Below are 72,089 nucleotides of genomic sequence, written 5' to 3'. Positions count from 1 at the left end.
TGACAGGGTATGCTAATACACAGAAAATTCGGTGCATAACTGATTCTTTGTCTATGTGATGCACAAAATTAATTTCATTTTGTTTTGATGTTATTTATTTATTTATTGATTTTAGTTTCAGAAGCTATCCCCGATAGCTCCGCATCGCCGTCACCACTACCATCACTGCCAAGATGGTACTTACTTCCTATGGAGGGGTATGGAAAAGATGACAATGATGACGATGATGATGATGTAATATTTCTCTGTGAAATAATAAATATCGACTAAAAGCACTACATATTTTGGAACACAACCTACGAGCAGCTTAGAGACAGAAGTGATGACACTTTCTGCGGGACCTGACCATCATTTTGTAGAACAATGCTCAAGCACGTAGAGTGCAAACTGTTACTGATTTGGTTGACTGATGGGAGTGCTGAGTGCTGTACCACCTACTGAGGTCCCCTGACGTAAGTCCTCGTGAGTTCAACTCGATTTCTGACTGAAGGAAACACTTCACGGCATTTGCTTGACGACTGCTGCAACTCATCGATTAACAGACCGCGCCACTCGAACTGTCGACACATGTGACACTGCTAAGAGCATCACTGGCAAGGGTTATACACTATGCTGGAGACTACTTTGAAGGTCAATAAAACTTTGAAAGACATATTTATTTTGTACGAGCTGTAAGTAAATAGTTTCCACTGTTAAATTTACAATCCTCGTATATAAACTCTCTCCTAGTATCCACCATCTTCTACAAGACGAGTCCCTTACAACAGAGTATACCACAGAGGTGCATGTGTGTTTGATGCTTTAGAAATACGCAGTGTGTTGCCTCTACAGTTGCTAAATTCATCATAGCATCCACAGTGAGTAAATGATACATTGTCACTGTTGCGGCCAAAGATGCCAATACAGAGATAGAATGTATTGTACTTAAACTGCCAACAGCCTTGTTCAGTCTATTTCAGTAATGTCCAGCCTCGTACCTATCCATATATCCTCAATTTACACTATAACTTTGATGCCACTGGCTGATCTCCATGACAGCAGCAATATCTCACTCCCTGTAATACTATTACTTGGAGTGCAATAAGACTCTCTTCACCAACTGTTCGGTGTTGTAATCAAGGAAGAAATTAACCGCATATTTACCTTCTCAGAGGAACCGAAAGTATAGGACCACTCGGATTACGTTTCGCAGACTCATCCATCATTCAATTTGATTTCGTTTGGCTCCCATACAGCTCAGCTGATGACGCCATTCTTACGTGCTCTCCGTCCCACTCAGCAACTTGTGTGATGAAGACGCTCGATCTGCTCACCACACAACGAATTCAACCACTGATGGTGTTAAAGATTAATATGTTTTAGAACAGTTAGTCTAATTCTGAAGACGACGCTAGTTTGACTGATTATGGCATTGGTCTTCCGCTCCTAGTCTGCTTCTGTCTGTAACGGCAGGCTCAATTCAACGTCATGCTTATCTGTTGAACAAAACAAGAGTTAGTTTTACACGTTACAACAAGTAAAAATCAGTGATAGTGGTCAAGGTTCATGGATGGACTTGAGAGCATCTATCTTTTGTGATGACCTTCATTATCATCCTTTAAACTGACTGGCGTGTTGTTTTAGCGTCTCTGCTTAACTCAAATAGTTAAGCCTAGACTCGGCTAGCGTCGCTAATACGTCTCTACAACACTCCTACTGCCCAAATCATCAATAAGCTCTGTCGATCACGCTATTGCGTGCGACCAGCCACCTGATTTACGTCTTTCTATGACGGCTCAAAACTCGTCTTTTCACACAACATCCTCATCGCACCGATTACGAATTATCCATGTTTGATGCGTCCCTATCGCCTAATTTCGATTGACTGGCCACCGGATAGTCGTTTTGATCACCGTACTCACACTATCAACACAATTGAGATAACAGGTGCGTCTCGAACACTACTGCGTCGGACAGACCACCTCATAATTATCACCCGAAACACCCACAATCGCCATACGCCGATAACGCAACGGGTGGGTCCTGAACACTACCGCATCGGACGTCATACCCTGCACTCGTCTCAAGAAACGCAACACATTCGGTGGGACGCAATATCCACCTACCACATCACAACACGCTCAACACACCCCAAATCCATCCACCACAGAGCCAGATTTTATCCTGAAAGCTCTCCTGTCCAATAGCCTTGCCATAAAATTTTGTATAGGAAGTTATCTACATAAGATAACCCCTTCTATAATTAATCTAATACTTCTAAATATTGTTTGTGTCATAGCTGAAGCAAATTTTCTATACTAAGCGACCCAGTGCTCCCCATACAACAAAATTTAACATCAAACACATAATATGCACACAATCCATACCAAAATAAGACAAGCACATGAAAATAGGAAAATAAATACACACAACATAAAACAAATAATCACAAAACACAAATAAAACACTGCCTATACTAATACAAATAAACATCGCCAACAAATCACAAAATCTAATCTAATTATACACTACTTTGTTCCCGGCCGCGTTCTTCCGCTGCCGAGTGTGCCGCCCTAGTCATTCTTGTCTGTTTTGCGCAGTTTGCGTACGGCCAGGGTTCGCCGGACGTATTTTGATGATTTGTGTAGGTTCTGGATTGCGGTCTTCACTCGCTCTCCAGTTCTGCACTGGTTGATCCCTTCCATTTTTATTGGTTGGTTTCCAGTTATTATTACCCTGGTTCCACCTACGTTCCTGTGACGGATAATGTTTGTCCTCTATTATCGCGTCACTGTGGATTGTTTCTTCAAGTTGCATGCTTTGTGGGCTGCACTGCGGAACTTACCCGTAAGATGACAATGGTCTCTACGAGGAGTCTCAGCTTTTCTATCTAAGGCCAGCCCGCAAATATGACAATTAACAGCCTTTTCATACAAGTCATCATTTTCCTTTGATTTGGTCATGGGAATATTGATGCTGTAGAGCTTGTGAACTTGCCGTGAAAGTTTTCCAAGCTCAGTGAGAAGCCAAACCGCCGGATCGCCCCCTACATAAGACTGATAGCTATTAAGTTTTACAATCATATGCGCATACAACTTGGAACACAGCCGCATAAGGTACGTGTTTTTGTGTGAAGGTTGTGTGTGAGGCTAAGGGGTTCCCTTCACAACGAGTAATAGGAGCCAGCAAGCATCAAAATCGGCGTACACAACAAAAGGACAACGCTGCTGGTGGTGAGCATTTTTAAATTTAATGAAGTTATTTTCCTCAGTGGGCATAACAACATGTACCGGGTCCATGCATGCACAATCTAATAGATGTGTCGCTAATAACTCTTGAGATGAAAAATAATTCAAACACCTTATACAAATATGTTGTTTATGTTCATTTTTTACTTAACTGGGAGGAAATGAGTCGGGACATGTCTTTGATCCAGACGTAGTGATAATTATCACGTTTGGAGAAGAGCAGCATGTTGACATGCAACTCTCGCTCACATGCAAATTTTGAGAAATTGAGGGGGCCTACTACTGTATGCTTGTTCTGCTCATCTGACTTGCTTTTCCTCTCCAAGCCACAAACGTGGACCGATATTGCGGTATTCTGAGCTTAAAACTTAGGTATGTCCTGGATTCTTAAAGGGAACTCTACTCCATCAAAGTTGTACTGTCTCTTAATATCTTTGACTTTGTAACTGCTGGGACGCTCGGGATGATGTTTGTAATTGTAATTGTAATTTCTCTCGCAAGCCAGGACTGACCATGCAAAACACGCATTATCATACTTATTTTGAACATTAATGCACGCCTGCTTTTTCTCAATATCTATAGGGAGTTTAATATAACTGAACCCTCCATTCATTGGATCATAGACATGTATATGGATGTCGAGGTGTGGTATACTGCTGAGCGCTTTAGCGGATCCACGTACTTCCATCTCGGAAAATCGGGCCATAATAGCGCTCAAGGTGGATTCTCGGTACAACTCAGCAATCGATGTGCTCCGAGAAATAACACCATTTTCACCCCATATATAATGCAGAGTAGCCGTCTCCGCGTCACCTTGATGTTTAGGGGGGTGACTCAGTTCACTGCATAATGCCGCACTGCATTTAAAGGCGTTAAATTCCGGATCTTCTAAGAGTTTGAGGAGCTCGGTCTCCAAGACGGGGAGGCACGCCTCCAAAAACCTTACAGGATCGCGATACCTCCCGCATGGATTCTCAATTCTGGTGAAAGAGATTCGCCCATCAAACGCTCTAGCAACTGCTGAGTATTCTAAGGGAGTCATTACGCCGTTATTCTGATCGAATTCGTTATCGATAGGACAGGGGAGAGAACTACCGCTAGCCATAAGGAAATTACTATTATTACTGGTGCTACAACTAGGAGTCCATCCGATAGATGAATGGACTGGTGATGGGTGATCGTAATCATAATCATTTGCGGGGAGAGGTATACGTCTCGGAACGCATACCTTGCGTGGGCGGCGAGCTGCTGCTTCTAGAGGAGGAGGGGGTGACAGCTGGTTTGAAGGGCCAGGCTGTGGCGACGGCGGACGGGCTGCGCAGCGAAACGGTTGCGACAGCGCTGGGGGACGAGATGGCGCTAACTCTCTCTCGGCCGCGAGGTTGTAACATAGAGAGAGAGTTAGCGCCATCTCCTCCCCCAGCGCTGTCGCAACCGTTTCGCTGCGCAGCCCGTCCGCCGTCGCCACAGCCTGGCCCTTCAAACCAGCTGTCACCCCCTCCTCCTCTAGAAGCAGCAGCTCGCCGCCCACGCAAGGTATGCGTTCCGAGACGTATACCTCTCCCCGCAAATGATTATGATTACGATCACCCATCACCAGTCCATTCATCTATCGGATGGACTCCTAGTTGTAGCACCAGTAATAATAGTAATTTCCTTATGGCTAGCGGTAGTTCTCTCCCCTGTCCTATCGATAACGAATTCGATCAGAATAACGGCGTAATGACTCCCTTAGAATACTCAGCAGTTGCTAGAGCGTTTGATGGGCGAATCTCTTTCACCAGAATTGAGAATCCATGCGGGAGGTATCGCGATCCTGTAAGGTTTTTGGAGGCGTGCCTCCCCGTCTTGGAGACCGAGCTCCTCAAACTCTTAGAAGATCCGGAATTTAACGCCTTTAAATGCAGTGCGGCATTATGCAGTGAACTGAGTCACCCCCCTAAACATCAAGGTGACGCGGAGACGGCTACTCTGCATTATATATGGGGTGAAAATGGTGTTATTTCTCGGAGCACATCGATTGCTGAGTTGTACCGAGAATCCACCTTGAGCGCTATTATGGCCCGATTTTCCGAGATGGAAGTACGTGGATCCGCTAAAGCGCTCAGCAGTATACCACACCTCGACATCCATATACATGTCTATGATCCAATGAATGGAGGGTTCAGTTATATTAAACTCCCTATAGATATTGAGAAAAAGCAGGCGTGCATTAATGTTCAAAATAAGTATGATAATGCGTGTTTTGCATGGTCAGTCCTGGCTTGCGAGAGAAATTACAATTACAATTACAAACATCATCCCGAGCGTCCCAGCAGTTACAAAGTCAAAGATATTAAGAGACAGTACAACTTTGATGGAGTAGAGTTCCCTTTAAGAATCCAGGACATACCTAAGTTTTAAGCTCAGAATACCGCAATATCGGTCCACGTTTGTGGCTTGGAGAGGAAAAGCAAGTCAGATGAGCAGAACAAGCATACAGTAGTAGGCCCCCTCAATTTCTCAAAATTTGCATGTGAGCGAGAGTTGCATGTCAACATGCTGCTCTTCTCCAAACGTGATAATTATCACTACGTCTGGATCAAAGACATGTCCCGACTCATTTCCTCCCAGTTAAGTAAAAAATGAACATAAACAACATATTTGTATAAGGTGTTTGAATTATTTTTCATCTCAAGAGTTATTAGCGACACATCTATTAGATTGTGCATGCATGGACCCGGTACATGTTGTTATGCCCACTGAGGAAAATAACTTCATTAAATTTAAAAATGCTCACCACCAGCAGCGTTGTCCTTTTGTTGTGTACGCCGATTTTGATGATTGCTGGCTCCTATTACTCGTTGTGAAGGGAACCCCTTAGCCTCACACACAACCTTCACACAAAAACACGTACCTTATGCGGCTGTGTTCCAAGTTGTATGCGCATATGATTGTAAAACTTAATAGCTATCAGTCTTATGTAGGGGGCGATCCGGCGGTTTGGCTTCTCACTGAGCTTGGAAAACTTTCACGGCAAGTTCACAAGCTCTACAGCATCAATATTCCCATGACCAAATCAAAGGAAAATGATGACTTGTATGAAAAGGCTGTTAATTGTCATATTTGCGGGCTGGCCTTAGATAGAAAAGCTGAGACTCCTCGTAGAGACCATTGTCATCTTACGGGTAAGTTCCGCAGTGCAGCCCACAAAGCATGCAACTTGAAGAAACAATCCACAGTGACGCGATAATAGAGGACAAACATTATCCGTCACAGGAACGTAGGTGGAACCAGGGTAATAATAACTGGAAACCAACCAATAAAAATGGAAGGGATCAACCAGTGCAGAACTGGAGAGCGAGTGAAGACCGCAATCCAGAACCTACACAAATCATCAAAATACGTCCGGCGAACCCTGGCCGTACGCAAACTGCGCAAAACAGACAAGAATGACTAGGGCGGCACACTCGGCAGCGGAAGAACGCGGCCGGGAACAAAGTAGTGTATAATTAGATTAGATTTTGTGATTTGTTGGCGATGTTTATTTGTATTAGTATAGGCAGTGTTTTATTTGTGTTTTGTGATTATTTGTTTTATGTTGTGTGTATTTATTTTCCTATTTTCATGTGCTTGTCTTATTTTGGTATGGATTGTGTGCATATTATGTGTTTGATGTTAAATTTTGTTGTATGGGGAGCACTGGGTCGCTTAGTATAGAAAATTTGCTTCAGCTATGACACAAACAATATTTAGAAGTATTAGATTAATTATAGAAGGGGTTATCTTATGTAGATAACTTCCTATACAAAATTTTATGGCAAGGCTATTGGACAGGAGAGCTTTCAGGATAAAATCTGGCTCTGTGGTGGATGGATTTGGGGTGTGTTGAGCGTGTTGTGATGTGGTAGGTGGATATTGCGTCCCACCGAATGTGTTGCGTTTCTTGAGACGAGTGCAGGGTATGACGTCCGATGCGGTAGTGTTCAGGACCCACCCGTTGCGTTATCGGCGTATGGCGATTGTGGGTGTTTCGGGTGATAATTATGAGGTGGTCTGTCCGACGCAGTAGTGTTCGAGACGCACCTGTTATCTCAATTGTGTTGATAGTGTGAGTACGGTGATCAAAACGACTATCCGGTGGCCAGTCAATCGAAATTAGGCGATAGGGACGCATCAAACATGGATAATTCGTAATCGGTGCGATGAGGATGTTGTGTGAAAAGACGAGTTTTGAGCCGTCATAGAAAGACGTAAATCAGGTGGCTGGTCGCACGCAATAGCGTGATCGACAGAGCTTATTGATGATTTGGGCAGTAGGAGTGTTGTAGAGACGTATTAGCGACGCTAGCCGAGTCTAGGCTTAACTATTTGAGTTAAGCAGAGACGCTAAAACAACACGCCAGTCAGTTTAAAGGATGATAATGAAGGTCATCACAAAAGATAGATGCTCTCAAGTCCATCCATGAACCTTGACCACTATCACTGATTTTTACTTGTTGTAACGTGTAAAACTAACTCTTGTTTTGTTCAACAGATAAGCATGACGTTGAATTGAGCCTGCCGTTACAGACAGAAGCAGACTAGGAGCGGAAGACCAATGCCATAATCAGTCAAACTAGCGTCGTCTTCAGAATTAGACTAACTGTTCTAAAACATATTAATCTTTAACACCATCAGTGGTTGAATTCGTTGTGTGGTGAGCAGATCGAGCGTCTTCATCACACAAGTTGCTGAGTGGGACGGAGAGCACGTAAGAATGGCGTCATCAGCTGAGCTGTATGGGAGCCAAACGAAATCAAATTGAATGATGGATGAGTCTGCGAAACGTAATCCGAGTGGTCCTATACTTTCGGTTCCTCTGAGAAGGTAAATATGCGGTTAATTTCTTCCTTGATTACAACACCGAACAGTTGGTGAAGAGAGTCTTATTGCACTCCAAGTAATAGTATTACAGGGAGTGAGATATTGCTGCTGTCATGGAGATCAGCCAGTGGCATCAAAGTTATAGTGTAAATTGAGGATATATGGATAGGTACGAGGCTGGACATTACTGAAATAGACTGAACAAGGCTGTTGGCAGTTTAAGTACAATACATTCTATCTCTGTATTGGCATCTTTGGCCGCAACAGTGACAATGTATCATTTACTCACTGTGGATGCTATGATGAATTTAGCAACTGTAGAGGCAACACACTGCGTATTTCTAAAGCATCAAACACACATGCACCTCTGTGGTATACTCTGTTGTAAGGGACTCGTCTTGTAGAAGATGGTGGATACTAGGAGAGAGTTTATATACGAGGATTGTAAATTTAACAGTGGAAACTATTTACTTACAGCTCGTACAAAATAAATATGTCTTTCAAAGTTTTATTGACCTTCAAAGTAGTCTCCAGCATAGTGTATAACCCTTGCCAGTGATGCTCTTAGCAGTGTCACATGTGTCGACAGTTCGAGTGGCGCGGTCTGTTAATCGATGAGTTGCAGCAGTCGTCAAGCAAATGCCGTGAAGTGTTTCCTTCAGTCAGAAATCGAGTTGAACTCACGAGGACTTACGTCAGGGGACCTCAGTAGGTGGTACAGCACTCAGCACTCCCATCAGTCAACCAAATCAGTAACAGTTTGCACTCTACGTGCTTGAGCATTGTTCTGCAAAATGATGGTCAGGTCCCGCAGAAAGTGTCATCACTTCTGTCTCTAAGCTGCTCGTAGGTTGTGTTCCAAAATATGCAGTGCTTTTAGTCGATATTTATTATTTCACAGAGAAATATTACATCATCATCATCGTCATCATTGTCATCTTTTCCATACCCCTCCATAGGAAGTAAGTACCATCTTGGCAGTGATGGTAGTGGTGACGGCGATGCGGAGCTATCGGGGATAGCTTCTGAAACTAAAATCAATAAATAAATAAATAACATCAAAACAAAATGAAATTAATTTTGTGCATCACATAGACAAAGAATCAGTTATGCACCGAATTTTCTGTGTATTAGCATACCCTGTCATAGATACCTGGCTATTTCGAGTCAGACAGTATCGCTTTTGTAATGAATCGCTTTTGTAATGAATCGCTTTTGTAATGAACCTCGCTTGTAGTTACCGGTACTCATAACTGCGACGAGCACTAAACAATACTACTTGTAAGCCGTATATTTAGGAATGAAGTACCATCGACATTAATGGAAAACGAAGATGATGTATAATTTGACCGATATTTCATGGCTGTAAGCTGTAGGGAATAGAATAATCGAATCAAGCACGTTTAATAGATTGAATCGAGGCCTCGTAAGTCATTAGCCTGCTACCGAAATATTAATGCGTGAAGCACGTAACTGCCACCGTCACAACTTAGCAAAAGATTTGGCAGGGAGCCGAGAACTTTCAGGCCGTGTGTAAAATCGGTAAGCGAGTCTAAGGATTCCATTCAGTTCCTTGTTGACACGTCTGGTGCGGCAGTTGAAGATAGCAAAAGCCAAACCTAAGTGTAAAATTTCACGTTTAAGACATCGTTCAAGCATGAAAACCGTACAAACATGCAGTCTCTTGACCTTCGGACGGACCCCCGTATGGAAGATGTGTAATTGACATAAGGAAGCACCGTCAAGATTTGAAAAACAGACAAATCATCTGGTCCGGATGGCATTCCTGTTAGATTTTAGAAGGAGTACTCCAGGGAATTGGTCCATCACCCCGCCTCTCTCTCTCTCCCTCTCTCTTTCTTTCTCGTCCAACACGAAGATCGAAACGAATGGTATAAAGGAAAGAAAGAAAGCGCGGGTCACTCCAGTATACACGAAAGATGAAGGAACAGGCCGCAAAATTACAGACCAATATCCCTAACTTCGGACTGCTCCCGAATCTTTGTACGTATTCTCAGTTCGAATATAATAAACATTCTTGAGGCTAAGCTGTTTATGTTGATGAATCAGCCTGATTTTAGAAAGCATCATTCGTTCAAAACTCGGCATGCCTTTATTTCACGTGATATATCTAGAACTATAAAGGAAGGTAACAGGTGGATTACATATTCTAGATTTCAGGAAGGTATATGACACGATCTCCCATCGCAGCCCGTTAACGAAGGCACGAGCATATGTAACAGGCTCAGAGATAAGAGAGTGGCTATATCCAATATGCAGCCCAGTGCAATTGGATAGCTGCTGTTCTCTTTATACTTAAATGATTTGGCGGGTCAGTAGTCTGCCGACGATGCAGCGGTCTACGATAAGTCATCAAAGCTGAGTGACTGCAGGAGAACACAAGACGATTTAGACAAAATTTCCATTTGGTGTGATGAATGGTCGCTAGCCTTAAATGCGGAAAAAATGCAAGTTAATGCTGATGAGTAGGAATAATAAACCAGTAACTTTCAGGTGAAGTATTACTATCGTCCTGCTTACTTCACTGGTAGGATTGATCCGTTCTAGGTCATGTTGAAGAATTTCGGCGAATGGCTTCTAGATTTGTTACCTGTAAGTGCCGTGGAGCTGCTTTCAGAACTCAAACAGAAGTCCTAGGAGGACGGTGTTCTTTCCTAGGAACTGTAAACACCAAATTTAGAGACCCTCATTTCAAGGTAACTACCAAACGACTCTACTGCAACTAACATTAATTGCGCATAAGGACCACGAAGACCAAATACGAAAAAAGTAGACCTCATATGGAAGCGTCCAGACAGCAGTACTACCATCACTCTATTTAAGATTAATTGTACATGGAGCCCATTGAACTTAAAGAATTCGAAACATGCAATGCCGTAGACGTATACAAAGAAAAAAAAAACTCTGATAATAACTTCTCTGTAATGCAGTAGAAACACGCATACATGAAAAGCAGGAAATACACTCGTCTCAAAGTTAGCTAATATCGACTCTGGCAGCTTGTAGGTGTAGGGTAGAGTTTCGATGTTTCTGTCGCTGGTTTCGAGTGGTTCTGCGAATTTTTTTCTTGGCAGGATAACACCAGTTGTATGGTATCGTCAGTTTTCGCGGCGTATTGCGATTTTATGCCGTCCTTGTGTAGTGCTTTGCATATAGTTGTGTAATTAGGACCTATCTTTGTGATTAATTACGCAATTAGGATCGATATTTGCGTCAGTTTCTCGACCAAAATAAATAAAGTACACTAACCTAACCTTCCTCTCCCGCATCTAGACAGGTTTCATGTGTTGGGGGTGCACTTGAGCATTCCGTCCAGGAGCACCAGAGTTCGAGTCCCAGAAAGGGCTCCGGCATTTTTAATTTCCCATCAATTCCATGTGTGTCTGGTGGTTTAATTGTGTTAGGTGGGAGCACTTGGCCTTTCCACCCAGGAGGACCAGGGTTCGAGTTCCAGAAAGGGTACGGCCAATTATTAATTTCACGCAAATTCCCAGCTGGGTGGGTGGGGAGGGATGTGAGTTTAATGGTATTTTGGAATGGCACCGGCCTTGTTCCAATACTCCTGATAACTGGTAATACCCGAAACCAGTAGTGTGAAAAATAAATAACAAATTTTATGCAGAGTATGGTGAAAAATGTCGGTTTTCAAAACCAAATGTCTTGTTGGAGTGTCTGCATTGGGACCTTCGACTGGAAAAGAGCGGGCTACAGCTAGGTTTGAATTTCACCCTAAATAGGATTTTTAGTTCTATATTAAAATATTAGTTTTCGGACCAGTTTTGAGGGTTGTGTTTTGGCTAGAAACTCTTAAAAAACTATTTTTTACCTTGTATACATCGCATACATGAAATCTCTTTCGAAATCTTTTTCTCACGCACAGTTTTCATTCGATGCGTCATATTTCATATCTTTATACTGTACATTTTTCAAACTGAGGTTTTCAGTAGTTTGTGTATTACTTCACAGAAGTTCTAAATACAAGCAATATGATCTTTGGTTGTTAGTAACATTGTCGCTGCTGCAGCATTCTAAGAGAAGCTAGCGAGTGAGCCTTGCTCCATGCTCCTAAGCGGTCCGGAAATAGCTTGCAGAAAATTGGAAATTTGTCGTAAGGTTCTATGGGACCAAATTGCTGAAGTCAACGGTCCCTAAACTTACGCATTATTTAATCTAACTTAAACTAACTCTAACTCACACTAAGGACAACACACACACCCATGCCCGAGGGAGGTCTCGAACCTCCGACTGGGGGAGCCACGCGGACCGTGACAAGGCGCCGGCCGCGGTGGTCTAGTGGTTCTAGGCGCGCAGTCCGGAACCGCGGGACTGCTACGGTCGCAGGTTCGAATCCTGCCTCGGGCATGGATGTGTGTGATGTCCTTAGGTTAGTTAGGTTTAAGTAGTTCTAAGTTCTAGGGGACTGATGACCACAGAAGTTAAGTCCCATAGTGCTCAGAGCCGTGACAAGGCGCCATAGATCGTTCGGCTACCCCGCGCGGCAAATAGCTTGCAGAGAACGGAGTTGAAGGTACAGAGAGTGTTGAATTTTGGAATATGTTCTCTGGTTCAGATTAATTTCAGAACCGGAAATTCTCAGGTGCTGTTATTGGTGCACCGTTTACCTTCGCGTAATTTATGATGTGTCTGAAATAGGCAAGGTTTTAGAAGACTTTTTCTTTGTGGTTTGCGTTATTAGCTTCATTGTTCAGATGTGATTAAGTAAGGTTGTCTGTTCACCAGGCTTGTACTAAGCAGTTACCATTTATCACTCCTTTGTCGTTTCAATAATTAATCTCATGGCAGCGTAATGTTTGTTATAAAAAGTAATTCTTGAATAGATAATTGTAATTGACAAAGAATGAGTTTCAGTGTTCGCAGTATAGTTTTTTAAAGTTTTAATTTCGTTTCAGTTATTTAGCAAGTTTTAATTCTACCACCGTCTCCTAACAAATTCTATTTTCTTACTATGCGTGTCTCCTCACTGCGGAACGCAGTGTCTGAGGCGTGATCTGCTTAGCGGAGAACCTCTGCGCCAGGCTTTGTTTCTTATTTAGCTGGTTCGTTGGTGGGATATGGTTTTTTTTTCCTCATTGCTTCGAGCAGTACGGAGTTTGCGTTGCCACAGGTAAGCCATGTAAATTTGTTACGGCCCGATACATCACAGTCACAACATGGCAAGGTAATTTGCAGTCAGCTTTTCATTTCAAAATTATTATCAGTTTCGGTTTAGGTAATGTTCATTTCAGATTTCATTTCGTATGTAGACAGTTTTATTCGTACAGTGCATTATTATTCAGAAAAGTTACGCAGTCCTGTTTAATACAGCGAGTTTCGTTATAAATGAAACGCGCTGGTAGTTGTTCCATAAATGCGTGATAGCCCCGAACACTCATTACAGACGGGAGCCGTTTCTTGACTTAAATTTTTATATATTTTATTCTATATATTTTATTCTATATTTTATTCTATTTTTATATATTTTATTCTGTTCGTTCCGAATTTTTCGGGAACTCTGCAGTTTGAGTTCTATTGCTTCGTCTGGAACTTAATAGGAATCTTAAAAGTACGCGCGCGCATGTTTCTGTGTGTGTGTGTGTGTGTGTGTGTTTGTGGGTGTCTGGTGCTTATGGCGCTCAACGACGAGGTTATCAGCGCCCTTAAGTTCATTAAAACAAACGAATGTGCATAAAATCTCTGAACTTGTCGCACACAAAGAGGACGAAATTCATAAAAGGACACTCATTCGCACACTCCCACCACATTCGCGTTGACCTCCCATTCACTCTGTTTAATAGGCGTTAATACAACAGAGATATGTGGAGAATGCTGGACGTGGGAAGAACTAAATGAAAGAAATAGGGAAATTTAAGTGGCTGACCATTTAATAAAAACATTGGAGGGCCAGTCAACCAGCCAATACATTAAAAAGATCATGATTTTCGAAAACAAGTTGAAAATGAAAAGTACGTATACTTATTAAGTTGCTTTCCTCTTCACTAACAGTAAATTTAGAGACAGGACCTTTTTGATAATGTTAACCCAAAGAAACCAAAACACTCACGGATATCTCGTTCCTACGCTGTTAGAGCAAAGTCTGAAATAATACGGTGATTACTTAGTACTAAGCTGCATACCGTCTACTTTGTCTGTTGTTTATTTTATACAGGTAACTAGCCAGTTCGGAATTTTGAGAGCTGTTAGTAGCTCATTGTCCTTCAGAAATTCTAGTTTCACAGTATTTTTCCTGGGGCACATTTCCATTCTTGATTATACACCTTCACTTACATAAGGAAGTGTAGACTATCATTTTTCGCGTAACGCAGCTGTTCTGTAAAAGACACGTCAATAGGCACGAGGACCAAGAAGTCTGCAAACACAGAGCAGTGCACATATGTAAACTACACTCCTGGAAATGGAAAAAAGGACACATTGACACCGGTGTGTCAGACCCACCATACTTGCTCCGGACACTGCGAGAGGGCTGTTCAAGCAATGATCACACGCACGGCACAGCGGACACACCAGGAACCGCGGTGTTGGCCGTCGAATGGCGCTAGCTGCGCAGCATTTGCGCACCGCCGCCGTCAGTGTCAGCCAGTTTGCCGTGGCATACGGAGCTCCATCGCAGTCTTTAACACTGGTAGCATGCCGCGACAGCGTGGACGTGAACCGTATGTGCAGTTGACGGACTTTGAGCGAGGGCGTATAGTGGGCATGCGGGAGGCCGGGTGGACGTACCGCCGAATTGCTCAACACGTGGGGCGTGAGGTCTCCACAGTACATCGATGTTGTCGCCAGTGGTCGGCGGAAGGTGCACGTGCCCGTCGACCTGGGACTGGACCGCAGCGACGCACGGATGCACGCCAAGACCGTAGGATCCTACGCAGTGGCGTAGGGGACCGCACCGCCACTTCCCAGCAAATTAGGGACACTGTTGCTCCTGGGGTATCGGCGAGGACCATTCGCAACCGTCTCCATGAAGCTGGGCTACGGTCCCGCACACCGTTAGGCCGTCTTCCGCTCACGCCCCAACATCGTGCAGCCCGCCTCCAGTGGTGTCGCGACAGGCGTGAATGGAGGGACGAATGATGACGTGTCGTCTTCAGCGATGAGAGTCGCTTCTGCCTTGGTGCCAATGATGGTCGTATGCGTGTTTGGCGCCGTGCAGGTGAGCGCCACAATCAGGACTGCATACGACTGAGGCACACAGGGCCAACACCCGGCATCATGGTGTGGGGAGCGATCTCCTACACTGGCCGTACACCACTGGTGATCGTCGAGGGGACACTGAATAGTGCACGGTACATCCAAACCGTCATCGAACCCATCGTTCTACCATTCCTAGACCGGCAAGGGAACCTGCTGTTCCAACAGGACAATGCACGTCCGCATGTATCCCGTGCCACCCAACGTGCTCTAGAAGGTGTAAGTCAACTACCCTGGCCAGCAAGATCTCCGGATCTGTCCCCCATTGAGCATGTTTGGGACTGGATGAAGCGTCGTCTCACGCGGTCTGCACGTCCAGCACGAACGCTGGTCCAACTGAGGCGCCAGGTGGAAATGGCATGGCAAGCCGTTCCACAGGACTACATCCAGCATCTCTACGATCGTCTCCATGGGAGAATAGCAGCCTGCATAACTGCGAAAGGTGGATATACACTGTACTAGTGCCGACATTGTGCATGCTCTGTTGCCTGTGTCTATGTGCCTGTGGTTCTGTCAGTGTGATCATGTGATGTATTTGACCCCAGGAATGTGTCAATAAAGTTTCCACTTCCTGGGACAATGAATTCACGGTGTTCTTATTTCAATTTCCAGGAGTGTACAACATGACGACCCTATACCACCACTGCCGGCTGCTGTGGCCGAGCAGTTCTAGGCGCTTCAGTTTGGAACCGCGCAACTCCTACGGTCGCAGGTTCGAATCCTGCCTCCGGCATGGATGTGTGTGATATCCTTAGATTCGTTAGATTTAAGTGGTTCTAAGTTCTAGGGGACTGATGACCTCGGATGTTAAGTCCCATATTATTCAGAGCCATTTGAACCATTTTGTTTAGACCACCACTGGGTGCAGTCGCATAACACAAATATTACCCGACCTACTTACAATTTTTTTCTGTGTGATCGGATGAACACATCATTTCCAACAGGACAGAGTGGATAATAAAGTCAATTTGCCGGATTCTATTCTGACGGAAAATCGTTGCCACCCAAGATCACCGCCTTATAAGACAGGGCGGAAGCTGAGCTTTGCTCTGCCAATGGCTGCGTCGTTATAAATACATTCACGGACACGGTAATAGCTTCCTGTCCTTCTTTGAGAGTTACGGCGGCGAGTTAATTGTACCGCATTTATGGGCACGGGAGAGACGGCGCGATAATGAAAGCGGGGAATGAGGGTTTTACAGCCGGCTGCGACGGCGCGACGCCGGGGTTGAGAAGGCGACGCCGCCGCCGCCGCCACCGCCGCAAGCTGCAGTTCCGCACGGCGCTGGCCTCTTTTCGCGGAAATGCCGAAATAACCCGGCCAGCGCCTTGCCTGTCTGTCTCCGAGCAGAGACGCACCTTCCGCCCGCGTTCATCCGCCACACAGACGGAGCAGTGCCTCAGTGCTCTTACAACAAGTAGTGTACGCGAAGAAGTTTCAGAACGGAACTGCGAACCTTGAGTCTATTGTGAGGAATGATTAACCTCAACCTTCTTAAGACAACAAAGGTCAGACGTGACTATAAGACGACAATTTCGGAATAAATGTTAATTTTCCGTACATTCCCAGCAGTTAACAACACCTGTCTACCCACTTCCGAATGTGACGGTACGTTTAGTGCAGTGGTTTCTAATCTGGGGGCGTTTGGTTCCAGAAAGTTAAATTTTCAGAGGAGTAAAACAAGTGGGTTCAATTATATTTCGGACACGACAGTAAATTGTTTTTAAAAGGTCATTATTGTTATCAGTACGATATAATTTGCGAATAATTACATAATTTTCATACTCCAGTAACCATATATGTGACATAATCTGGTGAAGGTTACAGTTTCTGAAACGATTGTATGAGCACCTTTCTCATGTAGGCCATCCACTACACATGTACTTTCTACCGCGCATCTACGTGGTGACAATTATTGATCTACCTGGTGTAGAAGCACGAAACCGGAATTTGGTTGCAATAAGTACACATCTGCTGTTTGAAACTGATAAATAATATTTTATTCAAAATAATCTCCATTCCTATTTATACAATTCTACCACATCTCCGGCAGGTTATGAATGCCACAAAAAAAAATTAAATTCTTTTGAAGCGAACCATTCGGCGAGCCATTTTCTTACGAATGAAGCGCTGTTTACTTTGGGTGTTCTTATTGCCGCTTCACATCGTATTTAACATCGAACTGCTTAACCTAGACGCTTTGCTAAACAAAATAGTTCTTCCGTTTTACAGCTCCTTTTCGTGTTGTTTCTTCCAACTGCAACAACAATGTCAGCAAGAACATTTCTCGTGTCATTTTTATTTCAGTTTTTTTCACGCCCGTAGCAGTTTCCGTAATGTTCGGGTAAACAAAAAAGGACACTGGTTCTGGGCGCTACAGTCTGGAGCCGAGCGACCGCTACGGTCCAGGTTCGAATCCTGCCTCGGGCATGGATGTGTGTGATGTCGTTAGGTTAGTTAGGTTTAATGAGTTCTAAGTTCTAGGCGACTGATGACCTCAGCAGTTAAGTCGCATAGTGCTCAGAGCCATTCGAACCATTTGAGCTAACATTTCTAGATATTATTTTTCTGTTATCGCCACCAGGTGTTTGTAAATACAAGAAGCCTTTTCCGACTGTTTGTCTGCCTTTGTTTTAAGAAAGGCTGTGGGAGATGGAGCTTTCATTGCTCTCCAGTAGCTGTTACCTGAAAACTGTATTTATAGTTTTTGTTCATTCACTACTACAGCGTTTATTACGATTCGTCACCAGAATAAACAGTGAAGGATATTACCTTCCTTTTTTAGGTAGAAACGCGTCGCTCCAGTCTAGTACGCCCGGGTTCCCGGGTTCGATTCCCGGCGGGGTCAGGGATTTTCTCTGCCTCGTGATGGCTGGGTGTTGTGTGCTGTCCTTAGGTTAGTTAGGTTTAAGTAGTTCTAAGTTCTAGGGGACTCATGACCATAGATGTCAAGTCCCATAGTGCTCAGAGCCATTTGAACCATTTTTTTGAACCATTTTTGAATCCAGTCGAGTACACTATCCAGTCGAATTACACTACTGGCCCTTAAAATTGCTACACCAAGAGGAAATGCAGATGATAAACGGGTATTCATTGGACAAATATATTATACTGGAACTGACATGTGATTACATTTTCACGCAGTTTGGGTGCATAGATCTGATTAATCAGTATCCAGAACAACCACCTCTGGCCGTAATAACGGCCTTAATACGCCTGGGCATTGAGTCAAACACAGATTGGATGGCGTGTACAGGTACAGCTGCCCATGCAACTTCGACACGATACCACAGTTCATCAAGAGTAGTAACTGGCGTATTGTGACGAGCCAGTTGCTCGGCCACCATTGACCAGACGTTTTCAATTAGTGAGAGGTCTGGATAATGTGCTGGCCAGAGCAGCAGTCAAACATTTTCTGTATCCAGAAAGGCCCGTTCAGGACCTCCAACATGCAGTCGTGCATTATCCTGCTGAAATGTAGGGTTTCGCAGGGATCGAATGAAGGGTTGAGCCACGGGCCGTAACACATTGTAACATTCACGTGATAAATTTTAGCTACAGTGTGACGAGAGGAAATTATGCCTCTAACAGTTATAAACATTATCTATTCCACTTATGAAAAACTGTGAAAACGATGAAAAATATTAATTATTTATATAATGTTCGATGATGGAATTGGACATATCGATGTGTATCATAGAAAGACAATGATAATTGTAAATCCCTTTTATGATCTGCCTTTGTCTTCCTTTGTTTTTACTTTTTGTTGGTAGGCTTTTGAAGGCTGCGGACGCATATAAAACTGAGGTCTGTTAAGAAATTGTAATTATTTGTTAATTATTACTTGAGAATACAGTTCATTATTATTATAAATATGAGTGAATAATTATTTGTAACTTTAATTCCTCTCTCAGTAAGCATTATCTGTGTTAATTATTTCTTTCCGCTGCAAGGAGCGCAGCCATTGATGATAGCGATTTGTATCGCGTTTTTGTCTGTGATTTCCTTAGAAAAATCAAATGTTTGCTTGATGAATCTAAATACTGCACAATATGAAAGTAAAGTTTAATAAGCATTTCAAATACTTATCTTATTGGCTCTAACAATGGAAAGTCTCTATCAATTGTCATACAATTGTCTCAGCGGCAAATTCAAATTATGCAACTCTGCAGACATAAATGCCGAACATAATACATATGTGTAAAAATAAATGTGCACCGGTGGTTCCGAACTCATTTTAATGAAAATAATTCGTATCAGATTGGTTTTTTAAAAACAGTGCTCATAGCACGATCCTTATAACAAACTTTTCTAGCTTATGTATGGAGCCGAAATAAATTAAGCACGAGTTACGAAGAATATTGTTTCAGGTAGCATACGTCAGTGTTGTGCGCGGCTGATATTCGGTGGTCTTAATGATCAATTTGCTGAAGATAACTGTTTCCATCACAATCAATAATTGTATAGAATCTGTTGTATGAACTGTGATTTAATGACACTTACACAACTTACAGATAACACTTTAACACAACGTTAACTTGGAGTTCTTTAGCAACTTGACAAAATCTTTAGACGGGAGAAAAATTATTTTGTAATTCCTCAATGTAATAAAATAAGATTATCATTTCCATTTACAAATTAGTTAAATAGCAAACAACTGAATAACACAGCGAACGCCACAACATCTGAAATGTAAGGTCCACTGTTCAAAGTACCGTCAATGCGAACAAGAGATGACCGAGACGTGTAACCAATGGCACCCCATATCATCACGCAGGGTGATACGCCAGTATGGCGATGACGAATACACGCTTCCAATGTGCATTCACCGCGATGTCGTCAAACACGGATCCGACCATCATGGTGCTGTAAACAAACCTGGATTCATCCGAAAAAATGACGTTTTGCAATTCGTGCACCCAGGTTCGTCGATGAGTACACCTTCGCTCCTGTCTGTGATGCAGCGTCAAGGTTAACCACAGCCATGGTCTGCGAGCTGATAGTCCATGCTGCTGGAAACGTCGTCCAACTGTTCGTGCAGATGGTTGTTGTCTTGCAGAGGTCCCCATCTGTTGACTCAGGGATCGAGACGTGGCTGCACGACCCGTTACAGTCATGCGGATAAGATGCCTGTCATCTCCACTGCTAGTGATACGAGGCCGTTGGGATCCAGCACAGCGTTCCGTATTACCCTCCTGAACCCACCGATTCCATATTCTGCTAACAGTCGTTGGATCTTGACCAACGCGAGCAGCAATATCGTGAGATGATAAACCGCAATCGCGATAGGCTAGAACCCGACCTTTATCAAAGTCGGAAACGTGATGGTAGGCATTTCTCCTCCTTACACGAGGCATCACAACAACGTTTCACCAAGCAACGCCGGTCAACTGCTATTTGTGTATGAGAAATCGGTTGGAAACGTTCCTCATGTCAACACGTTGTAGGTGTCGCCACCGGCACGAACCATGTGTGAATGCTCTAAAAAGCTAATCATTTGTATATCATAGCATCATCTTCCTGTCAGTTAAATTTTGCATCTATAGTACGTCATCTCCGTGGTGTAGCAATTTTAATGGCAGTAGTGTACCACACATCCACAGTGTGACAATTATTGATCTACCTGGTGTAGAAGTATGAAACGGGAATTTGGTCGGACACATATGCTGTTTGAAACTGATAAATAATATTTTATTCAAAATAATCTCCATTCCTATTTATACATTTCTCCCACATCTCCGGCAGACTATGAAAGCCACGCCAGAAAAAAACAGTTCTTATTTTGAAGCGAACAATTCGGCGAGCCATTTTCGTACATTTTCATATGAACTGAAGCGCTATTCAGACATAGGTGATAATCGCACGGTACCAAGTCTGGAGAATAAGCCGCGTGCTCCACTATTGCCCAACTGAACGCCTCGATCGTTTCTCTGACCCGTTCTGCTGCGTGTGATGGGGTGTTATGATGGAGCAATATGACTTTGTGTTGCCTTTTTCCATATTCCGGTCGTTTTTGACGTAATCGATCATTTGCTGTTGGTAGTGATCAGTGTTAACGTTTTCAGCAGGTTTTAGCAGCTCATAATACGTGACACCCTTCTGATCCCAAAAAAAAAAAAAACACAAAAGATTGTCTTCTTTCCAAAGCGATTTGGTCTTGCAGTGGATGTCTATGCTTTGCCTGGATTTACCCATGATTTACGACGTTTAGGATTCTCAAAATATATCGATTTTTCATCACCTGTTGAAAGGTCTCTGTTGGATTCCTTTCATGTTAATTTCTGAAATCTGTTGTCATTTACGGCATAAATTCCTCTTCTAAATTTACTGTGGTGTTTCTGACTATCTGGGAGGAGACTGAGTAGTGGAACGTGTTACTTTTACACATAAACAAGAACGATCTGTCACACTACTACACTTTAAAGCACACTTTATTTGTAATTCATGTCACACATTCTCATACGAAACCTACATCCGCTTTCTTTTATATACCGTATATGATAAGATACTGTCATCCCCCTTCCCTTCTGTGTGAGAGAATGAATGAGCAAATGTATTTCTAGTTGCATGTAGGACCAACGTCGGAACAGGTAGCTACGCTTTCTAAAAGCAAAGAGGTTTCTATCCTTAGTATGGTCCTGTCCGTCACTTGTCATGTTGGTATAGGAAGCTGCCCCTCTGGCCACTTCCGTTTGTATTTGTGAGTCACCCTCAGGAAGGGACCAGGTCAGTCTGTCCGTGGCGAGCGTCTGAAGTGGTAAGATCTCCGGCTAAGCGCGTGTCTGCTAAGTCCGTAGGACACTGGATTTCTTAAGTTCAGCCTAACTGAAAATTTAATCACCTTTATTTCAGGTTTAGCTCTAAAATATCTAATGTTATCTTAAATTGCAGCACAGTGTAATTTGAGTGTGAAGTTCAGAATATCTTCCAGTAGTTACTTTGTCACTACTTTGTGAGTAAAGTTGAACCACGTGTTGATCAATAACTCTAACTAAGATCATCAATCTTAAATCCGAATGTGCGTGAGATTATAACATCTCGTCTTGACAATATTTTTCAATATAGCAACTTTTCTTTATGTTCAACCCACGTGGGGTGTACTTTGCGAGACCAGTACCACGTGCTTATACAACTGTTTGACCCATCAGGTTAATAGTAAGACGTTAGTAACCAGTTCGAGGTTTTTCTTTTGTAAACTGCTTTTCGTTCTAATTTATTTTAATTATCAAAATTATTGTGGAGTTACACTCTTTGTGTAAACCAAGTTGACCACGTGAAGCATGTGGTGTAATCATCAAAGTAGCCCTCAGCTATTCTTTTCGGGAAGATTTCACAGAGAGTTAGTATGAATTTAGTATACCAGTGTGTGGTAATTACATGACGGACAGGATTGTGCTACGAACGTAACTTCCTCGGGTGAAAATTGAATCGGTTGGTTGTGGTTAATTTCCTCTTGCATATGTTTCAACGTTCTTCGTGTGTTATTTTGTGAATGCAGTGTTGTATGCAGTCTCCCAATCTTGGCTCCATATTTGATGTGTTCTGTAAGATTACAAACTCACATTTTGCACAATCCTAAATAAGACACCAGCTTAGTTATAACTCAAGTTTAATATGCTGACATTTCAATGATCAATGTTAATATAAATTTCCAAATATAAACTGATTTATTTCTTTTTACTTAAATTCTCTTATATATATATATATATATATATATATATATATATATATATATATATATATATATATATCACCGGTGGTTGTATGACTATTAAAATATTATAATTAATGTTAGTCTGGTTGGGAATTTGGTAAGCTAGACTGGATACCTGGTGAAACAGTTGCTCAGTAATGCAAGGTTAACTTCCCCACACAGCTCACAGCTTTTAACCAGCTTTTAATGTGTATCAGTACCGTAATCAGAACAAATCAATGCAACAACATTACACTGTCACTATTCGATGGAGAAACGACTTCCCTTTGTATCTTGTGTGCTCCCTGCCGCCGTTGGATAAGCAGCTGCAGCAGCAAGTCGTATACTCCTAGCTCACTCATTTGTTACATAGTTTAATTCTTAATTTCTTTGCGTGTTTTTGGTACTTGCATTGTTTAATTCATAAATTTCGGGCGTATTATAGTATTTGAGAGTTGTAGCATCACGTTTTAGTACTCGAATAGTGTTAAATCGCGTAGTCTCCTTCCGCCGCCGAGCAGTGTGTCAGCAGTGCACAAGTGGCAGCATTACTGCATTTACTAGGCAATCTTGTATTTTAATAACCGCTTCAATTTTGTGTCGTTTTGTTTGCGCTCTCTGTAGATTAGTTCAGACGTTCTTTGCACAGTTTTTAGCATGGATAGGGACTGCAACTGCTGTGTTCGGATGCAGGCTGAGTTGGCATCCCTTCGCTCCCAGCTTCGGGCAGTGTTGGCTTCGGTCACACAGCTTGAGGCTGTTGCCAATGGGCATCACTGTGGGGGTCCGGATGGGGGTTTGTCGGGGACGGCCAGCTCGTCCCACGCATCCCCCGATCGGACTACGACTGTGGTTGCCCGGGATACTGCCCGCATTGAGGCTGATCCCTCACCTGTGGTAGAGTGGGAGGTCGTCTCAAGGTGTGGCAGGGGGCGAAAGACATTCCGGAGGGCTGAACGGAAGGCCTCTCCAGTTTGTCTGACGAACCGGTTTCAGGCTCTGTCTCAGGCTGATACTGATCTTCAGCCTGACATGGCTGCTTGTCCTGTTCCAGAGGTTGCCCCTCAGTCTGCAAGATCCGGGCAGTCGCAGAGGGTGGGCTTACTGGTAGTTGGGAGCTCCAACGTCAGGCGCGTAATGGGGCCCCTTAGGGATATGGCAGCAAGGGAGGGGAAGAAAACCAAAGTGCACTCCGTGTGCATACCGGGGGGAGTCATTCCAGATGTGGAAAGGGTCCTTCCGGATGCCATGAAGGGTACAGGGTGCACCCATCTGCAGGTGGTCGCTCATGTCGGCACCAATGATGTGTGTCGCTATGGATCGGAGGAAATCCTCTCTGGCTTCCGGCGGCTATCTGATTTGGTGAAGACTGCCAGTCTCGCTAGCGGGATGAAAGCAGAGCTCACCATCTGCAGCATCGTCGACAGGACTGACTGCGGACCTTTGGTACAGAGCCGAGTGGAGGGTCTGAATCAGAGGTTGAGACGGTTCTGCGACCATGTGGGCTGCAGATTCCTCGACTTGCGCCATAGGGTGGTGGGGTTTCGGGTTCCGCTGGATAGGTCAGGAGTCCACTACACGCAACAAGCGGCTACACGGGTAGCAGGGGTTGTGTGGCGTGGGCTGGGCGGTTTTTTAGGTTAGATGGCCTCGGGCAAGTGCAGAAAGGGCAACAGCCTCAACGGGTGCGGGGCAAAGTCAGGAAATGCGGGGACCAAGCAGCAATCCATATTGTAATTGTAAACTGTCAAAGCTGCATTGGTAAAGTACCGGAACTTCAAGCGCTGATAGAAAGCACCGAAGCTGAAATCGTTATAGGTACAGAAAGCTGGCTCAAGCCAGAGATAAATTGTGCCGAATTTTTTACAAAGGCACTGGCGGTGTTTAGAAAAGATAGATTGCATGCGACCGGTGGTGGCGTGTTTGTCACTGTTAGTAGTAATTTATCCTGCAGTGAAATAGAAGTGGATAGTTCCTGTGAATTATTATGGGTGGAGGTTACACTCAAAAACCGAGCTAGGTTAATAATTGACTCCTTTTACCGACTTTCCGACTCAGCAGCATTAGTGGCAGAACAACTGAGAGAAAATTTGGAATACATTTCACATAAATTTTCTCAGCATGTTATAGTCTTAGGTGGAGATTTCAATTTACCAGATATAGACTGGGACACTCAGATGTTTAGGACGGGTGGTAGGGACAGAGCATCGAGTGACATTATACTGAGTGCACTATCCGAAAATTACCTCGAGCAATTAAACAGAGAACCGACTCGTGGAGATAACATCTTGGACCTACTGATAACAAACAGACCCGAACTTTTCGACTCTGTAAGTGCAGAACAGGGAATCAGTGATCATAAGGCCGTTGCAGCATCCCTGAATATGGAAGTTAATAGGAATATAAAAAAAGGGAGGAAGGTTTATCTGTTTAGCAAGAGTAATAGAAGGCAGATTTCAGACTACCTAACAGATCAAAACGAAAATTTCTGTTCCGACACTGACAATGTTGAGTGTTTATGGAAAAAGTTCAAGGCAACCGTTAAATGCGTTTTAGACAGGTACGTGCCGAGCAAAACTGTGAGGGACGGGAAAAACCCACCGTGGTACAACAACAAAGTTAGGAAACTACTGCGAAAGCAAAGAGAGCTTCACTCCAAGTTTAAACGCAGCCAAAACCTATCAGACAAACAGAAGCTAAACGATGTCAAAGTTAGCGTAAGGAGGGCTATGCGTGAAGCGTTCAGTGAATTCGAAAGTAAAATACTAGGTACCGACTTGACAGAAAATCCTAGGAAGTTCTGGTCTTACGTTAAATCAGTAAGTGGCTCGAAACATCATGTCCAGACACTCTGGGATGATGATGGCATTGAAACAGAGGATGACAAGCGTAAAGCTGAAATACTAAACACCTTTTTCCAAAGTTGTTTCACAGAGGAAGACCGCACTGCAGTTCCTTCTCTAAATCCTCGCACCAACGAAAAAATGGCTGACATTGAAATAAGTGTCCAAGGAATAGAAAAGCAACTGGAATCACTCAACAGCGGAAAGTCCACTGGACCTGACGGGATACCAATTCGATTCTACACAGAGTACGCGAAAGAACTTGCCCCCCTTCTAACAGCCGTGTACCGCAAGTCTCTAGAGGAACAGAAGGTTCCAAATGACTGGAAAAGAGCACAGGTAGTCCCAGTCTTCAAGAAGGGTCGTCGAGCAGATGCGCAAAACTATAGACCTATCTCTCTGACGTCGATCTGTTGTAGAATTTTAGAACATGTCTTTTGCTCGAGTATCATGTCGTTTTTGGAAACTCAGAATCTACTATGTAGGAATCAACATGGATTCCGGAAACAGCGATCGTGTGAAACCCAACTCGCATTATTTGTTCATGAAACCCAGAAAATATTAGATACAGGCTCCCAGGTAGATGCAATTTTCCTTGACTTCCGGAAGGCGTTCGATACAGTTCCGCACTGTCGTCTGATAAACAAAGTAAGAGCCTACGGAATATCAGACCAGCTGTGTGGCTGGATTGAAGAGTTTTTAGCAAACAGAACACAGCATGTTGTTCTCAATGGAGAGACATCTACAGACGTTAAAGTAACCTCTGGTGTGCCACAGGGGAGTGTTATGGGACCATTGCTTTTCACAATATATATAAATGACCTAGTAGATAGTGTCGGAAGTTCCATGCGGCTTTTCGCGGATGATGCTGTAGTATACAGAGAAGTTGCAGCATTAGAAAATTGTAGCGAAATGCAGGAAGATCTGCAGCGGATAGGCACTTGGTGCAGGGAGTGGCAACTGACCCTTAACATAGACAAATGTAATGTATTGCGAATACATAGAAAGAAGGATCCTTTATTGTATGATTATATGATAGCGGAACAAACACTGGTAGCAGTTACTTCTGTAAAATATCTGGGAGTATGTGTGCGGAACGATTTGAAGTGGAATGATCATATAAAATTAATTGTTGGTAAGGCGGGTACCAGGTTGAGATTCATTGGGAGAGTCCTTAGAAAATGTAGTCCATCAACAAAGGAGGTGGCTTACAAAACACTCGTTCGACCTATACTTGAGTATTGCTCATCAGTGTGGGATCCGTACCAGATCGGGTTGACGGAGGAGATAGAGAAGATTCAAAGAAGAGCGGCGCGTTTCGTCACAGGGTTATTTGGTAAGCGTGACAGCGTTACGGAGATGTTTAGCAAACTCAAGTGGCAGACTCTGTAAGAGAGGCGCACTGCATCGCGGTGTAGCTTGCTGTCCAGGTTTCGAGAGGGTGCGTTTCTGGATGAGGTATCGAATATATTGCTTCCCCCTACTTATACCTCCCGAGGAGATCACGAATGTAAAATTAGAGAGATTAGAGCGCGCACAGAGGCTTTCAGACAGTCGTTCTTCCCGCGAACCATACGCGACTGGAACAGGAAAGGGAGATAATGACAGTGGCACGTAAAGTGCCCTCCGCCACACACCGTTGGGTGGCTTGCGGAGTATAAATGTAGATGTAGATGTAGATGTATCTGGCGAGCAGCATTTCACAAGTGGTCTTTCGATATGCTTTATGACTGTCATTCAGTTCAAGCGGAACCCATTTTCCCAGGCTCTGCACCTTTCCCATAGCTTTCAACAGAAGAGAAACGGTTTTCTGCGCCACATTCAATTATTCCGCGAGTTCGTGCTCAGCTTGAGTATCATCTTCATCAAATAAAGCCTGCAATTGGTTGTCTTCGAACTTTTTCGGTGTTTTCCCGCACTCGTCGAAACAATGTGTTTTCCCAGGAGCATGTTCGGCGAAAAGTTCGACAAGCCCCGATGCGATTTTGTAGCAGTTTTCTTCAGATTATAACAGAAAGCCAATGCTGTCCACAAATCGTAGTTCGTAGGCACAAAACTCGACATGTCTACCGGTTTGAAACAAATACCGATGTATGGAACCTGTGCTGATTTTTGTCGCCAGCCGTTACAGGAAGTAGATGGCGCTGCAGCCGCTGCTGCACTGGCCCTGCCCTGACAGCTAGCACCATCTATAGAGAAATTCCGGTTTCATGCTTCTACACTTAGTATATGAAAGAAACGTTAATTAGTTACGAACTCCGGCGTGCACATACTTTATTCAACATGTAAACCTCACTACAGATATTCGGATTATGACATGTTCGATATACCTGCCATCATTAGCGATGATGTGGGGCATACGGATAGCGAAATTCTGTACGAAATGCTAAAGTGTCGGAACATTGATGCCATCGATGACATCCTGATTTCAGTTCAGCAATAGTTGTGGGGTTATTGCTGTCCACCATGTCTTTAATATAGCCCCACAAAAAGGAGTCGCATGTGTTGATATCCGGAAAATATAGCGGCCAATCGAGGCTAGTGGCCTCTGGGTAACCCAGACTCAGAATGTGGTCACCAAAGTGCTCCTCAACGACATTGTAAGTAGGCTGTTTAGGTTTTTATGTTGGTAACGTCACGTAGCTCTCTGTATGAAAATCACTGACTGTGCTGTGTGCAGTCTGTGGCTGGTTGGCATTGTTGGAATATTCGCTATTGTAGTGTTGGTCAGTTGTATGTGAACAGTGCGCAGTTGGAGGTGAGCCGCCAGCAATGGTGGATGTGGGGAGAGAGATGGCAGAATTTTGACAGCGGACGATCTGGAAGTGTGTCCATGAAAATCTTTCATTTGCTAACTATGCCTATCAGTAGTTAGTGCCTTCAGTAGTTAGAATTCTTTATTTAGCTGGCAGTATTGGCAATCGCTGTATTGCAGTAGTTCGAGTTACAAAGGTTTTTGTGAGATAAGTGATTAATGAAAGGTATAGGTAATTGTTAGTCACGGCCATTCTTTTGTAGGGATTATTGAAAGTCAAATTGCGTTGCGCTAACAATATTGTGTGTCAGTTTAGTGATGACCAGAATAAGTAATGAGAGAAATGTCTGAATACGTTCAGTTTTGCTCAGCTGTTGGAAAATCAAATAACGTAGAAGTTTATCAGCACAGTAATTCATTAATTTTTCTAAGGAGAGGTTTCAACATCGGACACTCTGCTGCTTCGACGGGGTCGAGCTCCGTTTTGCATCGACTACATCTTGTCAAAATCAGGGCTAATGGGGATGAAATCATCTTCCAAAACCTTCACGTACCGTTCGTAGTCACTGTGCCATCAAGGCATATCGACCGATTATTGCGTGAATGGACATTGCACACCACAGAGTCACCCGTTGAGGGTGAGGAGGCTTCGCGAAATGCGGATTCTCTGTCCCCAAAATGAGCTAATTTTTCTTACTGACGAACCCATCCAAATGAAAGAGGGCTTCATAGCTAAACCAAATTTCCATCATGTCCAGCGGCCAACCGTGTAGTTTGAACGCCCTAAGGTGAACCGTTCCGAAGTTATGACAATTTTATTTCATACTGTTTATTAATTGTCACCCTACATGACACTCAAATTAAGATACATATTCTGCCAGAAAGAACTAGTACACCGTTCTGAAGGTTTCCAGTTCACTCAAGATTTGTTGTTGCGACAGGGCATATGGAGTACACGAACTGATTCATAAACAGATCAATAGCACAAGCGGTTCAATGGTACAAGGTATCGACATAAACTGAAACACTCACATTAGTAAGTGTTTGGTTGGTGGTTTAGGGCGCAAAACTGTTATGGTAATAAGCGCCCGTATCGTAACGTAAGAAAAGAAAAAAACAAGTACGAAATAAAAAACTGAGGCGAATAAGGCAGAAGCCAAATCCAACAACTTTAAAAAAGGAGGAGCTAAGGACAAGGACGTCCCTACGGAAAATATCCCCTCGCGGGAGGGGAGGGGGGCAGGGATGAAATTTGCTTCGCCATGCCGCATACCGCTGTGGCGAATAAAAAGTGAGACGCGATCGACAGAATGCGTGTCATCCGCTACAGCATCTGACAAAGTAGGCAGCAAACATAGAAGTGAACGTAAACAGCTAAAAAATGGGCACTATATCAGAAAGTGGCGCACTGTCAATGATTGAGAGTAGTAGGTACAGAGTGCGACAGGATCGCCACTTAGTAAAAGGCGGTGACTAAAACGACAGTGTCCTATACGCAGCCGGGCTGAAATGACCTCCTTGTGACGTGAGGGCTGTGGGGAAGTCGACCGCGCTATTGGAAGAGGTTTATTGTCCCGGAGTTTGTTCCGCTGCAGATAAAACCATTGTACACTCCAAAGTGATACTGAACGCCGACAGAAAGCGATACAGAGATCATCCGAGGGAACAGAATGACTAGCAGACCGAGGAAGGACATGCGCAACCTTTGCAGTAGGATCAGCAGCCTCGTTCCCTGTCATGCCGACACGATCAGGAACCAGCAGGAACACCACGTTGGCTGCCCCATAGTAAGCGAGTGGAGGCAGCCTTTGACACATTGTACTAAAGGGGAAGAGGGAATAATAAGAGAGGACGATCAAGAACGAAGTGCTCGCATTAAGAAGGGTGTAAGACAAGGCTGTAGCCTTTCACCCCTACTGTTCAATCTGTACATCGAGGAAGCAATGATGGAAATAAAAGAAAGGTTCAGGAGTGGAATTAAAATACAAGGTGAAAGGATATCAATGATACGATTCGCTGATGACATTGCTATCCTGAGTGAAAGTGAAGAAGAATTAAATGATCTGCTGAACGGAATGAAGAGTCTAATGAGTGCTCAGTATGGTTTGAGAGTAAATCGTAGAAAGACGAAGGTAATGAGAAGTAGTAGATAAGAGAACAGCGAAAAACTTAACATCAGGATTGATGGTCACGAAGTCAATGAAGTTAAGGAATTCTGCTACTTAGGCAGTAAAATAACCAATGACGGACGGAGCAAGGAGGACATCAGAAGCAGACTAGCTATGGCAAAAAAGGCATTTCTGGCCAAGAGAAGTCTAATAATATCAAATACCGGCCTTAATTTGAGGAAGAAATTTCTGAGGATCTACGTCTGGAGTACAGCATTGTATGGTAGTGAAACATGGACTGTGGGAAAACCGGAACAGAAGAGAATCGAAGCATATGAGATGTGGTGCTATAGACGAATGTTGAAAATTAGGTGGACTGATAAGGTAAGGAATGAGGAGGTTCTACGTAGAATCGGAGAGGAATATGTGGAAAACACTGATAAGGAGAAGGGACAGGATGATAGGACATCTGCTAAGACATGAGGGAATGACTTCCACGGTACTAGAGGGAGCTGTAGAGGGCAAAAACTGTAGAGGAAGACATAGATTGGAATACGTCAAGCAAATAATTGAGGACGTAGGTTGCAAATGCTACTCTGAGATGAAGAGGTTAGCACAGGAAAGGAATTTGTGGCGGGCCGCATGAAACCAGTTAGTCGACTGATGACAAAAAAAAAAAAAAAAAAAAAAAAAGCTAAAGGATGGACAGATTACGGCGCTGGAAGGCTCTGATGAGCACTGACAGAATCTGAGTAGATGACACGATTTGGAAATCCGTGTCGCGGGGTTTACTGGGTGATCTGATGAAGCGCATGGGGATCCGCGGTAAAAATCGAGCACTGGTCCAGAAACTGATATTGAAAAGGATCATCACCGAGTACAAAGGCACACCCGACACCACGGTCGACCTTGGAAACGTCGGTGTAGACGAAGACACTGTCCCCAAGTTCCGTCTGAAGTGCGAGAAACTCCTGCAATACACCAGGCAAGGAGTAGTGTCCTTAGGGAGCGAACGGAGTCCGAAATGTACACGTACCTCGGCACGAAGCCAGGGCGGTGAAGAGCTCGCACTCATGGGGAACGTGGTGGGGGCATAAAGCAAAGCGATCGAAGCAGCAAACGAAAGTGAACACCGGGAGGCAGCAGAGAAAACGGGCGTAGCCCATACTGGTGGGTATCGTGAAAAAAGGGAACACAGGATGGGTGACCCGGCATAGAAGACAGACGACTCGTGTAAAGAGTGAGGAGAACGTCCCGCTGCTAGAACACCGGTAAGCCAGCAACCTCAGTATAAAGACTCTCAACGGGACTAGTATAGAAGGCACGAGTGGCTAAATATATCCCGAAATGGTGGATAGTGTTAACGACGTAAGATAGACGGACGTGCGGATGAATTTACGATACATCCATAATCCAGTTTGGAATGGACAAGGGACCGGTATAAACAGAGAGGATAGTCCGATGCGCTCCCCACGACGTACTGCATAAAACACGTAGAACACTGGTGGAGCGATTACAACGAGCTGCCAGGTAAGAGACGTGGAAAAACCGACAGTTTCCTGTCAAACGTGAGTCCCAAAAATTTGTTTGTATCAACGAACAGAGGAAGGAATCTGCCGAGACTCAGGGACGGGGAAAGAAGCTCTCGGTGCCACCAGGTGTTCATACAGAAAGTGTTGTCAGCGGAAAACCGGAAGCCATTGCCGATGATGCACGAGTGAAACGATCAAGACAACGCTGAAGATGCCGCTGAAGAAGACAGGTGCGTTGAGAGCTGCAATATACCGACAAAGTCGCCAGCGAGAAGAGAGTCTGAGATACTTGGCGGGAGACAATCGACGAAGGGGTTGATGGCTATGGCAAATAAGATGACGCTGAACACAGAACCCTGAGGTATCCCGTTCTCTTGATGAAAAGTGTCCGACAGAACCGAATCCACAAGTACCTAGAAAACAAGGTATTTTAAAGATTCCCAGATAAAAAGGAGCAGGTGATCCCTGAAGCCCCACTCGTAAGTAATATGGAGTATACCCGTGCTCCAGCAGGGGTCACACACTTTCTCTAAATCAAAAAATACGACCACAGTTTGGCACTTCCGAAAAAAAAAAGTTCATAATATGAGCTGGCAATGTGACGAGATGATCAACTGCAGAGCAGCGCCTACGGAATCCACACTGGGAGTTAGTGAGGAGATTCCTAGACTACAGCCACAACACTTGCTGGCCACTCATCACCTTGCAGACGCTAAAGTGAGGGAAACTGTGTGGTAGCTGGAAGGAAGATGTTTGTCCTGGCCAGGCTTAGATGGGCGAATGACAATGGGTTCACGCCAGCGACTGGGAAATCTGCCATTGTCCAAATGCTGTTATATGTATGGAGAAGAAAGCATAGGCCTCAGGAGATAGATGCTGCAACATCAGAATGTGAACGCCGTCCGGTCCTGAACTGGATGACCAGGACAAATAGAGTACATGTTCAAGCCCCCTCATCGTAAAATCGGTATTGTATTATTCACGAGTCTGGGAGGAGAAAGATAACGTTCTCGCCTCCACTGCCCGTTTCAGAGGGAGAAAGGCAGGATGGTGGTGAGAGGAACTCGAAATATCCGTAAAATGTTAGCCCAAGGTGTTGGGAATATCACGAGTGTCTACAACGACATTGTTCGCTATCGTCAGACTAGAAACTAGGGGATGAACTACTGTTCCTGAAAGCCAACAGAGATCCCCAAAAAACGGAAGAGGGAGTAAAACTATTAAAAGAGGTTTGAAAAGGAAGCCAACTAGCTTTTTTGGCATCCCGGAAAACGCAGCGAGAGTTTTTTTTTTAATAGAGGTGGAGCCCCTCCACGCCCACACCGGCATGATGGCCAACACAAAAGGTCTACTGCCATCTCTGCATAAGGGTTAGTATTCACTAGAGTGAGGTGTCGCAGGATGTGGGTACTGCGAGGTTTGCGTACGTCTGGTTAGGATTAACCATTAATACGCGCTCATCTGGAGATAGATTGGTCGAAATCTGACGAAGGGTAGCGGTTTGAAGGGCAGAGGAAAAAAAGTGCCAAAGCAAGAGCCAAGGGAAAAAAACCTCTGCGAAAGTTAGGTCGGGCGGCAAGAGCAGTAGCGGTTGTCTTGCTGCCTGCGATAGGTCGTGCAAGGATTGGCTTTGTTAGTAATGGGTATCATGCATGTCGATACCTTGACGTTGTGCGTTTGTGCTGCTCGGCGGCTGGCGCTGGGTGCTGGTACAGAGTCCTCGTTCAGCGTCCTGCAACCTGCAACAGTTAGGTTTGTTATCGGTCTTGTGTCCGATAGGTCATATACCGGAGGCACAGTGTGAGGGAGTGTTGGGAGATTGTTCGTGCGTCTGTGGGCGAGCTCGTCGGTGTCCCTGCTGTGGCCTGTTGGTCGGCTCTAATAGCAGCTGGTAGTTGCCAGTCAGTGTTGCTGATATGCAGGGGCTTACCGACGTTTGTCGCTGTTTGCGTATGTTAGTTTACCATAGGTGGTTATGCCCTAGCTAGCAGTGTCTTTGGTCGCTTGTGTTTCCACCTGTGGTTGTGATCGTAGTTTCCCAGACTGAGGATGAAAGGATTGTTCGAGTGTCTCGAGTTCCTGTATAGTCGTGTGGCGTGTTTCTTGAATACTTCCTTGAGGGTATCAAGGCGGTATTCATGGTGAAGATCCACGGTGCGTGTGTAGCGTGGAGCATTGCTAATGATTCGTAGCACTTTGTTCTGTATGATCTGCAGGCGGCGCAGTTGTGTGGGAGCTGCATATCCCCAGACGGGAGCTGCACCCTCCTATTCAGTGTGCTTTCCCTGTTGAGAGCGAGAGTGCGCACGTAGCTGTTTATAACAGACACAGTTCGCCATCGTGGGACGGCGGTTAAAAACGCGGAGACCTCCTCTCCGAGTGCGGATTGCGTCTCGGCATGCCTCCGTCCACCAGGGGCAAGCGTACGTCGCGGCGAGGAAGAGGTGCGAGGCATGGAACATTCAGCGGCAGTAACGATAGCGTTTGTAATGTATTCTACCTGGTAATCAAGGCAGAGGAAAAGGTGTTCATCGAAAGTGGCCAGTGAGGAGTACAGTTGCCAGTCAGCTTTGGAAAACTCCCAGTTGGTTGGATAGATAGATTAGATAGGTGTTAGCAAACGAATGACACAGGGGAAATGGCCACTCGAATGTGAGCTTGAGAGAACGGACCACCCGAGACGACGAGAAAGCTGAACAGTACAGATCAAAAGGAGCAACCGTGAAAAGGAGTGTGTGGAACTGGAAAGAAATGTGGATGTACCTGTGTTCAAACAGATTAGATGGAGCTTATTGATGACTTCTACTAGGATAGAGCCTCTCGGACAGGGGCGTGGAGAGCCCTAAAAATGGATGGTGGGCACTCAAGTCGCTGTGCAGCAAAAAAGGTAGGAGGAAGTTCCTCAATAAGTTGCAAAATAACCGCCCTGGTGACAACAGAAGATGGGGGTGAGTGGATGTAGAGAGAAGCTGAAACTGAGAAGGGAAAGACGGACAGCAATAGCTTGTAGACGTCTTCTTGGATGAGCAACATGACTCCCTTATGAGCCAGAGTTCCCTCCTTAGGGAGAAGGTCAAAACGCATGGAAGAGAAGTGTGGAAGGTGAAAGGGATTGTGTTGGTGTAATTTTGTTTCCTAGAGGCAGAAAACAACTGGACAGGGCGATCGCAACAGGAGTAGTATTTCAATCCACAAATGTTCCTTTGGAGAGAAAACATATCTGATGGTAGACAGGAGAGAGTCAAATAAGGGGGCAGTCACTGCGGTGGCTGCTTAATGCCATAATTCGAACATGCACAGCGATCGGGTTCAGAGGTTGGAGGATCATGATCCATTAGTTCGACAGAGGAGTCGGTATTCGCCTTTGGTTGGCCAGCGAACTGGTTATCGCAGCGTGTCCCAGTGTGTCGGCCGAGTGAGGGCATCATGTGGTGACACAACTGAAGAAGAACGCCGAGGTGGAGAAAGGGAAAATCGTTTGCCTTTGTTTGACTGCTTAGAACCTTGACGTTTATCAGTTGCATACCCAGACGCTGGATGGCTACAAGAGCGCAGAAAGTCATCGCAGGAGTACTCCTTTTTGCTTTTCTGTGCTTCTATTTGCGTAGGATGCGACTTCGCTGGCGCCGGTGAAGATTTGTTGGTATGATGCGCATCCGTATTAGGTGAAGATTAGGGTGTGACATTAGAACTGTACGATTTCACAATCGTGGCACTAAACTGGAAGTTACAAGTCTGCGTAGCCGCGTCCTTTGTAGCTCGTGGTGTACAAGGTTTGCAGCTAGTCAACATTTTCCAACCGATGCGAGTAGGAAGCTTTCCCATCACCTGGATCTCCTGAACGGCTTTCTCATTGAGGTAGATTGGCCAGTTAAAGGAGGAAGACACTCAGTCTCATGAGTGGCTTCCGCAGGTTACGCGTTTGGCTGCATTTTCACAAGATTCACGAGTGTGGTTGCAGCGCTGACATTTGTAACACCGCTTGGGATTTGTGATCTGACTGTAACAGCTTCATAGTCAGCCTTAATTTTTGATGGAAATACCACACGGTGAAATGCGAGAAATAGGGTGCAGGTTGGCACTAATACTTTCTCAACTCTTTTCGGCAGTCACTAGCCGGTCAGTGAGATAGGCTGTTATTTTAGGCCATCAAGCAGTCGAGTGTATGTAACACCACAGGGGGAATTCAGAGAGCGGTGGCCTCTACTTTAACAGGATAGTTGTTTTGCATTAAGCAGTTTCTGTGATTGAAAATCACCATCCTTCTCCAAGCAAGGTCCCATTACGCAATCTTGATCAGGACTTCACTGGAACCAGGAATGGCATCTACAGCCTTCTGAATAACAAATGAATTAACTATTGTGAAACTGTGATCATCTTCCATGCGTAAAAACCACTGGGTATCTGGGTGCAGCCGGGAGAGGTGTCGATTATTTTATCTCAAACGATTTACATTTTTGAGAGGAGAAATTCATGACGGAGAAATCCTCCTTGATTGCCAGCGTCTCTGATGGCGCGCTCCTTCCCCCTTGGGATTCCCTCACGGGGGCGCACCTACCTTAGGTGCTTGTCCAACCTCAGGTCACACCTCCCGAACTCTAGACAGAGGGACCAACTGGCATAGAAGAAGGTAGCAGCTCAGGCAATCACCCCTCCCTGGGCGTGCCCTCTTCCAGAGGGTACTTGTTGTCGGCCCAGGGCTGGGAATTACGAGTTATCCAGTCACCTTTTACTCGTCAAGACACAGGGAATAAGCCAAAGGAAAGGAAAAAGAGAGACCTCAAACGCCAAAGTGGAAAGAAAGATGGGTGAACAGGACGAATCCATACACAGTTTTACCAAGAACTTTGGTTTCCCGAAGAAGGCATATGACTCGGTCCCCAAGAGAGGGGAGAAGAATAGTAGGAGGACAGACATGCAGCACGGAAAGGGAAGTCACGCTGCAAAGGATGGGGCCCCGTACTAGCTAATCACGTGTTCACGAAAATGGTAAGCCCCTGTGCAGATATTAGTACATGCTTTAGCATTGCCGCCATCTGAGACTAAAGCATATCCTATATATTTTCGATTGGAGATGTCCATAGTAATTGAGTTTCACTGGCGGTGTTTGGGTGAGCATTATCCTGTGGGAACAAAACCTCAACTTCCTGTTGCAAGAATGGCAAAATACTGGGCCCGACTACATTCTGCAACTGCGGATCTCTGGTTAGCGCCCCCACCAGAAACATCGCAGGCGAACGAGAACTGTAGCTTATCGCATCCCAAACCATAAGGCGTGGGGTGGGATCAGGGTGTTTTGGGCAGGTGATAAGTATCTGTGGAAACTTTATTACGTCCTCATCTCCTCCATCCCCCTGTCTACGCATCTCTCCCTCCCCCCTCCAAGATTTGCTTATAGTTCTTCGCAAACGAAACGTTGACTGAGAATTGGAGTCCCTTGAAGCCAGTGTGTAAATCAGTTGGAATTATTGGTATACGGGGGTATGAGAGACACCTCTCTAGCTGCTGGATATGTGAAATTAGTTGTTTCTCTTACAGTATTTCGCACAGTATTAATCTGCGAATAGGTAGGACAACTCAAATTCCGTAGTTGTATGCCAGTCGTAAGTATTAACCTGTCTGTACATATTAGAAACATATGCTATGTATATCCGTCTGAATGTTTAATGGAGTATTGTGTCAGGGACTTCGGTCAAGAATATTTAGAAGATTTTGGGAACATCACTGAACAAACCGTTGTGATGACACAGTAGAATATATCATTATTATCATTAGTGGCAATGCAGTGCTCAGACACAAAGCATTGGCAGCTTGAATTCTTCGAATTTCGCCATTTCAGAATCCAGAAGTCCAACGATCAAGTGATTTACAAGCAGTATGTGTAGTTCACGCATTTTTAACTTCATTGGATGCAGATGGGTGTGCAGGGTATGGGTGGAGCAATTGTTGCTTGGGAGAGGAGTAGCGCTGAGAAAGCGTGTTTCGTAACAAGTGTCTGCCCTCTGTATAAGTATTAGCTTTCTAGTCAGAGAAGGAGCTGCAAGTAACGATCTACTGAGAATTCGTTTATCAGTCTGTAAAAACTGGTTGCCAGGGGATTTTCACTGTTCAGAATATGTCCAGCTCATGTAAGCAGATGTGCTACTGCGTACTGTGTTTATGTGATGTAACAACGATCTGTGCCGGCCGCAATGGCCGAGCGATTCTAGGCCTTACAGTCTGGAACCGCGCGACCGCTACAGTCACAGGTTCGAATCCTGCCTCGGGCATGGATGTGTGTGATGTACTTAGGTTTAAGTAGTTCCAAGTTCTAGGGGACTGATGACCTCAGAAGTTAAGTCCCATAGTGCTCAGAGCCATTTGAACAACGATGTGTGCGCGATGTATATATATGTAAATGGATTTTTTTATGTTTTTAAATATTTCACTTATGACAGACCTTCTACAATGTGCTGTTTTTATCCACATGGCAGCTTGGCGTGAGGTCCAACGTAAGATGAACACGTTGCACCACAAAAAAGTTTATAAGACCTGAAAGTGGCAGCAAAGTCTGTCGAAACCGGATGTCTTAGATAAAGAAATATTTTATGCGATCGAAGCTATTGAATTATTTTAGCAAGTAAAAAAGGTCACTCCTTCAGTATTCTGAAAATGAGAAAATTCAGCCGCATTTATCTTACATTTTATTACATTATGGTGCATTAGTCCTAATAATGATACTTTGGGTGTTCTTATTTCCGCTTCACATAACGTTTAACTTCAAGCTGCTTAAACTAGACATTTTTCTAAACAAACAGGTGTTCCGTTTTACAGCTACTTTTTTTGTTGTTTCTTCCATCTACAACAACAATGTCAGCAAGAGCATTTCTCGTGTCGTTTTTATTTCAGTTTTTTTCACGCCCGTAACAGTTTCCGTAATGTACGGGTAAACAAAGAAGGACACTGACCACATACTCGTTTTCTGCATATAAACTAAACCCTAACATTTCTAGATATTCTTTTTCTGTTATCGCCACCAGGCGTTTGTAAATACAAGACGCCTTTTCCGACTGCTTGTCTGCCTTTGTTTTAAGAAAGGCTGTGGGATGTGGAAGCTTTCTTTGCTCTCCAGTGGCTTTTGCCTGAAAAATATATTTATAGTTTTTGTTCTTTCACTACGACAGCGTTTATTACGATTCGTCACCAGAATAAACAGTGAAGGATACTACCTTCCTTTTTTAGGTAGAAACGCATCGCTCCAGTCAAGTACACCATCCAGTCGAATTAATATGACTGCCTGTAAAAAGTCTGAATAACCTCATTTTGCAACGCGGATCCCTGCGAGACGTGCAGGAGGATTGTCACTGATGTTCTGGAAGGTAACGACAGGGTTGTGGTGACGTGCCGACTCCACTGCACATTGCTGTGGCCGTCTGCGCCAGGTTACTCGGCTGAAGATCCGTGGAGCGTACAGACCGATCCAAGTAGTACCACAGATTCACGATTTTCTTTTAAATCTGGTCAGTTTTGTGGCCAGCAGAGTACGGTAAACTCACCCCGCTGCTATCTGAACAATGCACACTGAGGGTTGTGTGACACGTTGCATTGCCCTGCTGGTAGACGCCGTCGTGCCGAGGAAAAATAAACTGCACGTAGGTTTAGACATGGGCCCAAGGATAGGAGCTGGATAGATGCCTACTATTGTTCCTTCAGAATGATAAAATGAGCCCGAGAATGCCCTGAAAACATTTCCCAGATGGTCGTGCGGTAGCGTTCTCGCTTCCCACGCCAGGGTACCCGGGTTCGATTCCCGGTGGGGTCAGGGATTTTCTCTGCCTCGTGATGGCTGGGTGTTGTGTGCTGTCCTTAGGTTAGTTAGGTTTAAGTAGTTCTAAGTTCTAGGGGACTTATGACCACAGCAGTTGAGTCCCATAGTGCTCAGAGCCATTTTGAACCATTTCCCAGACAATAACACTCCCTCCTCCGGCTCGGGCCCTTCCGACAATTGTTGCAGCGTGTTTGCTTACAGACGTTACATGCCATATACATGAACAGCCATCTGTCTGATGGAGCATAAAACGTGATTCATCTGAAAAAGCCACCTGTCAACGTTCAGTGGACGTCCAGTTGCAGTAATGGCGTGCAAATTCCAACCTTCCTCTCCGATGAACAGTAGTCACCGTGTACCAGGTAACTGCAGCAGACGCACATACGCAGCAACGGTCGCCGAGCGGCCTTTGCGGACACACTGTTGGTAGCCCCTTGGTTTATCTGGATGGTCAGCGGCTCTACAGCTACGCGTCTGTTCGCCCGTACACATCTCCGCAGCCGTCTTTCTCTCTTGTCGTCTATAGCCCGTGGTTCACCACGGTTTTCTTGGTGCAGGTTTTGGATAGCGCCAGTTTTCCACGAACAGTATACTTCGGCCGTACGCGATCAGATTCAAAACTTAGCCATTTGGGAAATGTTTCCAACCTTGGTCTGGAAGCTAATGATCATGCCCTTTTGGAGGTCCTACAAATCGCTTTGTTTCCGCATTAGGACGACTGTACTGAAACTCCTGGCAGATTTAAACTGTGTGCCGGACGGAGATTTAAACTCGGGACCTTTGCCATTCGCGAGCACGTAGTCTACCGACTGAGCTACCCAAGCACGACCCACGACCCGTCCTCACAGCTTTAATTCCGCCACTACATCTCCTACCTTCCAAACTTCACAGAATCTCTCCTGCGTGGGAGATCTTCTGAGAAGTTTGGAAGGTGGGAGACGAGGTACTGGCAGAATTAAAGGAGTGAGGACGGGTCCTGAGTCGTGCTTGGGTAGCTCAGTCGGTAAAGTACTTGCCCGCGAACAGCAAAGTTCCCGATTTCGAGTCTCAGTCCGGAACACAGTTTGAATCTGCGAGGAAATTTCATACCAGCGCACACTCCACTGCAGAGTGAAAATTTCATTCTGGACACGTTAAATGTACGTTTATACGTGCGTACGTGGCCAAAGGCATGGGCAAGACGCTCCTCCTAAACCACTGGTCGACTTCCACCGAGCTTGGTACATATGTTACTTACTACCTGGACATAAATACTGTGTGGTTAAGAACCATCATGCTGTTATTGGGGAAGGGATGATAATATGTAGTGTGAAGGGGAGAGGAGGTGATGGGCATACAGAGAGGGGAAGCATGAGATGGACACAGATAGCGGGAGAAGGAGATTGAGAGAGAGAGGTGGGAAGAGGAAATGGATGGAAAGGAAAGAGAAGGTGACGGACAGAGAGAGGGTAACGGAGGATATGGACAGACAGAGGAAGCAGGAAAAGATGTAAGGGAGGAGGGAATGGAGGAGATGGACTTAGACCAGGAGAAGGATACGTACAGGGGGACAGGTGGACAGAGGGGGGCAGAGCAGATGGACAGAGGTGGAAGGAGCATGTAGACAAAGGGGGTGGGAGTAGATCGATAGAGAGATGGAGGAGGAGCAGGTAGGCAAGTGAGGTGGAGCAACAGAAGGACAGAGAAAGAGGCATGTGCAGATGGTCAGAGAGTGGATGTGGAGGAGGTGGAGAGAGAGAGAGAGAGAGAGAGAGAGAGAGAGAGAGAGAGAGAGAGAGAGAGAGATGATGATGAGGGGGTGGACAGGAAGGGGGAGGAGGAAATGGATAATGAGGGGTAGAGGAGGAGCAACACTGGGTACTCAGCTAAAGAGAGAGAGAGAAGAGAGAGAGAGAGAGAGAGAGAGAGAGAGAGAGAGAGAGAGTCAGAAGGGGGGGCGGGGGAGGAAGGAGGTGCGGAAAACAGCACAACATAAACTGTCTAATACTATCCTAAAAACTAGCTGCAGATTCCTACTATTGTCTGTCAAACATGTATATAACTAACAGGACAAAGAAATGGTCGATAAAATTTATATAATGGTACCGTGATGGAAGATTTGAGAGGTTGTTGAGATTTCGAAAAATCATAAGAATGTGGCTTATACTCTCAGTGAATCTCGACTCAGACTGCTTGGACATTGAGGTGGCTAGTAATAATACATTTAATTACAACACTCTGAATAAGTAATATTTAATTGTAACTCTTCAGGCTTTCCCGGCGAGAACTTGACATGTGGAATAATCGGGTCTACTGCCGGTTGTTTGTGTCGCTCTGGCACAACATTTCGGCCACGTAAAGGCCTGGCCAGACAGAATCCGGCCTGCCGCTGCGACGGACGGTGCAGCGGTGGGCCGGGCCTGTCAGCGGCCAGGGACGCCACACAGGCAGCGGCCGGCCGCAGCGACTCTTGATGCGTCAGCTGTGTTACACTGTGGAAGGGGCTGAAACCCATTATTGAGCTTGCATTATCTTTGTGCGATTTTTTTTTTATTGCAGAAATGAGTAGCTTGCACTAGCGATACGAAATGGCACCAAGAAAAGGAGATGTTGGGTGCACGACATTGATAGCAAGAGAGAAAGCTTAGGAGAATACTATCATTTGTGTATTGATCTAGAGTCTGGCAAAGATAGGTTCTTCAAATATTTTCGTATGTAGCGAGAATGTTTCGAGGAAATGCATCGCCTGATAAAAAGGTAGCACCGAGAAGTGTACAACGAACTGGAGAAAGCCAATTGATACAAGGCACAGACAAGCTGTTTGTTTGAGGTAAGTTTTACCGTTTGTGGCCTCTTTGTGCTTGAAATAGAAGTCATATAAATTATTCCATTTCAGTTTTGTTGTATCATATGAAAGGTTCGGCGGAAGAAAGTGCTATCCCACAACGTAGTTACGAGTGGAGTGATAAATTTATCTGCAGTGTTTACGAATACAGCAAACGATAGTAACATCTAGTTTCGTATGTCCCGCTAGAAAGCACTTTCTACTTAATAGATTGTTTTGTTTCATTGTATTCATAACATTGTCGTTGAATTTTAAACAAACATATCTTCGGTCGTTAACTTATCTATTCGTTCTATCGGCATAATTGATTTTAATCTTTTCCAGATACTTGACTACAGGCGACAGTCACCAGACCACAGCTTTTTCTTTTCGGTTAGGACGTTCAACGGTCTCAGATATTGTGAACAAGTGTGCCAGGCAACAGAGATGTGGAAGAAATCTGAAGGAGGATTTCTAGAACTTTGGGGGTTTCCGGATTGCCTTGGAAGCATAGACGGAAAGCCTATCAGGTTAAAATGCCCGAAAGATAGTGGATCCCAGTTCTCCTGTTACAAACAGTTCTTTTAGCTAGTTCTCCTGGCGATCGTTGATCCATACTACGGTGTTTACAGTAGTTGATATTGGAAGTTATGGACGTCACAGTGACAACACTATTTCTGAGAATTCAGCTTTCTATCAAGAGTATATCGAGGGCAAAAGTATTCTACCTCCAAATGAGGATCTCGTGTATCAGACAAAAAGTTATATTGTCTCACCTCCTCTATAAGTCTTTCTGTGTCCATGACGCATGCACTACGAGCTGCAAGACAAAAACCGCCTCAAGCCGCTGCTTCCAGTGTGACACCAGAGCGGTTGAATGCGCCAACAGAGGCAAGCAGCCGCTCCGGCTTGCGGCGAATCAGTAATGTGTGACAACCCGGCGGCGGCCGGTGCGGCAGGCCGGCTGCCGGTGCGTCGAAGCCGCACTCTGTGTGACCGCCGCCGTACAGTAACGAGCGATGCAACAGTGCGGCCTGCCGGCTGCGGCTCAAGGCCACAGGCAAGACGGCCAGGCCGCATTCTGTCTGGCCAGGCCTTAACTCGTTGTCTTCTTCAGGTGCTACCTGAGACTGCCGTGTTGGATTTTTTTTTAATGAAGGATGGGGCCCCTCCACGCCCGCACCAACGTGGTGACCAAACCAAAAGTTCCACTGTCACCTCCGTAAGCATGTTAGTATTTGAATCAGGCGTCACAGGATGCAGGCTGTGATGTTATCCATGCGTCTGGGTAAGACTACTCATTAACATGGTCCATCAGGAGATAGAAGTGGTCGAAAACGATCGAAGGGTAGCGGTTGTAAGAGCATAGGAAAAAAAGTGCCAAGGCCAGCGCCAAGGGAAAAAACCTCTGCGACAGTAGGACGGGTAGTAAGGGCAGTAGCGGCTTGCTAGCTGCGACAGAGCATGCAAGGTGAGGGGTGGTTAGCGTGAGGTATCGTGCAACGTTACCTATGTACTGCGTGGTCGTTAGCTGGGTCAGTCCGGTTGCTGCGGCTGGGCTCGCTTGTAGTCTCCTGGGCCGGCCGCAGTGGCTTCCTCCCTGTAACATAAAAGTTCGGCGCGGCAACGCATGCGCTGCTGTTAGGCCCTCTGCTGCGCCTTGTCGTCAGTGACTCGGTGCAGCTTCATCAGGCTGGTGCAGAACGGCGGCGATCGGCTACCGTTCAGCGTCCTCCTCTACTGCACGCCGCAGCCTTTCCGTAACGTAGCTTCCATGAGCTCCGCTTGTTCGGAGAGCTGCGCCAGTTCAGCGTCGGAGGAAGTATTACCATTCGCTCGCGCTTCTGCGATAAAGGCTGCCCTTTTGGCTTCTCTATCCCTTGCGGGGCCCGCTCCCGCAGCAGTCGGCGTTGCCACCGGTTCAGCTGGGGCGGCGGTTGTCTTCTTTGCGCCTCTCACCTGCGGTGCTGCTGGGACAACCGCTGGGATAGGTGCGCGAACGTCCTTCTGCGTGGTCGCAGGAGTGTTCGCAGGTACGACTGCGCTGAGGCCTTGGGCGAAGACTGCTCGCAGTTGCCTCAAGGCCTCATCCTTCTCTGCAGCCACGGCGGCTGCGAAGGCAGCCCTCTCCGCCGCCATGACGGCTTTGAGGGCTGCTGTGGCCTCTTTCACGGCGGCGCCGAGTTCGAGGTCACACTTCTTCACGGGAGGGCGAGCTGCGTCCTGGCTGCCCGTTTCCGAGCGGTCGTCCCTGCCCCTGGCAGGTGGATCTGCTACTGCGCCGTCCCTCAGCTGCGCCGGGCTGGTCTGCGCCCTACGCCGTTTCCGACGTCGTCTTCTCTTCTGCTGCTGCGTCGGTGCGGCCGCGGCCGCTTCGCCGCCCCCGGTCAGGGTGCGGCTTGAGAAAGCCGCACAACCGCGCCAGCTGACGACGTGCGGGCCGCCACACCGGACACAAGTCGGCAGAGCGTTGCTGCCGCGGTCGCAGGCGCGGCTGTCGTGCTCGCCTGAGCACTTGACGCACCGCGCCGCGTTGCGGCAATACTTCGCTACATGGCCCTCGCCCTGGCACCTGAAGCATGGCGGTTGGGAGAGCCTCTGTCGTCACCGGGAAGCCCAGCAACTTCCGCAAGTCGAAGATGTCGCTCCCGCCGTCGACCGTTTGCACGGTCACGGCATAGAGCGGCGCCCTCTTCCTGTTGGTCCGGTTGTGCAGCCGCAAGGCTCGCAGCAGCCCTTCCCGGACCGCTGCCTCGTCACAGCACCAAGGGAACCCCCTGAGGAGTGCCTTGGTCGTCTTCATCCTTCCGACGGAAGGTGCCTTATCACGCGCCGGCGGTGCGTCGACGACGTGGTCGGCCACTGCGACCTTGATCGCCCTGTGGTCGGCCACGTTTGCAGCTCGAACGCAGATCAGCGAGTCTGTATCGACAGACTCGTAGACCACCTCGTTCCGACCACAATTCGTGATGGTGTCGAACAGCGCTGTCCACGCGCCTTTGCACTTGACGTACAAAGGGGGAGCAGGCCGCGACTCGTCTTCACGGGAGTTCCTCGCATGGTCGGCAGACTCGGTGAGTTGCACAACCGAAGGACCCTTCGTAGCGGCAGGTTTCCTCTGCGCACCCTTCTTTCCCATGCTGCGAGGCGCGGAACACGACAATTTGCACGCGTTGTAAGAACAACGCACGACAATCTGCTCTCCGCGGCGCCCACAGCACAGAAAACCTCTTCACGAGCTCTCAACGGCCGAGTAGGCTAAGCGCGCAACGGCAGCGATGCGCTCGCCTCGCCAGCTCAGGCCTGCTGTGCGCCGTGTTGGAGGATCTTGTCCAGTATTTATGCCCAGAGGGCGCTGGTTGCTCTCTTTGCCGTCCGCGCCCGCCTGGCGCTGCTTGTAATGTGTTGTCTCTTCCCAGGTGTTCCCTCGGACGTCCGCGCCCGACTTGGGAGCAATCTGTGGCAGCTCTCTGAGGCCTGTCCTGTGTCGGGCGTTCCGTTCGCGGTCCGCACCCGCCAGGTGCTGCTCCTCAGGTTTTTACCCCTCCCTGGTGCTCCCACGGACGTCCGCGCCCGACTCGTCCACCGTCTGTTGTCGTGACAGTTGTCTGGGGCCGGACCCGCATGTGGCGTTCCGTTCGTGGTCCGCGCCCGCTTGGCGCTGCTCCCGAGGTGTTGGCACTTCCCTGGTGATCCGACAGACGTCCGCGCCCGCCTAGTCCACCATCTGTAGTTGTGGCAGCTGTCTGAGGCCCGTCTCGCGTCGGGGGCTCTGTTCGCGGTCCGCGCCCGCGGGGAAGAAACGACACCTTACAAGCAGCGCCTTACAACAGTCTCAGGTGGCACCTGAAGAAGGCAACGAGTTACGTGGCCGAAATATTGTGCCAGAGCGACACAAACATCGGCAGTAGACCCGATTATTCCACATGTCAATATTTTATTAATTACAACAAAACTTATCTTTGCTCGCCAGGCTCGACTGTAGCTATCAAACTGCACACGTGAACTTCGGTTCAGAACACTGTAAATGAATTACATTATTGAGTGGAGAAATATTCAGAACGGCCGTACTGAGGGTTCACTACAGCCACTAGACAACACAGTTAAGACATTTGTTGACAGCGTTCTGAGAGTGCTGGCATGTAGAACCATTCGGCCGGACATGACTGCTTGTCCTGTTCCAGAGGTTGCCCCTCAGTCTGCAAGATCCGGGCGGTCGCAGAGGGTGGGCTTACCGGTAGTTGGGAGCTTCAACGTCAGGCGCGTAATGGGGCCCCTTAGGGATATGGCAGCAAGAGAGGGGAAGAAAACCAATGTGTACTCCGTGTGCATGCCGGGGGGAGTCATTCCAGATGTGGAAAGGGTCCTTCCGGATGCCATGAAGGGTACAGGGTGCACCCATCTGCAGGTGGTCGCTCATGTCGGCACCAATGATGTGTGTCGCTATGGATTGGAGGAAATCCTCTCTGGCTTCCGGCGGTTATCTGTTTTGGTGAAGACTGCCAGTCTCACTAGCGGGATGAAAGCAGAGCTCACCATCTGCAGCATCGTCGACAGGACTGACTGCAGACCTTTGGTACAGAGCCGAGTGGAGGGTCTGAATCAGAGACTGAGACGGTTCTGCGACCGTGTGTGCAGCAGATTCCTCGACTTGCGCCGTATGGTGGTGGGGTTTCGGGTTCCTCTGGATAGGTCAGGAGTCCACTACACGCAGCAAGTGGCTACACGGGTAGCAGGGGTTGTGTGGCGTGGACTGGGCGGTTTTTTAGGTTAGATGGCCTCGGGCAAGTACAGAAAGGGCAACAGCCTCAAAGGGTGCGGGGCAAAGTCAGGAAATGCGGGGACCAAGCAGCAATCCATATTGTAATTGTAAACTGTCAAAGCTGCATTGGTAAAGTACCGGAACTTCAAGCGCTGATAGAAAGCACCGAAGCTGAAATCGTTATAGGTACAGAAAGCTGGCTCAAGCCAGAGATAAATTGTGCCGAATTTTTTACAAAGGCACTGGCGGTGTTTAGAAAAGATAGATTGCATGCGACCGGTGGTGGCGTGTTTGTCACTGTTAGTAGTAATTTATCCTGCAGTGAAATAGAAGTGGATAGTTCCTGTGAATTATTATGGGTGGAGGTTACACTCAACAACCGAGCTAGGTTAATAATTGACTCCTTTTACCGACTTTCCGACTCAGCAGCATTAGTGGCAGAACAACTGAGAGAAAATTTGGAATACATTTCACATAAATTTTCTCAGCATGTTATAGTCTTAGGTGGAGATTTCAATTTACCAGATATAGACTGGGACACTCGGATGTTTAGGATGGGTGGTAGGGACAGAGCATCGAGTGACATTATACTGAGTGCACTATCCGAAAATTACCTCGAGCAATTAAACAGAGAACCGACTCGTGGAGATAACATCTTGGACCTACTGATAACAAACAGACCCGAACTTTTCGACTCTGTAAGTGCAGAACAGGGAATCAGTGATCATAAGGCCGTTGCAGCATCTCTGAATATGGAAGTTAATAGGAATATAAAAAAAGGGAGGAAGGTTTATCTGTTTAGCAAAAGTAATAGAAAGCAGATTTCAGGCTACCTAACAGATCACAACGAAAATTTCTGTTCCGACACTGACAATGTTGAGTGTTTATGGAAAAAGTTCCAGGCAATCGTAAAATGCGTTTTAGACAGGTACGTGCCGAGTAAAACTGTGAGGAACGGGAAAAACCCACCGTGGTTCAACAACAAAGTTAGAAAACTACTGCGAAAGCAAAGAGAGCTTCACTGCAAGTTTAAACGCAGCCAAAACCTCTCAGAAAAACAGAAGCTAAACGATGTCAAAGTTAGCGTAAGGAGGGCTATGCGTGATGCGTTCAGTGAATTTGAAAGTAAAATTCTATGTACCGACTTGACAGAAAATCCTAGGGAGTTCTGGTCTTACGTTAAATCAGTAAGTGGCTCGAAACAGCATATCCAGACACTCCGGGATGATGATGGCATTGAAACAGAGGATGACACGCGTAAAGCTGAAATACTAAACACCTTTTTACAAAGCTGTTTCACAGAGGAAGACCGCACTGCAGTTCCTTCTCTAAACCCTCGCACAAACGAAAAAATGGCTGACATCGAAATAAGTGTCCAAGGAATAGAAAAGCAACTGGAATCACTCAACAGAGGAAAGTCCACTGGACCTGACGGGATACCAATTCGATTCTACACAGAGTATGCGAAAGAACTTGCCCCCCTTCTAACAGCCGTGTACCGCAAGTCTCTAGAGGAGCGGAAGGTTCCAAATGATTGGAAAAGAGCACAGGTAGTCCCAGTCTTCAAGACTGAGAGTAGATGCGCAAAACTATAGATCTATATCTCTGACATCGATCTGTTGTAGAATTTTAGAACATGTTTTTTGCTCGAGTATCATGTTGTTTTTGGAAACCCAGAATCTACTCTGTTGGAATCAACATGGATTCCGGAAACAGCGATCGTGTGAGACCCAACTCGCTTTATTTGTTCATGAGACCCAGAAAATATTAGATACAGGCTCCCAGGTAGATGCTATTTTCCTTGACTTCCGGAAGGCGTTCGATACAGTTCCGCACTGTCGCCTGATAAACAAAGTAAGAGCCTACGGAATATCAGACCAGCTGTGTGGCTGGATTGAAGAATTTTTAGCAAACAAAACACAGCATGTTGTTATCAATGGAGAGACGTCTACAGACGTTAAAGTAACGTCTGGCGTGCCACAAGGGAGTGTTATGGGACCATTACTTTTCACAATATATATAAATGACCTAGTAGATAGTGTCGGAAGTTCCATGCGGCTTTCGCGGATGATGCTGTAGTATACAGGGAAGTTGCAGCATTAGAAAATTGTAGCGAAATGCAGGAAGATCTGCAGCGGATAGTCACTTGGTGCAGGGAGTGGCAACTGATCCTTAACATAGACAAATGTAATGTATTGCGAATACATAGAAAGAAGGATCCTTTATTGTATGATTACATGATAGCGGAACAAACACTGGTAGCAGTTACTTCTGTAAAATATCTGGGAGTATGCGTGCGGAACGATTTGAAGTGGAATGATCATATAAAATTAATTGTTGATAAGGCGGGTACCAGGTTGAGATTCTTAGAAAATGTGGTCCATCAACAAAGGAGGTGGCTTACAAAACAATCGTTCGACCTATACTTGAGTATTGCTCATCAGTGTGGGATCCGTACCAGATCGGGTTGACGGAGGAGATAGAGAAGATCCAAAGAAGAGCGGCGCGTTTCGTCACAGGCTTATTTGGTAACCGTGATAGCGTTACGGAGATGTTTAGCAAACACAAGTGGCATTCTCTGCAAGAGAGGCGCTCTGCATCGCGGTGTAGCTTGCTCGCCAAGTTTCGAGAGGGTGCGTTTCTGGATGAGGTATCGAATATATTGTTTCCCCGTACTTAATACTTCCCGAGGAGATCACGAATGTAAAATCAGAGAGATTCGAGCGCGCACGGATGCTTTCAGACAGTCGTTCTTCCCGCGAACCATACGCGACTGGAACAGAAAAGGGAGGTAATGACAGTTGCACGTAAAGTGCCCTCCGCCACAGATCGTTGGGTGGCTTGCAGAGTATAAATGTAGATGTAGATGTAAATGTAGATGTAGATTGAAGATGTTATTTTTTGAATGTAGTAGTAATACACATAGCTGGAAAAACTTTACTTTGAACGAATAAAACAACTGAAATTCGCAACAATAAACGCTTATAAGATAAAATTCTGTTATCTAGTGAAATAGCGTTTTGATTTTTGATAGTATTGTTATTTAATATTCTAATTACTTTGCCAACGCACTCTCGCAAGTCGAATGCTGTTGCTATTGATTCTGCAACACATTTCTGTAACTCCTGACACCAAAGAAATTACTCGTTAGCTTGTTGTTGTCAATTAATAGTTAGGTTTTCTTTTACTTTAACAGGACATAGTACCTTCTCAGGTAATAATTAGTTACAAACAACTTATCAAGAATTTATTCTATTCGACTGATTACCATTCAGATATCTGCCATATCCGCGTAAATCGTCGTGATCTACGGTCGATTTTATCATTCCACGAGACGAATATTTATCTGATTTTTTTATTGCACATAAAATTCGTAATATGCACTTGCTTTAAAGTAACTGAGGCGTCTGGCCTTCTAGTAAAACGTTCATTTCGTACTGAGAAGTAACGGTGTTTAAGTATGGCTACAGGTTTTTATGTAACAATAGATACAGTTAGTAGTTACAACAGTTTTTCTCTGTATTGTAAGACGTCAGCGTCGTAAACGTTTACAGTAACATTCAACAAACAGAGTTGTGGAAGGTAACATCTCATAGCACTTGCTCCGTAACGGAAGTATGGAGTTGACATTTTATAAGGCGTTGCGCCTCCTCTTCCGCGAACTAAACGCGTGTCAGGTGGCAGAGAAGTGACAGTTTTCATACCTTCTCTGTTAAAGTCACACGGAATACAAGATGTTGCAGAATTTCTTTTGTCGTAGCGAATGCCTTACCCTGTTACAGTGCCGCAAGAAATATGTATGAATAAAAAGCCGAAACGACTGCTTTGAAAGCGGTATAAGAGGATGCTTTATAAATATTCGTTATTCCTTTACCCTGTATGTGAACACTACGAAGCCCATGACGGTCGTAGACAAGAATTGAGAGCTATTCGTTAGCGACGTATTGTCACTCTCGCCCCCTTGTTAACCTCACTGTGATTCTAGAGGGTAGACGTTAATAGTGGTGGAGTTTGTGTATACGAGGTGCATTCAAGTTCTAAGGCCTCCGATTTTTTTTTCCGGACTGGAAAGAGATAGAAACATGCGCATTGTTTTAAAATGAGGCCGCGTTCATTGTCAATACGTCCCAGATATGGCAGCACCATACGGCATATGGAATTTTACCGCCAGCGGCGAGAATGAGAACTGTTTTAAATACTTAAAATGGCGACGTTTTCCTTACTTGAACAGCGTGCAGTCATTCGTTTTCTGAATTTGCGTGGTGTGAAACCAATTGAAATTCATCGACAGTTGAAGGAGACATGTGGTGATGGAGTTATGGGTGTGTCGAAAGTGCGTTCGTGGGTGCGACAGTTTAATGAAGGCAGAACATCGTGTGACAACAAACCGAAACAACCTCGGGCTCGCACAAGCTGGTCTGACGACATGATCAAGAAAGTGGAGAGAATTGTTTTGGGGGATCGCCGAATGACTGTTGAACAGATCGCCTCCAGAGTTGGCATTTCTGTGGGTTGTGTGCACACAATCCTGCATGACGACCTGAAAATGCGAAAAGTGTCATCCAGGTGGGTGCCACGAATGCTGACGGACGACCACATGGCTGCCCGTGTGGCATGTTGCCAAGCAATGTTGACGTTCAACGACAGCGTGAATGGGACTTTCTTTTCGTCGGTTGTGACAATGGATGAGACGTGGATGCCATTTTTCAATCCAGAAACAAAGCGCCAGTCAGCTCAATGGAAGCACACAGATTCAACGCCACCAAAAAAATTTCGGGTAACCGCCAGTGCTGAAAAAATGATGGTGTCCATGTTCTGGGACAGCGAGGGCGTAATCCTTACCCATTGCGTTCCAAAGCGCACTACGGTAACAAGTGCATTCTACGAAAATGTTTTTAAGAACAAATTCCTTCCTGCACTGCAACAAAAACGTCCGGGAAGGGCTGCGTGTGTGCTGTTTCACCAAGACAACGCGCCGACACATCGAGCTAACGTTACGCAACAGTTTCTTCGTGATAACAACTTTGAACTGATTCCTCATGCTCCCTACTCACCTGACCTGGCTCCTAGTGACTTTTGGCTTTTCCAACAATGAAAGACACTCTCCGTGGCCGCACATTCACCAGCCGTGCTGCTATTGCCTCAGCGTTTTTCCAGTGGTCAAAACAGATTCCTAAAGAAGCCTTCGCTGTTGCCATGGAACCATGGCGTCAGCGTTGTGAAAAATGTGTACGTCTGCAGGGCGATTACGTCGAGAAGTAACACCAGTTTCATCGATTTCGGGTGAGAAGTTAATTAGAGAAAAAATCGGAGGCCTTAGAACATGAATGCACCTCGTAAAACGTACTTTAAGACCTCAAAACTTCTTGTGAAAGAACTAACAACAGTGTTCAAAATTCTTCGCATAACGCTGGAGTAGTAATATTAAACTGTAAAGAAAGAACTTCGTAAGTCATTAAGTCATCTGTTTCTTAACTGGTCGGTACCTTCTTTCCTCTTCTTATAGTATTAAAATCTTTACATCTTTCAGTGCCTGTTACACCAAACTATCTCGAATTATCTCTGTTGAATGTTCTAGTTTCTTTGTCTCTACTATATTTTTCCTCTTCTGCTCGTTCCAGCGTCAAGATAACGATTCATTCACTACGTCGCAAGTGTTCAGCTCATATATCCTTTCCGATAGTAAGAGTATTTTGAATGCATAACGTATAATATCTGTTGATGGTACAAGACTATAAACGCGTCAGTTTCTTCTTCTCTGGGTTTCATTTATACACATCTGCAGTATCCCTTGAGTCAGTTCACTATAAAGATTTCAATATGTTACAGCAGCACATCCGTTGATGGTACAAAAATATTGATGCATCAATTTCTTCCTCTCAGGGTTTCATTTATACACACCAACCGTAGCCTTTCAGTCACTTCACTATATCGATTTCAATATGTGGCTGCAACACAGCTGTTGTACGGATGATACAAGTATCTATCTACGTTAATACAGCTGCTAAGCAGTTACGCCTACGATACTGTCGTGCTCTCAACGAAAGTTAATCGGTGAATTCATGACCCGCTTAATTCCTGAAAGAAATCTCGAATTGGAGGTGATATTTCAGTTTGTCGAAAAAACTATTATGTTTGTGTGTATTTCACAGACTGCTGCAGTTACAGGGTGTAGCCCTGTAGTCTACATTCTAGAGAGATTTATTTTGAATTTTAATCGAATTTTATTTAAATATTGGTGATAAGCTGTATCTTGTAGCGACGAACTCATACGGAAGATCTAGAAGCTCAAGTGAATAGTGTCTGTAGTGGAAAGCAACTGAGCTCACAAGTACTTCAGAAAGTATTTTTTATTTATCTTTCATATTTTCGTAAGTGTCAGGATTTATGAGCAAGTCAATTTAACGCTGACGCGGTCTAGTTAGATTACGTAGCCTACATTTTAATCAATAACTTAATTAAATTACACAGGTATTTTAAAGCATTACCTCCAACTTTTCTTTTGTTCCTACAGAATAAACAATATTTAAAAAATCAAAAATTGTTTTTCATTTGGAATTAAATTACGCAGAGTCATTTTTAAAGTTATATTATGATTTGATAATTACGTGATGTGTAGAAAATTTAAGTAATTGCTGTATTTGAATTACATTAAAATCACATTGTAGGTATTGCGTTTTTTGTATTTTTGTATTTTTGTATTTACGTGAGTGTTTCGAACCTAACACTATGACTTTAAATTTCTGTGCTTCCCACTTTTGTTATTTTACCCGAGAATTAGAGTTCGCCTCCTGTCGCAACACAGCTGCTTCCACTCGGCAGTCTTTTCTCGTTAGCTTTGAGGATGCCGCGCTGCTTACGTTGCTGGACTGCTACCCATGTTACAAAGGTATTATGGCCTCTTAGTACGACATTGGTTCTAGGGAAACTAAAAACTGTTTCTTTTATGTTCTTGGCTAACTATGGGATCCTGCCTTTTGAGTACACTCAGAAGAGTGTCGCCATTGTAGGTATTTTACAATTAATGATTTTCTTAGCCCTTTCAGGTATCAGTTCTCCATTTAATCAGCAGTCTTTTCCTCTGAAGCGCTTACCGAAAGGGGTTCTTCTGGTGATCAATGCCGTGTTGTAATTTCGTGCTTTGTGTTCACGCTTTCTGGTACTAGTCGGGAATACTAGTTACCAGTAATAAATCGGTTGGAAGCAAAGAAGAAAAATCACAGAGAAATATTTATTTTCTGATTATGAAGTGATGCTCTGTCTACTGAGAGCTGATTGAATGTATTCAGTCACTGTACAGCTGCAGTCAAGAAGCTGCCTATTTATGAATCCTTTCAGGCGATGTGGTTCGTTTCGAAGCCACCTAGGACGCTCTCATTTCATGGCACATACACAGTAGCTACAGCTGTGCCATCCTTTGCTTCTCCACTAGGTGCTGACCTCTAGCAGCTGCATCTTCAACAAATTCATGTGTTTCAAATCTTAGCAGTTAGATGAGCAAATATAGGAGCCGTTTTTGTGTGCGGTGCAAGATCGTCTGTGTTTTCAAATTGTGTTAAACTGTGGCTCTATAAGGTATGTTTTATGTTGGATTAGGTACAGAAAACTGTCCTATTCCAGTTTATACTCTGTGTTTTGACGATTGTAACTACATTTGTGTATTTATTTAAGTAATTATTGTGGTGGTTCGTTTTGAAACAATTGCAACTCTAAGGGCAACGTGAACTGCTGCGATAAGCTCTTGTATTTCCAGTTTTACACGATGTACCCCGGCAGAGCAAAGGAAGAGGAATTTGTGACGTGCCTTTTGGAAGGGATTTCTTCCGATGCCGACTCAGAGGTCGACATCAGCAGTGAAAGTGCAAATGAAGTCAGTAATACTTATTTGTTAGTAAATGTCGTTTAAATAAACTAATAGAAAATCCCGTAAGTGTTTGATTTTGAAACGATTTTTCAAAGTTGTGGGTACATTTTTAAATAAACAGACTGAAAATTTCTAGATCTGCGCTGCGTGCCGTTCTGAAAGATCATATTCCGAGAAAAACTCGTTTGATATTTTGTAATATGTCACAGACACGAACAACCGAAAAAATTCTACTTTAAGAAAGCCCTTACCATTAATCTGCTATCCAAGAACTGGCATATCGTACTGTTGCCTTTGCAGTCGAAACCATATCCAGCAGTTCGTCACAGAACAATTGAGATATCGGTCGCGGCAGTTGTGTAACCGCCCAAAATTTCACAATTCCGTTTAGCACTAATCCAAGCAAGTGAATTTCTAGGACGATTCGAAGATAGATTTCGTATGCGTTCCGATTAATCGTACTACATAGTATAACAACTGCTGGACAGTGTGGACAAACACTAATTATTTTGAAGCCTTAGACTCGAGGATTACGTTCTTGCAACTTGATGTCTGCATTGCACACCTTACATTTCACGTGTTGAAAAATAGCAGAGGAAACGACAAGAGAATTCATAATCCTGTAGCTCAGTCCGTAATTCACACCAACATCCAGGTCACTGTTTATCGATATCCTAGCAGAGGCGCTGACTCTTTCCGAACTGCTCTCAGCCTCATACGTGAATCTGTTATTTGGGCGCTTTGATGAAATTCTGCTTCGACGCCGTGTTGGATACGATGTTTTCATATCTTTTCTGCCCTAATTTACGTTCTTACCACACAGTCTTACTCTAAAGACAAACATGTATACTACAAATCACAAATTAACTATCTAAAGTCAATACTTCATACAAAAATGAAGATTAGAAACGAAAGAATTGTCTTTTTCGTACAGGTACTGCTGACGCAAAGCTAACGTATTACTGTTTTGAAATGGTACTGACTCTAACCATACACTACCGGTGGTACTGAGCTGGCTGTTTGTGCTCATCCGAGGCATTAGAAGAAGCGCTCGGAATTCCTTCGAACAAAGACTTTTGAAAGGTTAGACTTTTTGCCTCATATTTTACAAGGTTTGAAGCACCTTTCAAGCCTATAAAAAGGTTTTTTTTTTTTTTTTAATTCAACGGTGATGTTACCCTTTAAAGAACTACATAACATTATCAGCTTCAGAAGACAGGTAATGACGTATCTACTAAAGCAACACAAAGTTTGCCATTGTCCCTGCATGTAGTCGTTACCCTTGTACATCCCTACTTTCAGCCAGATCTTCCTCGTCTCCCAGTATTCTTAACCGATGTAATCTCCCTTAATTTCCTTTCCTCACAACACGATATGTCAGACAACATCTGTTTTCAAACTTATAAATTTTTCTTACATCTGTCACTACCATTATTGTTATTAATGTCAGAATTGTGGACATTATTATTTTTATTGTTATCACTATTCTGCGTCTACATAGGCCCCTACACACTCCGCTAGTCACCTTACGGTGCGTGGCATCGGAGGGTACCTCACACCACTAGTAGTTTCTTTTCCACTTTCATTCGCTAATAGAGCAAGGAAAAGCGACTATCTGTGTGCCTCCGTATGAGCCGTCCACCTGCCTAGCTGAGTGGTAACGTGTTTGTCTACCATGCAAGCGAGCCCTGGTTGAAGATTTTCCTCTGCTCGTTGACTGGGTGTTGTGTTATTCTAATCATCATTTCATCATTACCGGCACGCAAGTCGCCCATTGTGGTGTCACACGAAATAAGACTTGCAACCCGGCAGCAGAATTTCACCGGATGGGGCCTCCCGGTCGTCAATGCCATACTATCATTCGATATCCCTATAACCCTAATTTATCGTATCTTATCTCCGTGGCCATTAGGCAGAATGTATGTTGGCGACGCAATGATCGTTCTGCAGCACTTCAGATGCCGGTTCTCTAATTTTCTGAATAATATATATACACTCCTGGAAATGGAAAAAAGAACACATTGACACCGGTGTGTCAGACCCACCATACTTGCTCCGGACACAGCGAGAGGGCTGTACAAGCAATGATCACACGCACGGCACAGCGGACACACCAGCAACCGCGGTGTTGGCCGTCGAATGGCGCTAGCTGCGCAGCATTTGTGCACCGCCGCCGTCAGTGTCAGCCAGTTTGCCGTGGCATACGGAGCTCCATCGCAGTCTTTAACACTGGTAGCATGCCGCGACAGCGTGGACGTGAACCGTATGTGCAGTTGACGGACTTTGAGCGAGGGCGTATAGTGGGCATGCGGGAGGCCGGGTGGACGTACCGCCGAATTGCTCAACACGTGGGGCGGGAGGTCTCCACAGTACATCGATGTTGTCGCCAGTGGTCGGCGGAAGGTGCACGTGCCCGTCGACCTGGGACCGGACCGCAGCGACGCACGGATGCACGCCAAGACCGTAGGATCCTACGCAGTGCCGTAGGGGACCGCACCGCCACTTCCCAGCAAATTAGAGACACTGTTGCTCCTGGGGTATCGGCGAGGACCATTCGCAACCGTCTCCATGAAGCTGGGCTACGGTCCCGCACACCGTTAGGCCGTCTTCCGCTCACGCCCCAACATCGTGCAGCCCACCTCCAGTGGTGTCGCGACAGGCGTGAATGGAGGGACGAATGGAGACGTGTCGTCTTCAGCGATGAGAGTCGCTTCTGCCTTGGTGCCAATGATGGTCGTATGCGTGTTTGGCGCCGTGCAGGTGAGCGCCACAATCAGGACTGCGTACGACCGAGGCACACAGGGCCAACACCCGGCATCATGGTGTGGTGAGCGATCTCCTACACTGGCCGTACACCACTGGTGATCGTCGAGGGGACACTGAATAGTGCACGGTACATCCAAACCGTCATCGAACCCATCGTTCTACCATTCCTAGACCGGCAAGGCAACTTGCTGTTCCGACAGGACAATGCACGTCCGCATGTATCCCGTGCCACCCAACGTGCTCTAGAAGGTGTAAGTCAACTACCCTGGCCAGCAAGATCTCCGGATCTGTCCCCCATTGAGCATGTTTGGGACTGGATGAAGCGTCGTCTCACGCGGTCTGCACGTCCAGCACGAACGCTGGTCCAACTGAGGCGCCAGGTGGAAATGGCATGGCAAGCCGTTCCACAGGACTACATCCAGCATCTCTACGATCGTCTCCATGGGAGAATAGCAGCCTGCATTGCTGCGAAAGGTGGATATACACTGTACTAGTGCCGACATTGTGCATGCTCTGTTGCCTGTGTCTATGTGCCTGTGGTTCTGTCAGTGTGCTCACGTGATGTATCTGACCCCAGGAATGTGTCAATAAAGTTTCCCCTTCCTGGGACAATGAATTCTCGGTGTTCTTATTTCAATTTCCAGGAGTGTATATGTGAAGATGGTATCTGTTCTTTCGGACATGCCCCTACTCTGCAATGGCACTATGAATATAGTGCGGGACAACAAGCTGAGAATGTGTGTCTCACGGGAGGCGTGCCAGAAATAAGTCCTTGCAGTGGCACTAGCCTCTGTATCCTCGGTTGTTCAGATGGATAGAGCGTCTGCCATCTAGGCAACAGATCCCGGCTTCGAGTCCCGGTCGGGGTACACATTTTCAACTGTCCTCGTTGCCCTATATCACCACCTGTATGCAGCTGGGGGTATTCGTTTCATTGTAATTTCTTTCTGAATAGTGTTCTACGAAAATACGTCGCATTCCCTCCAGGGATTCCCATTTGAGTTGCCGAAGCATATCCGTGAACACCTGCGTGTTCTTCTAACATACTGGTGACATCTAGCAGGCGGCTCCTGAACTGTTTCGATGTATTCCTTTAATCCGACATGGTGCGGATCCCAAACAGTCGGGCAGTACTCAATAATAGGTAGCTCTACTGTCCTATATGCATTCTCTTTCGCAGATGAGCCACAATTTCCTAAAATTCTCCAAATAAACCAAGTCGACCATTCACCTTCGCTTCCACAATCCTCACACGTTCGTTCCATTTCATATCGCTTTGCAACGCTACGCCCAGATATTGAAACGACGTTACTGTGTCAAGCAGGACGCTACTAATGACTTATGCGAACATTACGGGTTTGTTTTTGCTGCTTATTCTCATTAGCCTACATTTTTCTACTTTTAGAGCTAGGCCATTCTGCAGCTAGTACAAGCAATGCCAGTAGTCACTTTATTAGTTCTTTGTCAATATAATTTAATCACACTGTCACTGAAGACACTCAGGTAATTTTAATACTCGTTCTCATTCTAAAATTATTATTTTTGTTAACTATGAAGTAATGGATACTGTATGTGTGACACCCTGTTTCGACGTAAGGGAAGGTTCAAATGGCTCTGAGCACTATGGGACTCAACTTCTGAGGTCATTAGTCCCCCAGTACTTAGAACTAGTTAAACTTAACTAACCGAAGGACATCACACATATCCATGCTCGAGGTAGGATTCGAACCTGCGACCGTAGCGGCCTCGTAGTTCCAGACTGCAGCGCCTAGAACCGCACGGCCACTTTGGCCGGCCGTAACAGAAGGCCTGGTGACCCTGATCATATGAGATTAGACAAATACATTAATAAATATTATGTTTCCATATGTCCAAATTGTACTTTATTTGCTTGGAATTTGAGTGTAACTTTGTCAGAAGACATCATTTAATGCAGAAGTGTATTAACATTTGCGATTCACTCCATCAAACTAAATCGCAATATAACCCCGACAGTCAATGAACACTTGCGTCAATCATTGCATACGACAGTTTTGAAACCAGGAGTGAAACCCGCTGGGCAGAACAGGTGATAAGGATTGTGGAAAGGGCCAAATAAGGTGTCGGTCAGGTTCACTCAAATTGTAATTTATTGTAATTTAAAATCACCTTTAAACGAAAACGGCACATAGCACAACTTCTAGAATTCCGAGTTTCAAAAGGCAATTATTCAACGGCTGAAGGGCTCCAAACAAGAAATCTTAAAGCAACAAGATAAATCTCAAGTAGTCAAAACATGCAAAACATGCAGTTGAAATTGCAAATGATATATATATATATATATATATATATATATATATATATATATATATAACATTACCGCTGGATATATTTCGTAAACCACATCAAATACTGACGAATCGATTCCACAGACCGAACGTGAGGAGAGGGGCTAGTGTAACTGGTTAATACAAACCATAATAAAATGCACGGAAGTATATTTTTTAACACAAACCTACGTTTTTTTAAATGGAACCCCGTTAGTTTTGTTAGCACATCTGAACATATAAACAAATACGTAATCAGTGCCGTTTGTTGCATTGTAAAATGTTAATTACATCCGGAGATATTGTAACCTAAAGTTGACGCTTGAGTACCACTCCTCCGCTGTTCGATCGTGTGTATCGGAGAGCACCGAATTATGTAGGGATCCAAAGGGAACGGTGATGGGCCTTAGGTACAGAAGAGACTGGAACTGCACATTACGTCCACATGCTAACACCTTTTTATTGGTCTTTTTCACTGGCGCACGTGTACATTACCATGAGGGGTGAGGTACACGTACACACGTGGTTTCCGTTTTCAATTACGGAGTGTGACCCGACATGTCAGGCCAATAGATGTTCAATGTGGTGCCCATCATTTGGTGCACAGAATTGAAATCTCTGACGTAATGAATGTCGTACACGCCGCAGTACATCTGGTGTAATGTCGTCGCAGGCTGCCACAGTACGTTGTTTCATATCCTCTGGGGTTGTAGGCACATCACGGTACACATTCTCCTTTAACGTACCCCACAGAAAGAAGTCCAGAGGTGTAAGAGCAGGAGAATGGGCTGGCCAATTTATGCGTCCTCCACGTCCTATGAAACGCCCGTCGAACATCCTTGCAAGGGTCAGCCTAGTGTTTATTACGGAATGTGCAGGTGCACCATCATGCTGATACCACATACGTCAACGCGTTTCCAGTGGGACATTTTCGAGCAACGTTGGCAGATCATTCTGTAGAAACGCGATGTATGTTGCAGCTGTTTGGGCCCCTGCAATGAAGTGAGGGCCAATGAGGTGGTCGCCAATGATTCCGCACCATACATTTACAGTCCACGGTCGCTGTCGCTCTACCTGTCTGAGCCAGCGAGGATTGTCCACGGCCCAGTAATGCATGTTGCGTAGAATCACTGCCCCGTGGTTTGTGAAACCCGCTTCATCGGTAAACAGGTAGAACTGCAACGCATTCTCTGTTAATGCCCATTGACAGAATTGCACTCGATGATTAAAGTCATCACCATGTAATTGCTGATGTAGCGACACATGAAACGGGTGAAAGCAGTGACGATGCAGTATGCGCATGACACTACTTTGACTCAGTCCACCGGCTCTCGCAATGTCCCGTATACTCATGTTCCATGGCAACAGCAGCTAACACACCAACTGCACCCGCTTCTCCTGTGACGAGCCTGTTACGGACCCGTTTGCGGTAGATGTTTTGCAATGTGCGGCACATTGGATGCTCTCTGTCCGGGTACCGTTCTGCATACAACCTGCATGCTTCAGCTGCATTTCGTCGACACTCGCCATAGATGAATATCGTCTCCGCCTTTTCAGAGTTCGAATACACCATGGTCACAGTTCCAACAACACAACACTATCACAGACGTCTGGTAACACGGTGTACTACAGTTGGTCTGCGTGCGGAGACGAATGCAGAATAACAATAGCAGCCAGCGCTACATGCGGACGCTGCGACAGCTAGACCAAACCACAACAGTGCACTACAGCCACACTCGTAAACACGGTCGTCATCGTAAACATGTCCCTGCAGATTCTGCTCACCGACCGTGGCCCGTGTTTGTTACAACACGCAACTGAACGTCGGAGGTTTCAAGCGTCAACTTTAGGTTACAATATCTCCGGATGTAATTAACATTTTACAATGCAACAAACGGCACTGATAACGTATTTGTTTATATGTTCAGATGTGCTAACGAAACTAACGTGGTTCCATTTAAAAAAACGTAGGTTTGTGTTAAAAAACATACTTCCGTGCATTTTTGTATGGTTTGTATTAAACAATTACACTAGCCCCTCTCCTCACGTTCGGTCTGTGGAATCGGTTCGTCAGTATTTGATGTGGTTTACGAAATATATCCAGCGGTAACGTTAGGTGACAGGGGCTCCGACTTATAATTTTCTAAATTTCACGTGAAAAATAGTGAGTTTTAAAGTTTTTTAAGTTTGGAATGATATGATCAACATTAGAACCCGAAAACTGGACTCTCGATAACTCGACAAGCCTGACACATTCTTTGGCTTTGAAAAAGAAACAAGACATAAAAACGCATGGTGTTTTCGTAAAAAGCTAACTTAATTTACAGTCATAATCATCCTTATAGATAATTACAGAGCATTGAATATATAGCTCTGAAAAGAATGAAATTACATTTAAAGAAATACTAAACTGTCATTAAAAGAATAACACATGAAATCGCTGTCGCACAGTTATAGCACTTTGCTTAATAAATGAAATAGCCAATTTAAGCTTACTTTGAATAAGGCTCACTGTTCATTAAATAAAAACAGTATCTCAGAGTTAATGCTTTAATACAGTTAATAAAGTTATTACAGTATGCCTAATACTTTCAGTCAAGAAGTATGTAAATAGCGGGTTTTAATTGAGTCTGACACCCTGAAAATATTTAAGTATGTGAAAATAACGAATACATTACTACAGTAATATAATAATACAGTACTAAACTAGAACTGATATTTCGAAACTGAAAATTTAACATTATGTATGTATTTAATTCTCTATTTTATAATGATTTTCATTATTGCTCTAAATGTCATTATTAGGGCTAGAGTGTCTTTAGAAAGGTGAAAATGTCGACCGTCTGACTGGACTACTGAGTATGAAGACGTTGATGACTGGTTGGATATCCAATCCATCCAAAACATTTTGGTGGGCATGAAGAACAGCCAAGTTGTTCAATCGCTTCTGTCCCATTGTTGATCGGAGATAATGACTTCAGACGTCTAAGGGCGTTAAATGACCGTTCTGCTGTTGCTCTAATGATTGGAACTGCTTGGAGAAGCTTAATGCACTTCACTACTTCACATAACATTTCTCCCACTGCCTCCTCTTGTGTAATGTACTTTTTTACGCACGCATGTTTTTTTTAAGAGCAGCTGTTTCTTATTAGCGATGTCGGCTAACATATTCAAGTGTAAGTGCAGTCTCTCAATATCTAGGTAATTTTTGAAAAACTGAATTGATTTTTCCAAATTTGTTTCACCTCTGTTTACTAAAAGCAAGCACTCCTGTTCAACTGCGATGACCTGTGTGAGTCCAATTGAAGAAAACCGCTCAGTAATGCAAGACTGCACCTTTTCACAAACTTCAATGTAAATAGCTTTGTAGTGTTCCTTCGGGGATTTTGAAAGTATGTGGTGAGCTGGCTTCGTTGTTATCATACTTCTTTGGTATACTTCGATTCCGAGGAAGCGAAGGATCATCAACTTGTGATGGTTTTTCGTTTAAACACAATTCCCAAAAGTGTCCAAAAGTATCGCGCCTTCCATTCAATGTACAAATCAAGCCTTCATATATTTTTTCCAGGTCAGCAACACTTAGATGAGGGCATTGAATTTTTTCGTTGACATCCTCTTCTGGGTTCATTGCGTGGCAATAAAGACGTAAAAAGAAGTAAGTCTTGAATTCAAACATTGACTCAAGGTAGCCTGCACATTTATAACCTGCCTCTGTTTTGTCCTCTGCAGAAAATGTTTCAAAAAACTGTAGAAGTTCTTCAAAGTTTTCAATATTCTCAAGATACTAGGAGTTCGCCTAGTCCATCGAGTCGGCAAAGGAGTCGTAGACCAGCTTGGTCGTTGGCGCTCTCACAGCGTATACTTCTGAAAAGTCCGATACTTCTGTTTGATTCCCTTACGGTGTTTATTTTCCTTGGCTACAGCCATAATATCCCTCGTAAACGTAAGATGGCGGAGACTGTCTACAACTGCCAAGTCTAAACTGTGAGCAATGCAGTTCACATACTGTGCTTTCGGCTGTACATGCAAAACTAACTTTTTTAGTCCTTTGAACTTAGCTCTCATATTCGAGGCACTCTCCTCTTAAGTTATCCATTGACAAATCAAGACGAGCAAAAACGTCTTTTAAAATACTAAACACAGTTTGTTATTCAGTATTTGGGGTCTCGTATAAGCCGATAAAATCTTCGTTGATGATCAAGGAATCATCTACAGTACGAATACAAAATGACACTTGTTCGTAAATCGAAGAATCACTTGTTCCGTCAACCATAATAGAAAAGTGTTCAGTCTCCTTGATTGGAGCCAATACCTTTCCCAACACAGACTTCCCCAGTAGATCAATGATCTCGTTTTGAATATCGTGGGACGTCCACTTATATCCCGAACGCCCTAACCAATCTTTAAACTCAGGTATGTCAGTCTTTCGGAGTTCCAACAATTGAAAAAAAATTGAGTTTACGTCTTCGCGCCCTCTAATTGCTAGTCCTTGTCGGCATAGAAATTACATGGTAGTAAAAATTGTCTCATGAGCTAAACGGCTTTTCTTCATATCACTATCTAACTGTTCATTCAATGGGGAAGCCACACTTCGGTTAGTGATAGTATTAAGTTTCAGAACACCTTCTTTATGCGTTAACGTATTTTCATGAGGACGGAATTTTTCCAAAGTCTTTTTCCCGTTAGAAGACCCTACGGAAGTAAATGCATCTTCTTTTTTGAAGAAAATTGTAATAGATTTTTAGCATCTGCCTCTTTGCAGATTTTACAAAAAACTTTTTCAGGAGATGATTCATATTCTAGCCATGAATATTTGATCAACTTCTGAAATGATCTTTCCTTACCGGATTGTCCAGATTTCGGCTGTGAACAGTTCTTGCCTGAAGACGACGAAGCAATTGACGACACAATAATTGTTGGAGTTTGACTTGCAGTATCATTAAATTCCAAGCGCATCTTTTTGGTAACAAATTTATCCATTGCAAACTTAATTCACAATGCACTAAGAGACTAAAGTAAACGAATAAAAAATAGTCATATAAAATAGTCTGCTAGACACTAAAGTAGGAACACTAAACACGTCTGCAGCATGCACTGAATGAAACTATCCACACTGAATGAGTGCGATAGCAGAGTGGGCTTTATATAGCCGCAGCGTCGTAATGTCTCGAAGCGTCAAGGCGACGCGAGGCGGAGGGTTCCAGGCGGTTCTGCTCCAGTCCTTTTGATGACGTCGCAGCGCTGGCCCGCCGGCGCCAGACTTTACCCGAAGTTTCGCACACCGGGACAAATTTTAATTGTGCCCGCAGCACCGTAACACTATCATGATTCACACTACTCGTTTTCGGTAAACCTGCTTACTACCATAATAATTATTTGTTTTAACTCATTACTGAATGTATTTTAAAAGGTAACTATCTTCAAACAAGGAAAATAAAAAAAATTCAACATAATTTTGTGATTTTACAAAGCATAATATAACTAATAATTGTCTTACTTTTTGAGGGAGCTCAGGCCCCCTCAGGCCCCATGGAGTCGGTGCATATATATATATATATATATATATATATATATATATATATATATATATATATACAGGGTGAAAAGTAAACCGACAAACTCTGGAAGGTTGTAGGGGACATCAAAACAAATATTTTCCCACAATGTCATTTTTTCCTATGAGGATTATTTAAACGGGTAGAGGAAGATTTCTCTGGCGGCAAATTAATTAAACCAACAAACACTTTTCATTTTTTATGACCAAGAGACAACACATTAACGCAACCCAATTTCAATTACAGTAGATTTTGAAAAATGTCTCCATTGACACGTAAACAAAGGTTACACTGTCGGATCATGTTCTGTCTGACACGGGCAAAAACATCAGGAGTGTCCTGAATTGTTCCCCACACAAAAAAGTGGGGATCGAGCGGGCCATGGTACAGGACCACTTATGCCAATCCATGTGTCTGGGAACCGTCGGTCCAGGAATTGACGCACACGATGACTGAAATGTGCCGGCGCCCCGCCATGTTGGAACCACATGCCTTGTCTTGTAGGGAGCGAGACGTCTTCCAGCAATTCTGGCAATGCTCTGGCGAGAAAATTGTAATAGTGCCTGCCATTTAATGGTCTGGGTAGCAGATAAGGCCCAATTAAACAGTCCTCAACAACACCGACCCGCACTTGATGAGCGCTAGTAACTGCGGCATGCGGGTTATCCTCACTCCAAACATGCGAATTGCGCATGTTGAAGACTCCATCACGCCCGAACGTTGCTTCATCGGTAAACAACACAGAGGATGGAAATGTAGGATGCATTTCACATTATTCCAGGTACCACTGCGAAAACTGTGCTATGGATGAATAATAAACTGGTTCCAGGTTGTGGACACGCTGTAAGTGAAATGGACGTATCAATTGCTCTCGAAGGACTGTTCTTACGCTCGTCTGATTCGTCCCCATTTTACGTGCAATTGCACGAGTGCTGATTGAAGGATCCCGCTCCACATGCTGCAAGACAGCTTCCTCAAATTGCAGCGTTCTTACGGTGCGACGCCGTCCCTATCCAGGTAATCTGCTAAATGATCCGGTTCACGCAGACATTGGTACACAGCAGCCAAGGTCGTACGATGCGGGATACGGCGATTAGGATATTGTTGTTGATAAACCCGCTGTGCAGCTCGTCCGTTGTTGTGGGCTACGTAGTACGCACCAACCATAACACTGTACTCACTCCAGGTGTATCGCTCCATTAGTAAACAGAGACAATGCACTACTACACTGGTGGACAGCAGTTTCCTACAACTGAAGATCGTAATACGCCCTCTGACAACTGAAGAGCGTAATACGGCCTCCACCGGCTTAAATAACTCTCATAGCAAAAATTTACATTAGGGAAAATTATTTGTTTTGATGTCCCCTACATTACTTTCGTTTTGGAGATGCTAATCTTCATACCATAGTCCTTACATTTCTGATCTAGCTCTGAAATATTACTTTGCAAACTTTCAATCGAATCTGCCATCACAACTAAGTGGGAAAGAAATATAAACGGATTGAGTGCCAAATAGGAGGAACAAAGTTAGAACAGGTGGACGGTTTCAAGTACTTAGGATGCATATTCTCACAGGATGGCAACATAGTGACAGAACTGGAAGCGAGGTGTAGCAAAGCTAGTGCAGTGAGCGCTCAGCTACGATCTACTCTCTTCTGCAAGAAGGAAGTCAGTACCGAGACTAAGTTATCTGTGCACCGTTCAATCTTTCGACCAATTTTGTTGTATGGGAGCGAAAGCTGGGTGGATTCAGGTTACCTTATCAACACGGTTGAGGTTACGGATATGAAAGTAGCTAGGATGATTGCAGGTACTAGTAGATGGGAACAATGGCAGGTGTCCACAATGAGGAAATCAAAGAAAAACTGGGAATGAACTCTATAGATGTAGCAGTCAGGGCGAACAGGCTTAGATGGTGGGGTCATGTTACACGCATGGGAGAAGCAAGGTTACCCAAGAGACTCATGGATTCAGCAGTAGAGGGTAGGAGGAGTCGGGGCAGACCGAGGAGAAGGTACCTGGATTCGGTTAAGAATGATTTTGAAGTAATAGGTTTAACATCAGAAGAGGCACCAATGTTAGCACTAAATAGGGGATCATGGAGGAACTGTATAAGGGGGGCTATGCTCCAGACTGAACGCTGAAAGGCATAATCAGTCTTAAATGATGATGATGATGATGATGACGATGATGTCCCCTACAACCTACCAAAGTTTGTCGGTTTAAATACTTTTTACGCTGTATATAGATTCGGGGCGCTCATATTTGCAGCTATAATTTTTATCTAAGCAGAAGCGTCATTCATCTGAAAATACCTTCCACGCAATATATAGTCAATGGCACTGTGACTAAAGTAGTTGAAAAATATTTGAAAGTTATTTTCATTCGAAAAGAACCTATTGTCTCCACACTGTGATTAATCCAGGACGTATTGTGAGAAATATCCTCATCCTATTAACGAAAAGTAAATTCAGAATCTAGGATTTAAATTAGAAAGAATAAATAGGATAATTATTGATCCTGGACATACTCCACAGAAACAACGCCGCAAAACGTGGAACACTCTTATCCGTTAGTGCAAATCAAGTTTGCCGAAAAGTAGAACGACTTAATTCAATTACTTTGTTGTTGTTGTTGTTATAGTGGTCATCGGTCCGAAGACTGGTTTGATGCAGCTCTCCATGCTACTCTACCCTGAGCAAGCCTCTTCATCTCCTAATAACTACTGCAACCTACATCCTTCTGAATCTGCTTACTGTGTTTATCTTTTCATCTCACTCTAAGATTTGTACCCCCCACACTTCCCTCCAATAGTAAACTGGTAAAATCTTGAAGTCTGAGAATGTGCACTGTCAACTGATCCCTTCTGTTAGTCAAGCTGTGTCACAAACTTCTTGTCTCCCCTGTTCTGTCTGAAACCTGCTCATTAGTTTCGTGGTCTACCCGTCTAATCTTCTGCATTCTTCTGTAGCACCACATTTCAACAGCTTCCATTCTATCGTTGTCTAAACTGTTTATCGTCCATTATTCACCTCCATACATGGATACACTCCAGAGAAACGTCTTCAAAAGAGGCATTCTAACACTTCAATCTATATCCGATGTTACCAAACGTCTCTACTTTACAAAATGTTTCCTTGCCATTGGCAGTCTACATTTTATATCCTCTCTAATTCGGCGATCATCATTTACCTTGCTTCCCAAATAGAGGCACTCAACTACTACCTTTAGTGTTTCGTACCCTAATCTAATTTCTCAGAACCACATGATTTAATTCTACCACATTCCACTATCCTTGTTGTTTTTTTATGTTCATCTTATGTCCCCCTGTCTATACGTGTTCAGTTCCATTCAGCAGCTCTTCCAAGTCATTTGCTGTCTCTTATAGAGAGAGTTACCGTGTAATCGACAAACCCCAAAAGTTTTATTTTTTCTCCCAGAGCATTAATCTCTACTCCAACTTTTTCTTTGGTTTCTTTACTGCTTGCTCGTTGTACTGACCGAATAACATCAAGGATTGGCTAGAACTTTGTCTCATTCTCTTCGCAACCAGTTCTTCTCTATCATGCCCCTCGACTCTTATAACTATCGTCTGGTTTCTGTACAAATTTTAAACAGCTTTTCGCTTGCTGTATTTTACCCCTGCTACCTTCAGAATTTCAAGAAGAATTACTTACAGAATCATGTTAAAAAGGCTTAAAATCTGTAAAATTCATTCCACCAGACCTAATTTTTAAGTTCGTACTGCATACATTGAAAGTAACAGGTACAATGTTAGGATAGTTCGACGTCAATTATACAGTCAACATTAATTTAATATAATTATATCGTTGAAGTAAAAAGACGAAACAACTAACTGAAGCAACAGATTCCCAGCAGGTGCTGGCGCAGTCTCTGAATAAGAGAGGGAAATACATCTAGGATAAACCTAATGACCCGTGAAAGGTGATACGTAATTACTCTTCCGATAGTATTAACTAGTAATGAAAATAGCAAGTATAAGAACTAGGTAAGAAGGGAAGAATGAAATATGGAACTTGCATTCTCATGATAGTTGATACCAATAATTACGGTTCCAGTAAATCTAGTTGCCACAATAATAATAGAGAATCAGGAGTAATCATGTCTCTTCAATCAGTATTCATCTACAGATAAGAAAGCCAAAGAGCATAATTGCATGTGACGTCCAGATATTCACCTGGAAATGATTTCGGTGTTGAATCTGGGCGCTCATATATGCAGCTATAATTTTCAACTAAGCAGAAGCGTGATTCATCTGAAAATACCTTCCATGCAATTCATCACGACAGTTACCTCGCCCGGTGAGTCACATCATTCACGGATGTTGACTGTGAGAGGTTGCTTAGTAACGGCACAGAGAGGGCAGCCACGACGCGATAAATGGTGACATATCACGCCGGATTCTGGATGCTCCACTACGACTTCCCGCTGCTACATTTCTACCGGCTGCGGAAAATCGCTCAGTATCTCGTCCGTGAAACGAAACTGATTTTTCTATTGGTTAAAACGTCATAAGTCCTTAATTTTGTTAAAAGTAGTCGAGGCATCGAAAACTTCATATTAAATTTTGTCTTCGAAGAGCTCTACTGAACGACAAAATAGTTTGACACTTATTTCAAAGCGTTCATCCTAGAAGTAGCGGAAAATCAATTACTAACTTTCCTAATTTGATTGTAAGATGCTACACTGGAGACAACATGATATTGCTAGATAACAGGAAATGGATTAATTTCAAAGTTTTACTAAAGGAAAACTTTAACGTAATAAATGCCTTTTTAGTCTCACTGTGTCCTACTTTTCACTGTCTCTGGTACACCAAGCTTCTAGAATATCAGTGACCACACGTTTACCAGCGATTATTGCTCCAAATATGACTAAATGAAACCCCGAAGCACCGCTGGTGATACTATTATTAATTACCTGAAATGCAAAAACATAATTTAAATAAGGGCTTAAAAATGCTCCTCTGATAACAAAATGGATAGTAAATTGACGTTAAGGAATGATTTTTTTTTGCACGAAAATGACAGTAGTTACACAATACGAGAAAGAATATACTTTCCTTCCTTAATTTCTTTTCGCGACAACGTTTATGAAACTGCAGTTACACTTTTGGTTTACCCGTAGTGTACAAATTTCTCTGAAAATTTTCGGTAGGATAATCAACTAACTTGACTGTGTAAATAAAATTTCTCGTACATTATCTGACACTATAACATCTTTTCAATCTATACACCGACATTTACTGCTTCAAAGACAGAAGATCTACGTTTCCTTTTCACATCCACCCGCATATACAGGGTTATTCTAAATCATGGACCCATTTTCAAATATTCATATGAATTCAAGTACAAATCCAACATGAACAAGCCTTATACCAATGAAAAGAGGAAGTTTCCAAGTTTTTGAGGGGTGGTGATGGCTTCAGAAGCGGCCGGTAGAGTTCGCGTGGTAATAGGGCCGTCATTCCGTTTCACTGTCAGTTGTGAGTGAGATGGCGACTGTGGAGCAAAAGGTTTTCTGCGTTCTTAAGTTGGAGAAAAGTGAGTCGCAAATTGCAGAGCAGCGGGTATTTAGTACCAAATTCGGTACTCAACCACCAACTCGCAACAGCATTAGCCGTCGGTTTAAGCAATTTAAACCGACTGCGAGTGTGTGCAAAGGAAAAAGCACAGGCCGACCGCTTGTGTCAAAGGATGATCTCTGATGGATTCAAGAAACTTATAAATTGATATCAAACATTATGAAAAAAACATTGAGACTTGCTCTTTTCATTGGTATAAAACTTGTTCAATTTGGATTGGTACTTGAATAAATACGAAGTTCTGAACATGGGTCCATCATTTAGAATAACCCTGTATTAAAAAAGGAAAGCAATGTAGATAGACTTTTAGGACACATCTTCAACAGGCCGTGAGCAACAGCGAGAAATATAATCGACCAATACTTCACAGACACTTGTGACCGTCTAC

The sequence above is a fragment of the Schistocerca cancellata genome, chromosome 5 (genome assembly GCF_023864275.1).
Source record: "Schistocerca cancellata isolate TAMUIC-IGC-003103 chromosome 5, iqSchCanc2.1, whole genome shotgun sequence".
Taxonomy (NCBI): domain Eukaryota; kingdom Metazoa; phylum Arthropoda; class Insecta; order Orthoptera; family Acrididae; genus Schistocerca; species Schistocerca cancellata.
This window is presented reverse-complemented; position numbering follows the sequence as displayed.